Source organism: Megalops cyprinoides, chromosome 2 (genome assembly GCF_013368585.1).
Source record: "Megalops cyprinoides isolate fMegCyp1 chromosome 2, fMegCyp1.pri, whole genome shotgun sequence".
NCBI lineage: Eukaryota > Metazoa > Chordata > Actinopteri > Elopiformes > Megalopidae > Megalops > Megalops cyprinoides.
In genome coordinates, this window is record NC_050584.1 from 14,945,531 (window position 1) to 15,017,619 (window position 72,089).

General features: G+C 39.4%; 2 protein-coding genes and 1 long non-coding RNA gene across 6 annotated transcripts in view; 1 reads left to right on the plus strand and 2 right to left on the minus strand.

Annotated features, from left to right (window-relative positions):
* Positions 1-25,332: 25,332 nt before the first annotated feature.
* On the minus strand, positions 25,333-34,526 carry pkia (cAMP-dependent protein kinase inhibitor alpha). 3 transcript variants are annotated; one of them, XM_036522287.1, is made up of 3 exons: positions 34,189-34,526; positions 27,283-27,460; positions 25,333-26,723 (listed from the first exon to the last, which is right to left on the minus strand). In XM_036522287.1, the coding sequence occupies exons 1-3, from the start codon at positions 34,219-34,221 to the stop codon at positions 26,638-26,640; spliced, it is 297 nt and encodes a 98-aa protein (XP_036378180.1). In that variant the 5' UTR covers positions 34,222-34,526; the 3' UTR covers positions 25,333-26,637. The 3 variants fall into 3 exon arrangements, with proteins under 3 accessions (XP_036378180.1, XP_036378181.1, XP_036378182.1); XM_036522288.1 differs by having other exon boundaries at positions 34,442-34,517; XM_036522289.1 differs by lacking the exon at positions 34,189-34,526 and adding an exon at positions 30,915-31,127.
* Positions 34,527-37,635: 3,109 nt separating this feature from the next.
* zc2hc1a (zinc finger, C2HC-type containing 1A) lies at positions 37,636-48,548 on the plus strand. 2 transcript variants are annotated; one of them, XM_036522402.1, is made up of 10 exons: positions 37,636-37,708; positions 38,659-38,735; positions 39,146-39,262; positions 39,488-39,523; positions 45,101-45,242; positions 45,449-45,597; positions 45,723-45,825; positions 46,421-46,526; positions 47,486-47,593; positions 47,912-48,548. In XM_036522402.1, exons 1-10 carry the CDS (start codon positions 37,693-37,695, stop codon positions 48,048-48,050), a joined length of 993 nt encoding a protein of 330 aa, XP_036378295.1. In that variant the 5' UTR covers positions 37,636-37,692; the 3' UTR covers positions 48,051-48,548. The 2 variants fall into 2 exon arrangements, with proteins under 2 accessions (XP_036378295.1, XP_036378296.1); XM_036522403.1 differs by lacking the exon at positions 39,488-39,523.
* Positions 48,549-59,789: 11,241 nt separating this feature from the next.
* LOC118773845 overlaps positions 59,790-72,089 on the minus strand; it is a 15,880-nt gene continuing 3,580 nt past the window's right edge. The window contains exons 2-3 of the long non-coding RNA XR_005004759.1: positions 61,216-61,347; positions 59,790-59,842 (exon numbers count right to left, since the gene is read on the minus strand). This is a non-coding gene — a long non-coding RNA (uncharacterized LOC118773845). The remainder of the gene's footprint in view (positions 59,843-61,215; positions 61,348-72,089) is intronic.

Below are 72,089 nucleotides of genomic sequence, written 5' to 3' on the forward strand. Positions count from 1 at the left end.
TTGTGTGAGGAGGAAACAGGGGAGGGCTGGATGAAATGAGCTGGCAGTGAAGAACAGCGAAGATATTCTCAGGCACAGAAACAGGACCAAGACCGACGAGGAGCAGAGCATTTTGGGTAAAGAGAAATACGTTTCCTTTTCCATCCTTTCACCTTGAAGAGCTGCTGCTGTGAAGTTCGTTCCAGGTGCAGCGCTGGAAGTACAGCGGGTCTGACAGATCTTGCGATTTTGCGAGTCAAGATTTTGCTAATGGTCTCCACTACAAGCCAAATAGAAAAATAATTCAATTAATTTCCAGAGAAACAAATGCACACAAGCACCCGCGCTCACATTTGTGTACCAAACGTATACGGTAATGACATTGCTGTCTGTGTGATTGCGCCATTGTCATTCCCCCGCAGGAGCGCAGACAGCTGCACAGGGTGCTGATTGGGTGAGAGGAGTTGACATGTGACACTGTGGTCTCAGGCCTCAGCTGGGCACATCATTATTTCTTGGCACCACTCGTGATTAGGTCGTTGGCATGTCACCTGGGACCCTTCATGGGTGAATGTGCATCATGCGCCATAGAATGGCCTAATTTGACAAAGCCAGCACCCCACTCTGGCACTCAACATGTTATTTAACCCTCGGAATGATGTGTCCTAAACCCCCATGCCAGCGTTCTTTGATGAGCCACGTGTGACTGGTTGACAGTGTGCATTCATGCACACAGAGCAGGTGCTCTTGAACTAGCACCGGGAAGCACTATTTTTCCTTAATTTTGTTAGCAGTTTTTTATTTCTGGTCACACGCTACCTTGGCACAGATTTGGACAGCTTGACAGGAGTCATCAGTGGCTTATGAAGTACTCGGAAGCTTTTCCCTAAGCTCTGGTTTTCCGATGTCCTTGATCTTGATTTGCCTCTAAAGTAGGGCAGCAGTAAATCCTCTGTGCAATTTTTAAATAGCAGGCTAATCTTCAGCTGTTTGGATATCAACTTTTTTTGTTAATCCCACAATGCAATGGATTAATATTATAATGTATCACACCTGTCCAATTAGTTTGTTTCTAATAATGCTCAGGCACTCAGCTGCATCCCCTGTCTTGTTGTTCAGTATGCATTCGCATATTTTGAACTCCCCAAGAAGTCAGTTGAACTTCTTGATTGTATTTCAGTTGCCCTAATGCACATAATTACAGCCTCCTCTTACCGCCTTAGAATGTTCCAGAATTATTTACAGTGCCTCACATATAACAATGAAATTATTTAAAAAATAGCCATAATGATTGCCACAATTTTGTATTGTCACAACATTAAAACAATTTCTTACTCAGTGGTAGGACACTACATGCAAAGCATTATGTGTTTGGTTGTTTTAGACACAGAGTCAGAGGAAGTGCATTCAAACCTTTGGGGTCAACAACTAAAGGTTGTTGAACCACCCTCCAAACCCAACCCCCTCCCTCCTCTTCCCTGTTGAATAGGAGAGACAAAGAACCAGGGCAGAGACAAGGAGCCGTAGGGCCCCTGAAAACCGCTGAAATGGAAGAGACCAGGTATGTGGGATTTAAGTACCTAAAAAAACAGATGTTGCCAGGTTTCAGGTAGTTGGAAAGGGGTTGTCTGGAATCTCTTCTTATGAGTCTGTGTTTGCAAAAAAAAAATAAATGGATGATGCAGGCACTGTATATACAGATATTGTGACCAAACTGTCCATTTGTACAGTGTGCACATTTCAGCAGGTAACAAAAGAACTGTGTGTTCCTCCTCTGATTTTGAACATACTTCTCAAAATGTGAATTTGATCTCTTTGACAGAGAGCACCAAACAGGGCTGGTTTAATAGAAATAGCAGCATGTCTGGCATTAACTTGGGCCCACTCCACAAACCTAACGGTCCCAACCAATCAGGAAGGGTGTTGCAGTTTTTCGGCAGCGTGCCCATGTTGAACTGACTTCTTCTCTGACCTGGATTTTATAGCCGAGTTCCTGAAGCAGGGATCGGTTCTTCCGCTGGGTTCCACTGAACTGGGTCCCTCCGGGCCAAGCCATAAACTGCTTTTCCTTCAAACAGTCCATGTTCTCCAGCAATGTTCATTAAATAATGCATTCATCACCAAAGCTCAAGATTCACAGCTCAAGATTCATTTCTCCTTGTGTTATGCAAGGATCAACTCAGAAGAAGTGACAAGCAATGTTGTATGTTTAAACATTTTGCAGGGTTTATAAAATTTTGATAATATGATTTCTTTCTGACCCTGCCTTGTTCTCAATGAAATGAAATGCTCCGGTACAATTAATGTGCTCCGGCAATTTACTTTTTCATTAAAGGGTTCTCTTGTCTCACAATTACAGCTTTGCCATCCATTCTCTGCCCCCTCCCTTCCTCTGTCACAACGCTTTCATTATGCCTGCCAGCAAGAAACGCAATTGTGAGCCAATATCATTTTAATTGTTTCACTTATATCTTGTTTTAAATGATTAAGCAGATATCAGGAATGATAAGTTCTCTGGTGACCTGCGGGCCTGCTAGCAATGTTATGCAGTAATGTACAGCAGCAACAGAGTAATGGAACCCTATTCACGAGATAACGAAACCACACGCGCTTGTGTCAGCACAAAGACAGAAGAAAGCACTAGCTATTCCTTGTTCTTGATTAGAACAGCCACTCGGTCTCTGACTTCAGTGATCAGGACAGATTATTGCACAAAACGTAAGAGGCGTATATGTAATATACCCTGTAGCCACATGTTTCCAGCAGGGGCACTAAAATTATGGCGGTAACAAGCTATACACATTTTCTTGTTAATTAGATAAAATTGCTCCTCTGCCTTTTGAGGGGATTTATAAATTAGACTCAATTACACTGGCTAATTACAAGAGGCCATGAATTTGACTTGCTCCCTGAGTCTTTGCACAGCAGAGAATCATCAAAAGGGATTCTCCATAATTGTGTAGATGAAGTTAATAAGCAAACAGCCATTTTATGTTAATGGTTTACTGGCATTTACTGGCTCGGCATCAGGAATGAACTGGAGAAAGGCTCTCAAATGGCGGCCCATAATCACATTAATTAAAATATAACTGCCATTTAAGGGTTTGTAGTGTGGAGTTATGGCGTGTTGGGAGCTGGGAAAATCTATCTAGAGTGCATATTAACATCCCTGCAGCACGCTTCTTCCCACCAGTCAGCAACCATCTACGTTATAAATATAATTCATGATTGCTGGGTGTCCTTAAACATAGCTCTGGCTCGGTTATTGCAGAGGAAAAAGAGCCGTTTAAGATAATGGGTTTTTTTCTGTTTACAGTGAATTAGCGGGCCTGACATCTTCTCCCAGCCATTTTGCCCTGTGAATGTTTGTTTTTACGCTGTTTTAATTTGCTACTGCTGTTCTTTTTTATTGTTTTCTAAAAAAGGCCTCTGCGTATTGGTGTGGCTGGAACGAGTGGACATTTGACCAGTAGCATTTTTTCATGGAAACAGTGGGTATGGTGCCTCCAGAAGCACCACTTTCTTTCTTGAAAGAAAGCAGTGGTTGGATTGGTCACTTAACTGACAGTATGGAATTACCCAACACATTTTTAAATTTGAACATAATCAAGTTCCAGTTCCCCTGTCCTCACTTTTTCAATGTTGTCAAAGGGTGACCGTCATCCACCAAACCCCCCGCCCACCCGTTCTGTTTTGGCCGCTCAGAGGCATCTTGTTCACTTATTTTTAGGTCACGGTAAAGACACTGCTCCACCCAGGCGTTGTTGGCATTTCAGCACTTCTGCCTTAACTGTAGAGGGTGGCCCCACTCAAAATTTGAGAGGACTAGTATGAGAATAAAAAGGGGTAGTATAAAGGCGGGGGTATTTTTTTCCCTGAATGTCTGTGTGTATGTGTGTGTGCGTCCAGACCCGCTTGCATATGTATCATCACATTCTCTGGTTGTGGTTGAAAAAAGAAGTAATGGCAATTACTGTAACACAGCGCTTTTTCTTTGGTACTTGGCCTGTTTGTGGTTTGATCTCATTGCATCACTGCCAGCAGGTTCTGGGGAGGCTGAGGGTTTGGCCGACGTTCAGAAGTGTAGTAATTGTATGGCAAAGAATGGTTCTAATTTTATGCAATCAGACAGATATCCACAGTGTACAAATACCGCTCATGGGTTTTTATCATGTGGTTTTCTGTGCTGTTGCACGGACCTTTCCTCCTAATCAGTTAAGCAGTTGCGTGTCAGGTATGAGCACACTACATGCTCTACTGACAGAAACATTGAATGTGCGTGCTTGTCTTAACTCACTGTAATACGGACAATGCTGGGATTGACTGCTACTAATGTGTGTGTATAGGTCCCTCACCGGTGTATTTGGCAGGGCATCGGCCTTTGAAACCACATGATCATCACTTTTGCAACATAACAAAAAGTGACTGCGTTTTGAGTGGAATGCATTCTAAATGTTAATAATATCCATGGTAAAAGTACAGTAACCTCACGGTGGATCTTCAGCTAATTCAAATACAAGGGACAACAGGAAGAAGAAGGAGCAAAAGAAGAAGACCATTATGGTTTGAAGGCACCTAGAAGCGTATCAGTGGCATGTCATTATCCTCTTGGCTCAACTGATGAAGCGTTTTTGCTTATTAACAGTGACATTTTAAACACTTCTCTCCAGCGGCAGCTCTGTTCATATAGTGACCATCCCCGCAGTACGCCCTGTGCTGATAGCCTTAATGAGCACAACCTCGGCGTTGTCACAGGCACACTCGGCCTTTCCCTGCCGCGCAACAACATTTTCATATCTGCTTTCAATTTAATTCCTTGTTTTGCTGTTATTTTATTTTATGGCAGTGTTAATTGCCTCCAGAATCCCCATGGAAGTGCGCTCAGTGCACGATAATTTGAGGGAGAGCGCAGTCTCCACTTTCATATTAGCTTCACAGATGGGGCGGTTTTTTCCTGCGTTATTGCAGTGATCTCATCGATGTGATGCTATAAAGAATACGGCACGGCCCAAGGGCCAGCGCTGCACTCCCAACAGCACTCCTGTTTCTACAAGTTTTATCTGGAACCCTTACTGGAAGGGTGTAGTTTGCCGTGACACTGTAATCAATACTTCCAGTGCGCTTTAGGCCCGTCTGGAAGTCTGGGTCTAAGCTGGCTGAATTAAATGTCAACCTGGCATGGAATGTGTGCTGCCTCACAGAACGATGGGACATGGAACACATGAAAATTCCCTCTGCCTCCATCCTGCTATTTCAAGCTCCTCTGCATTGGCCAAGTATCACTCATCCAGCCGGCCTAAATGGCTGGTTATTTCTCTTATGCAATGCAATGCTTCTGGTGGTTGCATGCAAAATTCATGATTTTTTTTTTGTTTGTTTTTAACATTTTTTTTACAGAAATTAGCTTTTGGTGATGTTTAGCATTTATGATAAGTCCTTATCACATAAGGCACACAACTCATCGGAAAAACCACTCACCACAATGTGCCATTAGAAATCAATTAGGAATCAATGTCATGAAACACAAACAGAGGCGCATTCTAATGTGTACATGTGTTGCTGTTGGACCTGTCACCCATTGGACTCTACTGTCATGGCTACCCATGTAAGAGGATTTGTGTAGCTCATTATATTATGACAGGAAAACAGTTAATCAAAACATGTTTTAGCTGTACTTTTTCTGATCCATATTGAGAACCTTTTAGCCTCAACAATTTTGTAGAGGCTCGGAGTGGAATGGAAAATAATGCCTTCAGATTGCAAAGAAGATGCTTGTTTTGGAAGATGGCCCTCTTTGATATGACGGTGAATACGCACAACCACTCCAACGAACTGCACTCCTTGGCCTTTAGTGCTTTTAAGGACAAAGAGAGAGGCACAATTGAAGCAGATGGTGCATGAGGCCCGCAGCAGCGCAAAAGGGAGTGCATGGTCTGCATAAAAAATTTTTAAAAAAAGAAAAATTAAAATGAGTGTACTTGAGTAGAAAATCACATTTTGTCATCGACAGGAGGTTTTCTACATGTCATGATAAGTTAAAACTGCCGTTCCTTCATCTGTGAGCCTTGTTGGACTCAGATGCAATTATAAAAAAGAAACTTTGAAGACACTTTAAATGATGCTACTCCACCAAAGTAGCTCCGTTTGTTGGTGAGCATCCTTGGTCATCACAAATCAGGCCTGAAGAAAAAAAAAAGCTTTCAATCCTTGTGGCATCCGTGAAGTACAGTGCATTCATTGCACTTGATATGCATAACAAGAAAACGTCTCCAGAGATCCTAGATTTTACCCATTTCATCTGTTGCTGATTTTCCACCCCGAGCCCTCTTACCAAATGGGACCACATATGAAGAGATAGATGTGTTTTATACTTGCAAGAATGACCAGAAAGATCAAGGCATTCATCTCCAGTAGAAAGGCCAGAAACCACGCATAGTATAAATGAATAGGATAAACTAGCATCAGCATCGACAATACATTTTTAGATTGGGCATGTTTGCCCACTTTCTGTGCTTTTAATGCATGAGATTTAAAATTGTCCCTGAACCACTTGAGTCCCAGACGCACAAAAGAAAAATGGGCCTTTATACCAGGTTTCCTAAACTGGGATTGCTATAAAATGTTGACATGAGTTAATGTATAAGCAATAAAATGTGAAATAACTTCTCAGCTCCGGCCTTTTTTTTTTCAGGAATGGTGCATACAAAACAGTCAAAAAATAAAAGCAGAAAATAAATTAAGGTCTAGTTTGACCAACTTTGCTTGCAGAACAGGATGGGATACTCCAACCCCAATGTATTTTGTACAAAATGTACTGTTGTTGTGCACCTGCCGTCCGTGTGGAGAGTGGGTGAGATTAACAAGCACAGACTGCGCTGCGCATTCAGTGACCTGGTATTTCCAAACTGTGACTAAGGACCAAATGTTGATTTCTTTTTCCGCAGTCTGAAATGAGGGCTGAATAATGGAGAAAACATACACCACCTAGATGCTAATTTCTTGTCCACAGCATGAAAGACCACTTTCATGAGTATAACAAAGCGAGCACGCCGTCTGTCCACAAGCGAGCAAAGTTGCTCTCGCTTTACAACGAGCCCGTGCTGCAGCAGGGAGAACGCAACGCTTGTGGCCATGCCGTCGCTTGCAAACTGACAAACAGGAGAGGCAGCGGCAAACACAGCAGGAATAATGAGTGGAACGATGTCCGCGGGCCGGCGGACAATCTTGGGAGAGGACACGTTAGAGATGATGAGAAATGCTCTCGCGGACGCAAAGAGGCGGCCACGAAAGAGAGCCCTGCTTCAAGGGTCTCTAAGATGGCCGCCGCTAAGATCTCCCTCACAAAGTACAGCTGCAGCTCTGTTCCAACGGGCCTGCTGTGAGAGATGCACAGCTGCTGAGTCTCTCATCATGTAACCTGGAAATATTAGTGCGACACTGACACCGGTCTGGCTTGGTAATAACTCACTGTCCATCCCGCAAGGCTTATTATCCACTGTTAGCATTACAGTTATGGATTTTGGGTATGTAACAACGCAATTGTGAGACTCAATTTAACATTCCTTGTGAAGCACAATTCATGGCATACAGCCTCTTTCAATTTTCTCCTCACAGTAGCATAATGCTCTCCTTGCCTTTCCAGAGATTACTGTGTAAAGCTACCAGCAGCTGATTGCACCTGAAAGGAAGAACTGATGGAGATTCAGCCTTTGTGATGACTTGTGTGTGGATGCATTCTCCTTTCAAAAAATTGGAATTCCATTTACATAATTTTGATCACCACTACTGTACAAAAAACAATCATAGACACATTTCAAGTTGTGCATTGATTACAGATGTCATGCAGTGGAAATGTTTCCATGTTACTTCAAGGCAAGACTAACATTGTGTAATTTATTCTTACCATAACTGCACTAGACTCTTAGATTACATTTAAAAACCATCTCCATAAAACATTTTTAAGGAAAAACACATGACGAGCTGTAATTGTGGAGTGCTAACTAATATTTACAGACATTTTTAGGGCACATTAGCTGCCTAAGAAGCACAATGCAATGTAAATTCACATTTCCATAAATTATGATCTATAAAGCCACGCAAATGAGCTGCCATAATTAAGAGCAAAACCTATTCTTCAGAGTATGTAAGTGTCAGGGAAAATGAGGCACTGTCATCTGAGAATTATTCAAAGAGAATGCAACAACTGCACTCTCTCTCACTTGCACTCCATTCCATGTAAGGCTGCATTCTGAAAATTTTGGTCTGCATTCTTATCACAACCTCAGAGACAGTTTCACCTGGTGGAATTGCAGTTTGCAACAGATACCATTGATTATAATGTATTCATCCACACTGAAGAATATTCACAAAATTAAATTAATTCTGGAATGACACACTGTGATGCAACAGTCTTACCTGGTACCATGAAAATTATGCAGTCAGATTAAGTTTGGAAACTGACCTCTGGCTTGCCACTGAGCTATTGCAGAAAACTCTGTCTGGTATCAATGTGCTGCAACGTGCTGAAAATGGAGAGCATTGAGAAAGCACCAGTGTCTCGGCCATTTCCCAAAACTGAGAAAACCTTCATATCTACTCTCTTTATGTGATATATTCAATTTGCTCTCATCTCTGCCTGAGCCAGAGACAAATGAACCCTGTTCCTCTAATTTCTGAGTGAATCACACTCACATGGACTTTTGTGTTTACGAGATGCATCCACATTGCCCTCTCCCGCATCCCCTTAAGACAAGATGGTCTGTCCCTTCCTCCTGGTCTCAACCCTCTCCTCCCTGTCACAGGCTGCCATGGAGACTTGTCTGCAAGGTTGCAAATGTAGGCGCCTGCAGTTTATTTAAGTGCCTGATAAAACCGGGACCTTCTCTGCAAAGCTACGGCCTGCATGGCAGTTTTAAAAAGTGTTTTGCAGAAGTAAACCTTACAGATATGAGATATGAGGAGGAATCAATGTGTATGAAACCTCCATGTCTGTAATCAAAAACTGACTGAACCTCACATTTTCAAGGGCACCGAAGTTTTACTCTGCAAAATGTATCAAACTCAAGGAAAGTGTTAACTCGGATGCACAAAGCGTTGCATCAGCCTTGTCACGGCCAAGACCTAGTACAGTGTGTGCCGAGTACCCGAAAACACAACCCCTGATTTTAATTTTCGTACATCTTCTTCAGGACAGCATGGAATTAATTCTTTCCTGCTTAGCTAGATAAGTTAAAGGATAGCAGAGAGGTAATTATTGATAGTTTCTTCTGAAAATAGTCCTCCTATAGGACCTTTGACAGCATATGGGTAAGAAGAATTCAGCTAGCTCAAAGCTGCATTGGATGCCAGGCTAATTAGGTATGAATACCACTAAATGTAAACAGGGCAAAATGTCCATTACAACTTTGCTTGCAACATAATTAGCATCATGCATCTTCATCCAAGAAATACCCTGAGGTACAGCCGGATGTTGTTGGAAATAATACTACAGAGGCTGAATCTCCAGTTCTGTTCCAGGTACGATGATTGGCTTGTTAGTAAACATGCACTTTTGTACATCTGTGCCTGCCATACCAACCCACTCGCTGATGAATGCACCAATCCCTCCTACACTCACAAAAACTCCGCTCAAAGCTCACTGTGTTTTTTTTTTCAATGCATGAGGATCCTCTTTCCATAGAAGTGCTGATCCACCACATTCACGGCTTTTAAAAGGACTGTGGGCAGACGTATTTGTGTATTTACGCTAACTCAGCTTTCACAGGGGAAACAATTAGCAAACTGCAGCGTGTGAAGTGTGTATGTGTTTTTTTGTTTCGTTTCGACAAATGCAAAAGGTGAAAAGTGCCATTAGTACAAATGTTCATTGTAACAGGCCTACCTAAAAGTCTCCACTAGCAAAACTGTTCTCATTCATTAGCTGCATCTGTTTTTAAAATCCGAGGGAAGAACAGGACAAAATCATACTGAACGGATTGGTGCATGTAGGCGGGGCATATAGGCTAGTAAATCACACATTTTAACTAGGGGTGCTGTCCTCCAGGTCAGTAACAGCTGTTTGCATAGAGACAAGCATAAGCATGTGTGATCAGTAACATATACATATATATATATATATAATTTATATATAATTTTTTTTTACATTTTCAGTACTTTTACCTTGAAAAGACAAATGAAAAGGATGTTATTACTTGTTTTTATATATTTGTTTCATGATAGCAAATGAGAGTGAATTCCCTGCTGTGTACACAGATGGTTTACTTTGTGCTATGCTCTATCTGTGTCTGGTAAAGTCTCAGGGAGAAATGAATTATTGCATATCTGGCCTGCCAGAACATCACTATGAATTAGGACTTGACATGGCTCCAGCACGCTCCTTGTGGTTTGGTATGGCTGGAGGCCGTGCAAAAGTGAGCACTGTAATTGTGTCTCAAGAAAGACATTCAAAGTTTTGGAACATTTTATCTGTTTATCAGATTTTTCCAACCCCAGGCTTTCATCCTTTGAGAATTCTTCATAACTAAAAAGCAACTACGCATTACTTCTTTAGTCTGGTGGCAGTACAAGGTCATTATTTTCATTCCCCGGTCATCCTTTTTTTTCCATAGTTTAGCCTCACAAGCAATGTTAATCTAAACAACGTAACCTGGTTTAATGAACATTCAGAAAAGAGCTGTATTAAGTTTCCAAGCCCTTTGAATGATGTGGCCTGAAGGGATTGTTGAGCCCAGGATTTTCTTATAGATAGGAGGGTTGTAAGACTCTCACATCAAATGACATAGACATGTTGTTTGTACCAGCTATGAATACATATAGATGCCCTACAGTACATTTTTAGGATGCATTTTCAGTTCTATTTTGATGCAATAACATCCATAGATACAGTATATACTCATTCCTCCTGACATAGAAGTGATGTGCTCAAAAAAATGTAGTGTAATGTGACAATTATGATGGTCTTGGTCAGTGCTAACACATTTCCTCAGATTAGCCCATGATAATTTATGCTCCTTTTTGCACACTGAGACTGGTGATTTAAGGATAGGCTTCTAGTCTGTGTCTCTACTGACACAGACTCGGGAGAAATTGTTGTTAGTGGTTACCCAAAACTGCTAACTGTCCAAACAAACTAAATTACACTGAGCAATCAAACGTTCTGTGAGGCAGTGAGCTATATTTCATAATGCGCCTCTCCCCCTAATCAACACCATTGAGGCTGCACAGTAAGAGGCATAAATAATATCCAGCTCCTACCTGTACAGAATATACTCTCTGCCTACTCTCGTTCAATAGCACTCCCCCTGTGAATATCATCGGACTCATTTCAGAGAGCGAGGAAGGGAGAGATTTTCCGAAATATTCCAGCTCTCGCTGACGGCCAGCAGGAAGGCAACGAGAGGAGGTGTTGATGAAGTCAGAGAGGAAGACTGGGGGGAAAAAAAGTGAGAGTTGGGACAAAGAAGTGAGGAAAAAAAAAATATTGGTTTCTTCTGGGATTTTGACCGGCCCACAATATCAGTCATTCTCAAGCAGTAATGACAGTCACCAGTCACCAAGCAACATCAGCTGGAGCTGGAGAGACCACTGTCTAAGAAAAGTGACTGCGCTTGGAGCCACCATTTTCCAGCTCTGAGCAATGTTCTCCCAACTGAAAAGAATGAGGACCATGCCATCTTAATGTCTGACTTGCTACTCATTGTTTGCTGTAGACATTTTGTAATTTGTGAACACTTTGGTCTGAATAAAGAAGGTTTCTGTAGGCGTTATAAATGCTGCGCTGTTTAATTTTCTTTAAACAATGATTTGAAAAAAAAATAGAATCTTTGACCCTATGGGCAATACATAATAACATTCTGTGAATGTTTGGCCACCATTACACCAACTATGCAGCATTTACATGCTCTTACATGTGAACATCTGATGCAACTCTTTTCTACCAGCTTTGTCAGTGTGTATGAAGTATATGCATCTAGTGTTATTAACATTCTTCTTGTAAACTGTAACTGTACTACCAGAAGAAGCACATATGTGCATGCCTGTGCCATTTTCAACAATTCTCCTATGTACATTACAAATACTTTTGACTTAAACATGGATGTGTTCAACATTTAATACTGTACAGTACCTTACTCTGGCAACATTATGTCTACATTATGTAAATCAAGCTAGGCTCCAGGACTATGGCAGGATGTAGCAAGATATGCCAAAATTTAAACTAGCATATATTCTCAGCCATGACTGCTATCATTACAGAAAATGTTTTGGTCCTATTCCTCTCAGAACAACAATTGAGAAGTGAGGGCACTTCAAGCCAAAATGTGTCCGGTGGCAGGAGCTGTTGCACCATGTTTCTTCAGCCAAAAACAAAAATACAAATAAGGACAACACAACAGGGCTGCGCCCTGTGAAGATCATTTTTTCTGTGGTTTCTTAATCCATGTCTACAAATACACGCAAGTGTTAAAAGTTAGGTGGAAAGGAGAGAACGAAGGAGCGACAGACAGTGAGAAAGAGAGAGAAAAATAGAAAGAGTGAGAGCAGGGTAAAAGCAGAGCGGTTCAAATGTTCTTCTCCAGAAACCAAAATGCTCTGTTATTTTCTGAACACACTGGATCAAGTTACGCTTTAAAAAGCAACCAATTACATATAACAAAATATGTGTGGTTAAAAACAAATTCCAAAAGCGGACTGATTTCTGATCTGCAAAAGTACCTACCCAGCCACAAACTTAATTGTTTCAATATATTATGAAAGAAAGGTTTGCCTGTTGAGGCTCAGCAGTAAAATGTTGAATTTATAATATTTCTGCACATAATTATGTACTTTCTGAAAAACACATACTGATAACTTGTTGACCAAGCTGGAGAAAGGTTTGTATAAGACAATAATAATGATTTTCCTATTTGTAAATTAACAATGACTGACGCCAAGCACGGTTCAATGTGATTCCTTTCAAATGTCCATCATATCAGGCATACCTGTAATGCAAAAATGACAGGCTTACAGTACCATATGTTACATGGTTGAGCAGTGAGACAAAGACATACAGTGCATACAACTACAGTCTGCTAGCCATGTTTACAAAGTTCAGAGTTCCTTTACTTCAAGAAAGTATTATTATGTTCAACAAATGTATACGTATTCCTAATGAATGGATCAGACCACTGCAGGAAAAGTCAAACAAAAGGTAAGAGGGTGTAAAATCTTTGGTGGCAATCAGCACTAAGTTGCCAAATCAAAATACGGTCCAGTTGCCAAAGCACACGCACACACACACACACACACACACACACACACACACACACACACACACACACACACACACACACACACAAACGCACAAATGCACTTGCATGCACACACGCGCACATACACTCTGGTCTCCTTGGATACAGGAGTCATCCAAACAGACTGAGTTGGGGCTGATTCACCTTGTGTGGGGCAGGCGCCCAAGGTAGCTGGAAAGGGTCCAGGCTGAGAGAGGGCTTCAGAGCTCCCTGTGTGACCCTGGAAGCTGCCATACTGGGTACTGGGCAGGAAGACAACCAGAAAACTCTTCCCTTCACATCTGCCTTGATTACATGCATGGGTCGCTCCCAACTTCAACTTCATTCGAACCATATTTGACGTCTGGTATTGATACTCACATTCTATTAAGATGTTACTGGGAAAAATTGATCAAATTTGTTTTGCTGAAAGCAGAATTTTCCGAAGCAATGTTCAGGCTGGACATTGGCAACTAGCACTAAGTTCACTTTTTGACTATGGTCCCAAACCGCCTTGAATACAAAGTGAACTTACGTTAATGTTGTATTCATAGCTGAAGTAAGTTAGAAGTTTGTTATTCATTATGATACATTAAAAAATCTAGCTCATAATATAATTTTTAAATTCATAAATATACTTCTGTACACATATCACTCCTTACGTCTTACTATCACACATTGTAAGAATTGTAAAGTATTTCTTCAATACAGAATATTTCATTACTACTATATGTAATATAATATAATATATTTTGCAATATATAAGTGCAACAAATGCACACAATACTCCTGATTGGCTGTAATCACTGAACAAATATTTTTTCTAAAAAATAATTTTTCAAAGAAATAATGAAATGGAAAAAAAAATACAATGTACATTGTATACATTTCAAATCAAGGGTAATGTATGTAACCAGAATCCCACGTAAGCTGGAATTTGTTTGTTTGTTTATTGAGTTTGGTCCATTATTATTCAGAGGGAATTTTTAATTTAGTGTCAGGACTTTAATTGTATTACACTTTATAGAACTGAATCCGTGTAAACTACCATGAGTGTAATGCCAAACATAAAATGAAAAACCACATTCACATTTCATCAGTTTCTGTAGTCGTTATACCTCTGATATCAAAATGATTCAGAACTCATATGTACAATAACTGCACAATAAGCCACATCGACCAAATGACCAAACATCCTGTTTATAATGTAGCTGAAAGTGCTGAAACTTAACCTGCTGCATAATGAAATGGTCTTGATTGTTTCTGTTATACAACACCGCCTCCTGGTGGTAGAATGGCAGAATTGAATAGGGACATATGAGAGAGGCAGGTTGCTTGAGACTATACTCCGAAGAGCATTATTGAGGAATGATTTCTCCTGATGTCATTCCTTGTGATCATTTATGTATTCACATCACACATATTCACAAACAAATGCAGCTATTTCCCATGCATTAACCTCGTCCTTGTGTTTCCTGCTTGACAATCACGTTATTTGAGCAAAAGACTTTGATACGCAGAGATAGTTTTTGTTCTGCTGTTATGAACCATTCAGAAACTGTGTTTACCAATACAAGAAGAAAATGCATGTAATTTAATGTTGTTCCTTCACCAATTGGAATGTTAATTTAAATCTATTGATTTAATGTTAAAAATGTCTGCCAAAACTGTGTATACCATGTATACAGTGACTGAAAACACCAACTGCAAACTCTCTTGTCCTTTACATTTTTTTATTTTGAAGTTTACTGTGGCAGGTTTTCAAAGAGAGTTTAACCTTTAAAATATGAGCATATGCTTTCAATAGATTTTCTAAGACCCAGCAATGAAGAACATCACATAAACCATTGAGCTAATTAAGTAAACCCTTGCTACAAACTTTTACCATGAGAAACATTTCTATCACACACTGAACAAATTTTCCTCAGTCTAAAGGTTAATAGCATAAAAATGCCCTTCAGACTCATGAAGGAGGAAACTAATGCAAAGGCAATATAGCTCCTTCATGTTTCTGAAGCCATGTAATATTATATATTTATGTAGCTTATAATTCAGCCTGGGAAAATGTTGGCTTTATTGGTATCATAACCAGACCCATAATGCCTCTGTATATTTGCTTCACTGAAAGTTCTTTTGTGTCATCATCATAATCAATTTGCAGACATGTTTATTGGTCTTGCAATTCTTAGTCACAGTAGGAAATAATGATGTTGTCCTCGTGGTAATGACTCAACACCGTAAAATCCAGTAATCGCAACAAAGTTTTTGTGACCACTTCTACCTTACCCCAAGTTTGCTCTTCATTGTAAAGTATGAAATACACATTCATTGTATACAGGCTTTGTAAACCAATATCATTTGTGAAGTTTAAATAAACCATACATTATGATTTATAACACATATCAACATATTATTATTATTAGTAGTAGTAGTAGTAGTTGTTGTTGTAGTAGTAGTAGTAGTCACAGTAGTGTTGCAGTAATAATGGGATATAGGAAATATATGTGCATCAAAATGTTCCGGTGTTCAACAGCAACTGTATCTTTGAATGATCATGTGATCAAATCTTGGCTGAATCTAAACAAAATGATATCCAAGGAAAAGCAGTAACTTGTGAATTTGTTGTTATAATTTTCCGAATTACACTCCATTTGAATTCATATTATGTCCGTGTGTTAGAAAATAAGTGTAGAGCATTACAGTTCTGTGGACACATTAAAAAGCCAGCATGTGATTCAAAACCTCTCAAAGATGGGCAGGACAGATTAACATTATAGGCTTTGGAGTTGAGAGATATAGTATGCAACCATCCTGTTTTAAGAGTATTATATTGCAGATATGGGAAATGTGTTTTTATATTGTTTAAAAGTCACAAGGCAGCATTATGCAAAGTTTGACCTAATATGAGCAATATTTTGCTCTGTAATTGTATTTATTTCTAACAAGGACAGACCCTATGATAATTATATCTGGTTAGTGTCTCCATTGCTATATTTTTGATTTATGCATTTTTGCTGGAGCTGACAGATAAATAAGAAAAATTGCCACATTAAAGACTAATAAATATAAATAATATCATAATCTGCCTGGAAATAATATTGTAAACTGTGGGCTGGGAGGCTAACTCAATGCATGTATCTCAAGAATTGTATGTAGAAGTATAGTCTGGTGTTGTACTTGAAGGGCTCATACATTAGACACGGCTAGAGGGAAATAGATTTCAGTTATACCCTGCACCTGGACTCTGGATTGTGAAAATCTCATTGAAAAGATGCTGTGAGGAAATTAGAATGAAAATGTGAATCATGGAGAGACCAGGGGTATCATTTGCTACTGAACCAGGTGTGATACCATTTCTGCCAGAATATAGGAGGGAGAGAAAGAAATATCCTTTCAAAGAATGTTCTCCAGTAAAATACACCTAATTGCAGAAGCAAGCAAATTTACAGTAGGCAGCCGTAAGTCTATTTTCTATCATATTTTAGGAAACCTATAGAATTTTTATATTTGGGTATGAATGTATGACAATTATACTAAGACATCTTGATGATCTTTTAGTGGATTCTCCAACAGCTATTTATTGATCTTATGCTTGTGTTTGTCTTAGCCAATGAATCTCATAAAATGTTTCCAGTTTAATTTCTTTTACAATATTAGAATTCAGTGTAATACCTTCATTGTGTTTTTCCCACTCTGTTCAGTTAGCAAGCTCTGCAAATGTAAATTTAGATGGAGACAGTGTCGCTCATCTTGTTTTGATTCATTTCTTAATTATTGTGATTTCCATTAGTCTCCAAATCAGCCACATACTGTAACTAAGTCTGTTGTACAGTAAAATGGTATTACTGTCATCTTGAAACCAATTTATTATTGAATTTTGAATTTTTTTCAATGTCACAAAGAGTCATACTTATTTTTACCATCTGCAGATGAATTTACACAAGTGATTACTATTATTCAGTAGATAGTACAAGAGTAAACTGTTTGTTTCTGTGCCATCTCTCCATAAAACATAAAATGCAGCACACAGAAGAATATAGTAGTCATCCAGGGTCATTCAATCTGATGGCAGCGACACATTGTGTTTAATGTTATGTAATACATTTAGGCAAATGCTACTTTTTTTTCAATTCTCCAACATCATCACAAGTTTTGGCTGAAACTTGGGGAAAATATTGTGCACGACTCACTGACAGGCACTTTGTCACTGACAGGCACTTTGATACTAAGAGATTGTTACTGAGAGCACAAAGTGCCCGAGCCTTGTCTTCAGTCTGCTTTTGTTGGGGAATGCATGGGGAGGAATGGATTACAGCATACACAGTAGCTGGGCTGAACTGGACAAACATCTCAATGTTGACCACCATTGGACTCTGCCAGCACTGCAGTGGTCATGGGCTAGAGAGCAGTGTGTGGGTCAGAGATGCTCTGAGCAAGAAGGCTCTGGCCCACATCCCCTAGTATGCAACACACTTTTTGTTGGGTATGAGCCACTGGGACACCTAGGTGAAAAATTTAAGGCATCCAAAACTAGTTTCCTGTCCTTCCTGTGCCCTCTGTCTAGTCCTCTATATATTTTTTATGATTTGAACTCCGGAGAATCATTCTAAGATGTTGTCTGACCCTTATAAGATATTCCTTATAGTAAATAAATGAGATTCTCTCTCTCTCTCTCTCTGTCTCTCTCTCTCTCTCTCTGTCTCTCTCTCTGTCTCTCTCTCTCTCTCTCTCTCTCTTCCTCCCTCTCTCTTTCTCCATCTCCCCCTCTCTCTCCCCTCTGTCTCTATCTCTGTCCCTCTCTCTGCCTGTCTCTCTCTTTCTCCCCATAACAAACCCCTCCATCCATTGTCATTACAGGTGCCCCATTGCCATCTAATGTCATAGTCTAATTACAGGCATCCTTGATCTCAAAAATCATGATGTGACACCTGCAGCTGCTCGGTCCGCCACAGCGAGACCCCACCCCAGGCGATCGGGGATGCGCTGCGCTGATGAGTCTGACACGGTGCGCTCTCTGCAGAGTTCACCCGGTGCCAGCCTCCCACTCTCAGCGGCTAACTCCACATCACAATGGACTGCAGGGAGACTGGCAGACAGTCATTAGGAGGCTTGCTGTTAACAAGCGGAGACACAATGTCCAATTTCACTCCTTATTTGCCTGAAACACAGACCTGTCCCCAACATGAAAGAAAACGATGCGAGTCAGACAATTGTCTGTTGAGTTCTGTTAATTAACACTTTTTTAATCCCCTGAATTTGTATGTCTGGGGGCAAAATAAAAATACATGTAATCAGCCTTTTTAAACAAAAACAAAGGGAGCACCTGTTTAATTGTACTGATTTGATCAGAAAAAGTAATTGTGCCATTTCTGGCTATAACAGAGCATATGGGCTCACATACACACATACGCACACACGTGTGTGTGTGTGTGTGTATGTATATAATATAATTGTGGTTTGTTTCCATAGCAACTCACTGGGTTATTAAACTGAGAATTATAATTGCCTGTCCTGTTTAATTGTTTATTAACTAATTAACAATGTTTGTTAATAATGTTATCTCCCATGTTGTGATTACTACAGAAAGAAATTACCATATAAAACGGATTACAGAGGGATAGTGGAGGAGTTGTGGAGTTTAATACTGATCTATAAAAATCATTCGATGTGCAGGAAATAACATGGGCATTGGTTTGAATATTTTTTGAAATTATTTTCACTGACTTCTGAATATATCAGTATAAATAAATGAATATAACATGTTTTTATGTCATCTTCATAACACCATTATTAACATTGAAGAAAGTGATGTATTGTTTTGAATATAATGAATATGATGTATTTTCTTATAACATATTAAGCATTTAAAGTACCTATATCTCTCCATATTGTATGTGTATATGTGTGTGTGTGTGTGTGTGTGTGTGTGTGTGTGTGTAAGAGAGAGAGAGATATGCAACTAGACCACATTATATTATTTTAATACATGATGTTTTACTCTGACACTGTAGTTTACCTGAGAGCACACATAATAATTTAAAGCATGTTTTTGTATGAAACAGTTTTCATCATGTTGGAACTATGTGGGCTTTAACAGTTTGGAAGGAGGCCAGGTTTGTAACAGGTATGTATAGACCCATGGGTTCAGTTATAAGTAAATAAGCGAAAGAGCTTCACTGCACCAAACTTCCTCTTCAAAGACATAAAGCCGTCTGTTTCTATGCATGTGTCAAACAGCATGTCATGCCATTCTGTTGAACATTACATTGCTGTCATTCTGTTGTGCTGAACAAAAGGAATTGTATATAAACGCACAAGGACCTTGATGATGTTAGACTAATGCACATGACTTTGAAGACTTGGGATCTGATGCAATATTCTGATGGAGATGTGTCCAGTACAAAGGGAGAGGGAGCGAAGCGGAGGCACCCTGTATGAACAATAATAATGGGAACAAATGCATGTCTGAGGCTGTATTTCTCATGTGTTCATTATAAACCTAAGTGCATCGGCAAGTGTGCACACAATCTGTGTTTGCAATCTGCATCTTCCAGATGTATTTGTTATTTTCCCATTTGCTTGACAATCACGTAGTGGCACCCTTGAAATGTCTATTGCCGTCGGGGTTTGCCAGTTCTTCAGGTGGTACAATAATGCCCTGCACAATGCAGACCCACTTGTCTCAAGCATTTCAAAACAACCATAAAAGTCCAAGCCATGTTAGCATCTTTTCAGCTGTCAACATGGCATCGTTTTGTTCGCACTCCTGGGCTGTTTCTTCTGGACATCGCTGCCATTTGCATTATCCACTTGTTCTTACACCTGCCTGACCGCTCGTGCTGAACAAGCTTTCCAGGCTGCAGCCTGGCTCCGAGGCTTAGCACACACTGAATTCAGGTCAAATTCGCCTTCTCACATCTTTTTGCTCCTTAATGCGAGTTGTTCCCCACTCACTACCGTGTCGGACACGCTTTAAGTTACTGCTGCTGAGGGGACAAGCGTTGAACACCCCTGTTAACATGGCTTAGTTTTTTAACCCGTGTTAACTGTGAGTGTGTACAACACAGATGTGCCCAATTCAGCTGAATGTGCATAACACTGACCTACGCCAGGATGTTATGACACTGGTGTATCTACCTTCATGCCCTTAAAATAAATGAACAAAGGGAGAAGAAAGAGTCACTGCCATACCGAATGTAGTCAAATCCTATTAGAACTTTATTGCGGGCAAAGGTGTCCAAACATGTTTTACCTGGACTGATGAAAGAACAACAACAAAAAATAGTAATTTCTTGTTGCAGTGAGATTGTTCATCTCCTCTGATCTCTGTTTTGTTGGGTTAGTATAGTGCTGCTCAAAATAGGAGATGAATCTGATATTGTAAACGTAAGTGGTTGTGTTTACATTCTGATTTGGATTACTGATTACAATGACGCTGCTCACAACTCCATGAACTCAGCAGTCACTGACACTGGCAAAAAACAATATGCAGAAACACAGAAAAATGCTTAGGTGACTGTATGACTAAAATATGTTGTGGTTAGATTGAACAACTGAAAGTGCAGTTCCTGTCAGGAATGAGTACTTAATGTCTACGCTGCCACCAGTGACTGCTTGAGACTACCAACTGCATTGCACTAGTGAGGCTGGCAAAACTAGCCTCTGCATCAATAATAAAGTAGTTCTGTTGCAATTCGGAGCCTTACAAGCAGCAGTGAATCCTAAACAAGCATTGTAGAGTTTTTAAATTATTATGTATTCTTGCATGATTCTGATAAATGATCATAGCCATGTCGTACTCCAAAAAGACACAAAAGCACCTCACTTGGTTTTTTTCCCCACCATCATTCTGATGTGATTTTCCTCACGTCGCACCGTGCCATTATTCTGAGCTGGAGCAACAGGGTTTGTTGTGTTGTGTAAAGGAAGGTAGTCCAACAGAGCTGTGATATGAAGCAATGAATACATCACAGCAGACAAAGAGCGTGCAAATGATCACAAAAGAGAGAACAAAGGACTCCTGATGCCTCTAAATCATTATTATTACAATTGTTGTTGATGTTGCCCTTGATGGTGATCATCTTCTTCGTTACATAATTTAGCGGACGCCTCTGTGTAGAGCCGGCTGCAATGAATACAGCGTTGTAGTATCAAATTCAATATGTGAGGATGCTCAGGGAAATTTGCAATTGTATTAGAGTTAGGATAGGAGGAATTATATGGGATATTAGAAAGATGCAATCGTGAGTAAATTGACGGCGTGAAATGAGATGTGAAAGGTAGAAAAATGCTGAGAATTTGCTTAAAGAGGTATGTCGCATGAGATGATGAAATCTAATTAGGGACGGCACCATATCTTGGTGGCCCGTTAATTCCACCACTGGGGACTAAGAGGGATCAATTTTCAGAAATGGAAAATAACAGAGAGATGAAAGAGAGAGAGAGAGAAAGAGAGAGATAGAGAGAGAAAGACGGCCTGCCAGTAGATGATGATCTCAACAGATAAGAGGGAGTGCAGGAAACAAATAATGGAGCGAATCAAAAAAAAAAAAAAGAAGAAGGAGCAAAATGGTTCATGCAGCAATAAGCAGCAGCGAGGGAATCTGAAGCAGACCTGACTTGCAGCTGGGACCACATGAAGGACATTGAGCAATGGAGTAGTGGGATGGAAGTGAAGTTGAGAGAAAACAAACCAAGCAGCAGAATCCATTGTAAAGGAGGCAGAGTGGAAGGATGCCTGGCAAAGTGACAGTTACAGGAAACCAGGCAAAAAATGACTAGTGCCTGGGCAAGTGGCAGCACAGAGGATAATATGCAGTGTGTGTGTATATATATATATATATATATATATATATATATATATATATATATATATATATATACAACAAAATAATTATTGCCTAGGCAATGAAGTCTTGTTCTTTCATGACTGGTGTTATTACACCCTTTTTACACCCTTTTCTTTGTTAAAAAAGCAGGGAAATGCTGTCTTCAGTACTCACTTTCAGAAATCTTCTGTACTGTGGTTGATTTTGATAATTATTATCTTAACAGACTTGCATAGTTTACATTATACACACTGTATAGGCAACATTACAGTACATTATCCTCTCTTAGGCTACAATTAAATGCTGATCCATGGAGTTCCCAGACATAACCTGTGACCTTGACACACATTTTTCCACAGCCACTAAGCTACACCCATCTCAGAGAGAAAAGAATGAAAGAGAAAGAAAGAGCAAGAGAGGGAGGGGGAAAGAAAGAGCAAAAAAAGAGAGAAACAGAGAGCTAGAGAGAGAGAGAGAGAGAGAGATTGAGATTCCCGATTCCTGGTGATGGAATGCAGAGATTAGAACTGATGACATGACAGTGTCCCATCAGAGGGGAATCCATCACTGCCTCCCTGGGTATACCCTGTGGAGAACTCCCAGGCCACAGATTCAATTTCAGTCTCTACTGCTCCTTCACTTCACCCAGTTCACACATGGAAATGGAAGAACAAGCACACATGCATTGTATGGTATGTGTCTGTTTTGCATCATGTGCCTATGAGCTTGTGTTGCAACATTTTCATGCAGAGTTTCATTTTACACTGACTTTACACTGCATTTTACAGTTTTGGTATTGAGAGACTTACTGGCTTTTGGTGCTCCTCACTGCTGATAAACATGCATATCTCACTATTTTTTTTTTAACTTTAGCAGTTCACATCATTATATTACAATTATTGACATAAAAATGGGAGGCATTTTGAAACACCAGCGAAAAATTGTAAAACAGAAAACTGTGCCAAACATGACCACTAGAGGGTACACTCCAGTTGCATGAATGTGTACTTGTGTACCATATCTTTATAACTTTTAAAACAATGGTTTGTTTTTCTGTTGTTATAGCCCTGTGTTATAATATGGAATCTAGGAGTATTACTTTGTATTATATTCAGTTGTACATGTAGAATTTAAATCTTACTGGCACTATATCTTAAATACTGTGTCTGATGCACCCCCCCCCCCCCCCCCCCCCCAACACACAAAAAAATGTTGAGCAACACTCGTTACATTAACAACTACCTAAATAAGAGATTGAAATAACTGTCAAACATGCATTATTGCATTAATGATCAGATTTCTGTCATTCTTACTCTCACAGTTCTTGCTCCCATGTCTGGCTCACTATCTTGCCCTGACATACAAAAATGTTAATCAGTAAAAAAAACAGAAACCCTACCAACAAATCTATATTTGATTAACTTAACTATTACTGGTACTATGTCTCACCAGCTCTGTGTAAAGGGAAGTACTGACTGGCACCACTGGTTACATTGTGTTGTTTTTAGGGATCTGGAAATCTATTCCCCTGCTCATGAATGTATATGTTTTCCAGAATGTAAACATCTTGTACATGTGATAATGATACCATAAATAAGCCTTTATTGTCCTTTTGTATGGAAAATTCTTTTTGTTGTCCTTCCTGGTCCCTGGAGCCTGAGGGGATAAAGCTAACATTTCCCAATATTAGTTGCCAAAGTTCAATTCTATTTGTATTGAACTTTGGCAGCTTATACTGCATCTTCATCCAGAAGGCATCTGCCCAAATCAGTGTGCCAACCGTTGTGTGTCAAAAGCAGTGTTATGAGCTTTGTCCGTCTGCCCCTTTCACACAGCCTCTGGAGCTCCCTGCACTGGGCCCCTTCCAGTCTGTATTCCAGAATACAGATTTTGCTGGGTACACTCAGTCGTGCCAGGCCAAAAAGAGAAAGTGGGAAAGAGATATATCTGACAGATGTAAAAAAAAAAATAATAATAAAAATTAGGTAGTTTCCTCAGCCAGTTGGTACTTTTTGTGCACTCTGACTGAAACAAGGACAATTGTTTATGACAGCATCAAGGTGCTTAAATATGGTCACCCTTTTCACCTGATGTGCTAATATACCTGTGGTGTTTTCCAATGATTCTACTTTCTTTTTTTTTCTTATAAATATATTTTATTCATGTTGGAAAGCATTGTTCACAGTAATTATACACTGTCTTCACTTGCATTTCAAAGAGGCTCTCACCATTGGACAGGTTATGAGGTCATGACTCTGTGATTATGTGAGCCTCTCAGGCCGTAGCTGTTAATAGTGAATAATATCACTGTCCACCAGGGGGTGTCTTAGAACCTGTCTTGGAGAGTTGAAAAAGAGTCACTGGCCTTGACCAACAGCCTTCTTAAGGTGAAAATCTATCACCCAAAAGGTAATAGTGGAGTCAGTGCATTTGCATAATGATAGAGACCTATGCTGTGAGAGAGCCTGGTTGAAAAGCATGCTCCACATACATGGAATGCTAGTTCTTCATTCACTTAGATCTTTAAAGTAGGGGATCTCTATGACTGGTACAGTAGGTCCCCACTGTTGTTTATGCTGTGTTCTCAACCCTTCTATGACCTAAAATGTTTGCCATCAAAATGACAGTATAGAATTATTATTCATAAACTGCATCATCTTCTGTGCTCTTTGCACCATTAGTCTTAGTGTGTATCCAGTGACAACTATCAAGCCTTACCAAGCCTGTTTAAGATGTCCTGAGTCTGATTCTTCACTTTGATCAGTATTTGTCAATAGTATTCTCTTAAGCGTTCTGCTGTATGTTTTTAACCTGACCCTCACTTTCCAACCTGAAACATATAATAGATAGGAATACAACAATACAACTTATTTCAATGAACAGAAATGGAATGAAAAACTCAAACACAGTGTACAGATAATTGTTTTCTAAACAGACGTCTTATACAGTGTTAATTGTTTCTTGGGCCTATGAAATGGAGTAACTAGCACAGACTGTAATACTCAGTGTTGCCACAAGGGTGAGGCATTGAACCATGGGAGAGCAAAAGAACTTCCTGTGTGCTATGTCTGAAAAAATTTAACCGTATCATAAAAGTTAACCATTTACAGAGTTGGCACACTGATAAAGCCATATTAAAAAAAAAACATTAAGGGATATACAGTTCAATGATAATATTTCCTTTATTTATTTCATTAAAACACAAAGTGGCAGCACCAGTACAGCACACACTCCACACTTGGTACATGATTGATGTGTGGTTTATTATTTTAAAACTATACAAAAATGTAAATTAATAAATTGGGAAGCTGCATATAACTCTGACTGGATTTGTACATGTATACATGCATGCATGCATGTGTATGCGCACACAGACACACACACACACACACACACACACACACACAATACACACAAAAGAAAGGTTATGTACTCATGTGCTCCATTCTCATACAAAGATGGTACATTTCAAGATGCCAATATTAATGGTTCCTTTTTGGCTACTTATATATATTATAACAGTTTCAATGTAAGCATCAGGCATGTTCTGGAATTCCCATCTATAAAGCTAACAAAGACTCTTGTGGACAGTATGATATGAGCACAGAATGTAATGAGAAGACCAATTTTTAACTTCTTTTATACAATTAGATGTGGTATGTATTCTGCCTAAAATAAGGTGGAATTGTCTGACAGCAATACAAATTACCATACACAGCGACACAAAAAGAACACAAAATTCTGAAGGATTTTTGTTACAAACAAAAATTTCTATGTTACAAATGCTGAAAGTCTGAAAAAAACTGGCAGTTTAGAGAGTAACACAGTACACAAACATCATCTTAAAGCGGTTTCTGTTAAACTTTACAGCCAGTGTCAACAAGATGGTTTCCTGAAAGCAATTTCCTAAAAATGTATTTCAGTCTGAAACACTTGGCAGTTGGTTGATCTACCCACTCTCAGCACTGACGCTGCACAAATAATATATATCAAAGAACAACTGGAAATGGAACACAACCTCTTCTACGTCCACAGACATAGCTTTAGAAGCTGAACTTAAGGACAGTGTTAGGGTATTCTCTGCGGACCGTCGTATTTCTGTCTCTAAAAAGCAGTCTCTGTTGGCTTTTCCTTCCCGCAACAGCACTCCTTAAAATCCTGCTCTCTCAGCAGAAACTCCATTAGAGCCTAAAACTCTGGAGACCTGCTGGTCAACAGCAGCGATTAGAACTCAACCTCCACATTGATGTTTCCCGTATCAACAATTATATGATGATACAAAACACCACTTCCACTGCACATCTGATCCTGCAAAACAAGGTCATGTCCCTCAGCCATTCCTAAAGATGCAGGTGCAGCCCAGTGCAGCAGGCGTGGAGGCCTACACAGGCAATGCAAGCGCCTTCTTGTGCCAATAAGAAGAAAGGGGTATAGCCCCACAGGAGCTTATTTTACTGGCTGGTTTTCTGTCCTCCATACTACGAAACTGGGGCCTCGTGTGTCCAGCAGTTCTTAGAAGGTGGTGAGCAGTGGCCACCTTGGCCACAAGGGGTCAGCCTTATCCATTAACTTCCTTCCTCTTTTCCCTCCTGGGGCTTGGGAGGAGGGTCTGTGGAAGGGCCTTGGCTTTTTTCAGCATCATCACCTTCACCTGGGAGGAAACAGGAACATGGCCATAGGGGGGTTTAATTCGGCACCTGACAGCAGAGGGGTTTTTTTTTGTCTCTGTGGTTTCACTGACAGGACATGGATCTCTGGTCGGACCAAAGGAAGGGTGCCCACTTTTGAGAAAACTGCAGAAATGGAAGTTAGACAGCTAGAGGGTGTCTGCTCTAGAGATGATTGGGGAGCCGCATTTGAATGCCACTGGCACTAGCCTCCCTGACAGTAGGACACATCAGCTGTGTAATCCAGTTTCCTTGCATGATCAGTTCCTTGAAATATCAGCCTTCCTATGGCAACACACCATAGATTTTTCTCGATCGATCAGTTACCGATATTAGGACACCTAGTTGCTCCCCAGATAAAACAAACATTCCAGAAAAGGTGAAACCACAGTGAAATGTTCTAATGGATATAAAGTTCATGGCATAAGGTGTAAAAAAGCATGAATGATGTGTTTACCATTGTAACATGATCAGAGTGAAGTCATTCCATTCTTTGTACCACAGCCACAATAGACTACTTCCTTGTGCGTGTTTCAAACTCACTTGACTTGTTGATATCGAGTTCAGACAGCTTCTGGGTTAAGTCGGAGTGCTCCGTATCGCCTGGCGTTCCACGGATATCGTGCAGTGCATTCCTTCGCCCAGTTCTTCCTGATGCAATGAAGTCTTCATACGATGATTCAACATCAGTCATCGCTGATTCATTTAAACATAGCAGTGCCTGAAAGAATATAAAGATTGTGGTTAGAGGAATGGGTAGGTATATGGCCTTACCACTCTAATACATGGATCCTGTTGTATACAAAACACAAGTCCTTTTACATCACCTAGGAATTTGCATCAGATTCAAGGAGAGAGGCAAGTTTTGATCATTGAGAGAAAAGCACTGGCAACATCAACTGTCGTTACTCTGAGTCACCAGCAGATGGAGACATCCCCTGCTTTAGACAGAAAGGTCACTGCCAGGGCAACCAGCTCCCTGGAAATAAAGCTACAGGCCGGGTCTGAGTCACTCAATCATTCTAGCACAAGCAGGCCTGCTCACTATATCAGTTCTATGCCCTAGCCTTCACAGATGCCAGAAGGGTATTTACCATGGGCATGCAAACAGGGCTCCAAATGGTCCACTTTCCATCTCACTCAAAGAGCATTAAACAGGTTTTTTTATCCTTCACAACTGAGAAGAAGGTCACCTTTATTTCTGACTCACTGAGACAATGACACTGAGACAAGTTTCCTTAGGAGACATACGATCAAGGACAGCTTCATCTAACAGGGTGGGGGCTGGGGGGGGGGGGGGGGGGGGGGCATATGTCAACCATCTGGGAGGTTTAGAACAGTATCCCTCCTAGATTGTGTTAAAATCCCCTCAAGAGTACAGAATAATCCGTGCAGAAATAAACCAATAAATGCAGAACTATTGGAAAAGCTTTTAAACTGGACTCCATTTTCCAGTATTAATTGTCATTAAAAAACAAAACAATATCATCCTCTGCAAAATGGAACCTGCATATCCAGTTTCTGCTACATATAAGCCTATAAAACATCTTATCCTCTTTTCATCAGGTGAGTCAGCAAAGAGCATTAGCATGTAATAAATCCACAAATGTTTCAGGCAGCAACAGGACTATAATATGCCTGTGAGAGAGACACATAACATAAGCAAGAGGTGAAAACAGACACACAATGTAATGGATTACAAATACCATAATTTTGTTTATAAAATACAAACTACATATTGACAAAAACACATATTTTGCAGAATTTTATGGTAGGTGTGGTGAGGACTTATACTGAAGTTCAATCAAAGGTTTGGACACAACTTTTATTCTCTATTTTTTACATGTAATATATAATTACATTATAAATATAAAAGTATATATATATAGTTAGGGTTTTCGTAATAAATAAGGTTTTGCTCTTTTGTAAACAGTGAACAGTGAACTGAACCAAATACATGGTTCACTCTTGATGAAGGTCCCCAAGATTAGGTTAGCCAAACATAAACTTGCTGAGTTAACTACCTTATGATTTGCTCATAACATGCAATAAACCCTAAATATTAGGCAGGATTAATCTATTTCTTCAAAACAGTTTTTACTCAGGATCTGCTTTCTGTGAACCCCATATATTAAACTGTCAATACACTGCAGATTCTACAATTGTCCCTCAGCACAGGATGACAGTAGGGGGCCATTATATTACATTACATTACATTACAGCCACCCTCTGGCCCCAGTTATGGTGGCTGTTTTGTCTCACTTAAAGATTTTGTCATTTAAAAGATTCTAGCATGCACTGTTAAAGGGCACCAGAATCACCTCCAATTTCATGTGTGCAGAAATAAAACATTAAAGTAGGCTAGGGAATAGTCCCACCAAATCACCCTGAAGATAAGGAGACACAGATGCCATGGAGACCAGAACCAAAGCCAGCTTTGGTGAGTTTTTGTAAAATAGCATTCTTCTCCATATTTCTGGAACCCCAGGTCTACTGGACACTCAAACATAAAATCCAGTGTGTAAAACTCCATGTGAGGTTAATGTCATCTTCCAATATTTAATGAGCTTCACAAGTTCAACATCACATTTATGAGCTTTGTGTAATGTAAACAGACATCACAGGTGTACTGTAGCATGAAGCTGGTTACATATCACAATGCCAGTTCCAGTTCCACAAAATACACTGGGGAAAAAGACACTTATTACAAAAGAGCCATTGACCTGGAAACTCCAACCCATCTTTCAGGTCAAAGGTACAGGTTCATCATCTGACATTATGCATTAAATATTGTAATTGACATCACAGCTAGAAAAGCTATGGCACTAGTAGACTTCATTCTTAAAAATAAACTGCAAATGAATCAAGTTAATATTACATTGCTCAAACCCCTCTGCATGATAGTTTTAAAATACTGATTAACTAATAATGCCATACTAATATTATCACTGTGAATCAAAGTTGGTGGAACAATGCTGCAAAACACACACACACACACACTAAATTAACACTAATCGACTAGCTGGTCATAACTGAAAATATCTACACATCTACCCAAATCAAAACACTGAACAACTGACTATGCTCACCTTTGATTTTTTTATGTCAAGACATCTCCAGTCTTGTAAGTTGTCTGAACAACCACAAGCTACCAAGATGCTGTTGCTAATGATATTGCTTGGTTAACATAGTATTATTCTGCTGACTTCATAACTGGCTGTGTTTAATCAGTCCTAGTCTTGCGATGTGAAGTAAGAGAGTGAGAAGTTCAACAGAACCAGATGCAGTTTGCATTTAACTTCAAGTGATTCAACTTTGCATTCAACTTCCAACTCTACGAAAAGTGTTTCATATGTACATTTAAGCACTTAGCCTTTTGTTTTAGTATTGTATGTGTCTTGTGTCTCTTTTAATTACAAAGAGCACACTCAAAATAGTGTCTTGTCATGTTCAATGGTGGAAATGGGTTTCTTACTACCTCTTACCTGCTAATTTTCACTACCTTTGCAGTTTTGTATATGCTGTTTAATTATTTGACTCTCTAACTTGCACGAAATGTTCAAGCAAATGTGAGAAATAATGTTTTGTGTGGCAGTGACACTGGATAATTTTAAATCATACCACACTCAAACATAGTATATGGAAAAGTTAATATTAGGCCTGTTACAATGTGCACCATTTAATTAAATTATAATTAAATTCCACAAATATGGAAATTGCCAGTGATGTTGCTTTAAACATGACAAGTTGAGCCTCAGCATGAAAACCCCTTAACATTTGAGTAGTTACTGTAATAGTATGTCATTCATATTGGAAAAAGTATAAAAAGAATGGCTATAGGCTTATTAGCTGTAGTCCAATCTCAAAAGAGTTGTATAACATTTGATGAGTTTAAAACATGTATTTAATATAGTAAAGCGTTCATCCAGCTTGGAGACTTATTTCATCCATTACAGAAACAAAAAAATTAACATTGACAGTGAAAAATATCAGAACGAGCATCGCGTCACACAGCCTGCAAAATCTCAAAGGGGCTGGGTCAACAAGCATGATACACAGCCAGGCAAGCCACACCAGACAAAGCGCACACGCCAAACAGCCCTGCAGTAATCATTCCGCTACGCGAAGCAACAGGAAGCGAAAACGCAAAAGAAATGACGGTATCTTCAACTTACGGGTAATCAGCGTTTAATCAGATATCTGCCGGAGGATTTTGGATAAGCTGAAATATTTACACCATGTGTCAGAGCAGCCATTTCCCAGGGTGCAAAGCTGCAGTGCTATTTTTGGTTGATGCCATCACTATGCCTCAGTCACTCTCAGCTGTCGCTCTCAACATGCTGCCCTTCAACTGGAAAACAGTCAAACAACAGAGTTCATCTGCGCAAAAAGTGGGATGCATTCAGGAAAGCCCATGTCCACATGCTCATCATTTCTGCAATGTGGCTACTATCATATTTCGGAAATAAGCGGGGGGGGGGGCACAGGGCAAACTGCTTTCCACATGCAGCATGCTAACAGACATGAGGTCTGGTAATGGTTAAACATGTGTCCCCTGTTTTACACTGTAAACATTAGAACTTAAGAAAGTATTTAATAAAAGCCTATCCTTTGACGCTTCCTTCTATACTGAAATGAATCTTACTGACTGCGTGTTTCAGGGATGAACTCCTTCCCTTTCTCTCAGAGCCAAGAGATTAAGGAAGCAGCGTGGGGACAGGGACATGTTTTCCTCTTTTCTGCTATGAGATCCTAATGTTTATCAGAGTATTTACTGCTAGTGAGCACTAGATATGTACTTCTCCTGCAGACAATACAAATACTCCCTGAAACATTTACCTCTACCACCTGTGGGTGGACCAGAGGTCACCTTGTTTTAGCCTGTTTCACTGGCTGTAAAGCCAGTAACTATGGACAAACCTATGGACACTTAGAAAAATGTATACCCTACAACAACAGCAATTTTGCTGAGTCATATTAAAATGGTTTTCTTTTGTCTATATGTAACATTTTTCTTGCTCAGGATAATAACAAATATAAGACTTTAAAATTATGGATAAAGATCATTACATATGTCTGTCCTCCTACCTTTGTGATATTTCTATACATGTAAATTGCATTTCCTGTAAATTAAAGGAAACTGTACTGAGTATTTGTCTGTTTTGTACACATTAAATTCTTCCTTGTGAATTAAGATATAAGTGCCCTTAATGATACAGACTACCTAAAGGAGTTCTGTCCCAGTAAACAGTATTTATGAGGTATCACAGCCACAAAACAAGTATAGAGGTATAGAAGTACCGGGCACTTACTACATATTTTAACGGGCCAGAAAAAATAAGCCTGTATGAATGTAATTGTATGTAGGTCCTTTACAGTACTGCAAACTTTGTACCAGTATCAAGCTGCGAGGGCTTTCACTTCACCCTCCCGATTGGAAATGTGAACTGACACCAGCACATTCAGTGTAAATCCCATACACTCTATTCTATAATTAATCTAAGTCTTAAATAATTAAACTAGAGCATGGCTCACATGTTCACAATGTTCTTCACTCTCCTACTATAACTACATTACTCATGTCACTTGACTGCCAAAGACCACACATTAGTTCTACATTCCTAATCCTATTCTTATATCCTAGTGATGTCCTCTGTTTCATCGGTTAATACCTGATAACACTGCAAATTGAGTGTATTTGTTGCAACCATGACTTATCCACCACGATAGACAAAAGTACTTTAGACTTCATAGTTTAATCTTTAGTTGCAACTAGGGGACTAAGGACCGATTTTCCCCACATGAATATTTGAGGTATTTTTTAATGAGGTATCATAACTCCTTACCTCAGTAGAACAAGCTAGCACACAAGGAAAACATTTCTGACAATGCATTCATCTAACTGTATCTACAACATTGATCCAATCTGTCCTGATGCTGACACAATTTTGTGAATAATAAGTTCTTATCTGAAAATAATTATATTTACAATAATATTGGAAAAACCTGGGCTATCATTAGATAATAATCCTTTTCAGGTATTCCATTCCATTAAGGGGTGGATCTTATCTGAGAAGTTTCACATAGCAAAACAGAAAAGCTACATACAGTCACACATATGTAGAATGACAAAGGCTTCACAGCTGAAGTAACAGCACAGTATGATGCAAATTCCCACAATCCTCTGCACTGAGGTCCATGTCCAAAAGTTCAATATGGAGAATACAGAGGGTGCGTGGGAGAGTCTGGTCTGGTGGAGTGCCCACAGGCAGTAATGACAGCCAGCCACTCTGAGTTGTCAATATACCCATGATACACGTGCCACAGCAGGTCACAGTTACATAAAGCAGGCCAGACATACATTATGATGACAGTCACAGCATCAGTCAATTTGCCCAAAATAACCTTCAATTGACTGTATCTTCCTCAGTCATGTAACATGCGAAACATTCTTAGCCATGAATCATTTAGAATCGGCAGTGGAATTAAACTCTTCGGAACTCGGCTGAATAAATTCTCGGCTTTAATAAAAAATGTCAACTGTTTCTTTATGTCATTTTGGAAAGTAGGCTATCTCTTATAATACCATATGAGGCACGGGGGTGCAGACTTACAAACAGACATTGCGTTACCCAAAGAAGAACCTCTTTTACTGCCTGTTTAACAGTGCAGGTATATTTATTCAAATCACGAACAGCACCCAGACGCTCCACCACTGCTTCCTACACAACCCCTGTAAACTACATGCGCACGTACAATCATATGCCTGCCTGTGGTATTTCTTTTATTACTGCGCAAACAGTTTACTTTGCATCATTCTTTCAGATATGCCGTATCACATATCCTTTGTCACAGCTAGTATCCTGCTAGTATCCTGCCCCTCTGTCTTTGTTTAGCGAGCGAAAATATGGCTAGTACGGCACTTGTTAGTTAGCCTATACTTAGTTGTAAATGAAACAATTAGTTAGCTGCGTTAATTTTTTTTAGAAGTTCTACAAAAATCTTAACAGAGATCAATGTGTTACATTTTTGTTTTCTTTTTTGGAATTCCGGACACATCCCATCTGCAAATCCATGTACAAAACATAAGAAAAAAAACATTGGTAATTGTTCACGCCATCCACGTCTGCAGGCCGTACAAATATTGCCGGCTAGCAAGCTACATGTATTGTGAATTATTTAGTAACAGTTGCTACCACCGATTTAGCCTGTACATAAGATGTACTATTTTGACTGTTGGTTTAACGTCATGATATATTAGCTAGCTGTTCATGTTTGAATTACATACGATTGCTGTTTTCCAACCATGAGCAAAAATTCTTTTGTCAACGAATTATTAAACCAGAAATACGAAATCACAGGCATGCAACATGGTTGTAGCTGCCCTACACGTTCCGGAATAAATGTACATTGATGGTTAACGGCACGCATATTTCTAACGAATCCTACCTGTTTAAGCTGTAAATTCTCCCATACACACATGCACAACCCGCGGCATAAAACAGATTTTTTGTATGTCGCGTTCGTGCGACAGGATTCTGTTCTTCACCATCATGCAACATGACGTCTCATCCAAACAAATACTTCTACCTACTTCGGAGTCCTTCATTTTGGCTAGCTGAGTAGCTAGCTACATGCCACTGTGCTTTTTGTCAGTAGCTTAATTATTACTTCATAAAAAGCCAAGTAATAATATACACACTCTCTCTCTCGAAACTCGGTCCCTTTTCTTGGCTAGAACTGTGGTATCATTCACTCCAAGCTACCTAACTAAATGATGTCATGAGGGATTCCAGTTGTTCTCTTTTTTTCCCACGGTGGGGCTGGGAGGCGGGGTGGATTATTTGACACACACGTAGCTAATAGAACGCAACACATAATGTTATTTGCATTTCTTACCAATGTTAAAACTGAATCTCATGTTAGGATTATTTAAGGAAAAGCCGTTTAGTCTGCGCGCTTAAAAGCAGGCCCACTATAGCTCCATATAGCTATACTTCAAAAAGTATGCCTTGTACAACCCAGCTCTTTTGCGCGGTTCTGTTCATGTTCTGCTTCATTCTTTTCCCCTTCTCCTTCTTTATTACAATATATTTAATTATAGCAGCATAAGTTCCGTTTTTAAATTTGATTGTGCTGCAATGGGTGTACAGTATATTATGCAGTCAACTCTGAAGTTAGAATTTTAGAACTCTGACATATCACTGGAATAATAATTAACCAATACAGTGCATGTTATATAAATTAATAATGCATTAATTTGTACAAATATTATGAATTGTATTCCACCCTGTTTTCATTCATCTGCTGTACCAGAGTTAATTTCTCCCTCTGATTGTTGTTGTTATCATTATTTATTATTATGAAGGATATTTTTAATTACTACACATTGACTGATTTGCCTGTTACCACAAAGTATAAAACTAATATTTTAAAGTGGCTCTTTTATCACTTGCTCTTTGACTCTTTTTTAGGTGATCAAAACAGTGCCACCACTGAAGTAAAATATTTGCACATAAGCTACCAGAGTTAGCCTAGTACTAACTTGATCGTAATCAAAGTAACTATCTTGGACACATAATTTATTTTTCCAAAAATCCAGTTGAAATGCTGACACCATTGGCCTAAAACAACACCAGTAGTTCCTGAAACAGTGTAAAACACATATTTACAGTGATGTAACATGGGGGGGGGGGGGGGGGGGGGGGGGGTCTACTTTTTTGCTACATAGTTGATCTTTCTCTTTAAGGTAAAAAGATAACACATGGCACATTGCTGGCATCTGCTGCTCAAAGAGTGTATTGACAGCTATGACATATTGCAGCTAAGAGTAGTGATGTGGAATATAAAGAGTCCAGAAGTCTATGCACAATTTCAGTTAGTCATATTGGCAAACAAGTTTAAGCAAATGTATGCATACTTTTCTTTGCATATTTCATGACAGACAAATTATCTGATGTATAGAGTGGGACAAGTAGTGCTACAATTGCATAGCAAGGGAGATCCTCCTCAAAATCTCCAATGGCAGACAATGGTACAGCAACTGTATCAGTATTTGCAAACAAAGGTTCCACATTACTGCCTGTTCTTTATGGATAATAAGCAGCATTTAAGAGAGAGAAAAGAATTTTAAAGCAGTTTTTGTTAAATTCCAAAGTATACAGATAAGCTGGGAAATTACTGAGTCTGTTGAAAAGCAATATCTCCGGTGGGATATTGTGACCTCATCATAAGATCTATGAAGGCTGTGTCTGTGATGCTTTAGGAGTTGAAGGAGGCAACAACATTCAATTGGCTAAAATGACCCAATGTCACAATAGGCTAAAGAGCAGCCTGCATTCACCTCATGAACAGCATGCTACGAATGCTTCCTCTGTGCTGCACTGCTGCATATCAAATAAACTAATAGAATATACACATATTTGATGTGGTTCTGAGCACAGCAAAATGTGATTTAGATATATGTCTACATTACTACAGTCCAGTATAATGGTACATGAAAAAAAATAAAAGAGAATGTCTTATGGACACCTCAGGTTAGCATCATCACTCTGGCCAACAGGTTGCCATGGCAACCTGACATTCTACACTGGGCTCAGTGCTGTTCTTCAGTGCAGCTAGCATTTTAGAATGGGTTGTAGACATGCATAGTCAGACTCACATGCTTCAATAGTGATGTTATATCTTGGGATGTTAAAGAAGCCACAGCAAGGAGGAGTTTCGACAACCACAGTTCCTCTTGTACTCTTGTCTAGGAAAACACATTACATTACATTTCTTATGTGTGCTAAAGGCAAACTCTTAGTATTTGCCTTTCTTACAGCATAAACTGGGAGCCAAGTGTCTAAGAGGCTTTTCAATGTTTACTTGACTGCCAAATGAACACATGGGGGAGGTATTTATATTATTACATATTTGGAAAATAAGAGCAAACTGTGTGGTCAAAGATGTGTGATTGCCAGTCCAGGGATATACACCCAACCATTTAGCCACCTATCTTGATAACTATCAACAGCCCAGTCCCCAAAATATTATGATTAGCAAAGAACATGAGCTCACTAACCATTTAAATAGTATCATGCAGCAGACACCTACAGTGATAGATAAATCATTGTCATCACATAACCTTAGACTGTATTACAAAAAGGGCAGCTAAACTGAAACAAGAAATGAGGATTAAGCCTAAACAGATAAAATCCACTTGCACTGACTGTTTTTGTCGTTGTTGTTACAAAGAAGAAGACAAAGTTGTCTTATCACGATAAGTGTCATTAGCAGGGCTCGCTCTGGTGCTCTTGAATGAACAGATGTGTACCCTACAGCCTACTGCCCACGCGCATGCCAACTCTGTTGTCATCAAATCTTGGGCACACACTGAAGCTATTGTCCGCCTTGGCATCCTAGACAGGCTGCAGACATGGTAAAATGCAATGTGGAGTCTTTCCCTGAGATAGTGGCCTGGTTGTGGACGGGTAGCAGCTGGGGTACAGATTTTTTATTTACTTATGAAAGGCCTCTTTTAAAGAAGGCATACTTCCTCAGTAAAAGGCAGTTTTTTTTTCGTTCTCCCAGTTACGCTATTATTAATATGGAGATAAAGCAATGTGGTACATTGCTATTTATACGCCAGTACTTTGCAGTCAAATTGTTGGTTTCATGATCGAGAAGCTAGCTAAACAATTCCCCAGACTAAAAACAGAAAGAAGCACCGTTAATCAAAACGGCCATTGTAAAACTTTCTGTTCCTATTTTTTTTTTTTTGGTCGAGAAGCACACGTGTGTTGAAAAGAAAGCCGCCCACCACGCCCCGTCTGCTGTTAAAAAAACACGCAACACAAAATTTGGTCTCCATAGCATGAGGAGCGAATAGCCAATCGAAATTGTGGATGTTGAGTTGTGGAGCGGTAGAGGCGCAGTTGCTACAGCAGCATCAGTCGTAGACAAGACAGAAAGATGGAGGACCTTGAAGGTATGGAATTGTGGCTATTTATTTGGTCATCGTTGTGAGCCAGCGTTTTTATGTTAATTTATAATTAAAATGTTCATTTTTATCCGACATGGACCCAACAACAAACCCATGATCAGGATTTAGCTGGTTACCTAGCCACCCTGCAGAAAGGAGAGTGACGCCCTGTTTTCATTGCTAGCCCGGCTAACGTTAATAGCCCCACCTATTGTCATGTGTTGTGAAATCGTAAACAAAAATATGGCTTTGGTGGTAAGGAGGAAAACTGAGTATCATTTGGAGGATAAAACAACCTCCTATCGTGCTCGTGCGTATTTTTTTTTTTTCATTTTTAGTCAACCTAAGCCAGCTAGTTGGCTAACGTAGCTAGCTCGCTAAAATGCCATTGATAACTGATATCAATAAGTGTCGTTTAATGTAATTCACGACCATTAACCATATTGTATTGCCTAGGAAACGCTACGTAGACTGGAACTACCTAGGCAGCAAAAACATTAACGTAGCAGTTAGCTAAGTAGTTTAGAGGCTATATGATCTTTTAAGAATTGTAAGAAGATTTGGCCAAAACGTTGGCATGTTGCCAGTGAGTGTTTTGAGCCTGCCTTTTATCGATTTTTTCCATGGAGGTAACAGTTATTGTTACACGGAATTTCATAAAATAGGATCATACAGGATGTATTGTTATCAATGGAATGGAACACTCCACCACCTCCCTTTCTTCCGTATGTTTCAGAGGTCAAATACAGATTCTAGCTTATTATTTTTAATTTGACCTTAATTGTTTTACTTCCACTGTTTGGAAGACGCCCACATTAGGCCAGAGTGAAGACTGTAAACCCACCACCTACCACCTAAACTTTGCTTCTAAGAAAAACGTGTTTGACATTAAGTGGGCAAGATTTCATGCAATGTCAAATGAAGTTGACATTCACATTTGCTACCATTTCTTGCAGCTATGGAATCCCCTCCTCCCAGTGAGAATCTAATACCTTGCAAAATATGTGGGAGAAGTTTTTTCTCCAGTGTACTTGTAAGTATAATCATAAATGGTTTGGCATAAGATAACAGTGTTTGTAGTGCAACGCTACTCACTACTTTATGTATTGCAAAGTAAAGAAATACATTAGTAATATACAATCATGATGCAGGATAATCAATTCTTATGATCTTTACAGGATATTGTAATCGAGAATAAACTCTCAGTGGTGTTTTTTTATATATTTTTTTTTCCAAAGTAGCCAAGGCAATTATCTAATAGAAATGTAACACCTATCAGTCATTTCAGCATGACAGCCTGGCACGGAAAAAGGAACTGCTTTGTTTGGACACATTCAGTTATTTAATTCCTTAGCAACGAGATAGCTTATTTGCTCTCAGTGACATGTCAGTGCTGTGCTTTCCTGGTGCAGTTGTTTGACGAATCTCAACTTGTTCTTGTAGAAGAAGCATGTACCAATTTGCCAAAAGACTGCTGCTAAAAAAAGGAAGGTGTTTGACTCCAGCAGGCAAAGGGCAGAAGGAACGGACATTCCCACTGTGAAGCCTTTAAAACCAAAGGTAAAAAAAAAACAAGTATGCTCAATGTGGAGTATTCTCTTGAAAATAATCATGCTGATGATGAGAAGCATTGTGATTTTGCGTTTGTCTTAAGTTGAGCATTGCGATTTTGCATTTGCCTTATGTTAGTGAGCCACAGTGTTTTCATGCAATGTGTGACTCCTTTCCAACTTTTTCCCCCAAGTGACATTTTGTACACTCAAATCGCCTCTAATTATATTTCAGTTACACAGTACAGCCAGAACTTCTAAGTCTGATACAGTAAGTTGAATCATCTTTTATTTATTGATGTCCTGTAATGGTGGAAACACTGATTTAAAACACATGTGTTGTGTGAGTAACTGTAAATATAGCCTCTGTGCTTTGTGTACTTGTTGCTTTGCTTGTGTTAGAATCTTTAACCATAGCATTCTGTCCCTATAACGCTGTTACTGTCATTAATAATCAGGAGCTTAATACTGATTAAGTATTAGAGACCATTTTACAATGGTTTATAAGAGAGAAATATGTCACAGGCTCATAATTTAAGTGCTGTTCTACCAAATAGAAGCCTGAGTTTTGAAGGCATCTAATGTTACACTTTGAGAAAATAAATCCAGGGAACATATTTGGCTGAATGTACTAAGCATTTATAAAAGCTATGAATGGTATTTTTGTTTTCCTATTCACTGGCAGTTTTTTCTCAAATGCTGTTTTGCCAAGGGGTCATAATTGCCCCACTTCACATATGATCATCCCATTTTTTCTGAATATTAATAATATGTAATGGATATTCAATAAATGTGACAGTTTCCTACTAACCTACAGTATTTCAGTTTAGTGTTAGCAAGATTTGATTCCCAGATAAGGTATAACTCCATGTAGGAACATCAGTTATTTCATACAGTGACTTAGAATTGGTATTTCACAGTATGGAAGAAGGGCCAGACATTGAAAGCACAACACGACGACTATTCAGGACACTGTCAAAAGGGATTAATGTTATCTTTGTTCCTGCACTGAAATATAACTAAACCTGGGCAGGCATCAGAGGAGGATGATCCTGTAGTTCAAGGACAGGACAGGCCCTGTGAACAGAGCAATTACCAAACCAAAAATGAGATATCTATCTGCATCATATCTGAGTCATATCTAAGTGCTGGATGTTGGTTTCAGTGGCTAGCAAGCTAAAGAAGAGAGAGGAAAATCTGTTGGATAGCTGTACATTTCTCATGAATCGAGTAACTCCTCGTTGTGCACTATTATGGTGGCAACATTATGCATGGAGATGTCCCAGCTGACATGCTCTGATGGTGTTAAAGCCAGGTAAAACTACATAGCAAGTAATAAAACAAATAATAAAAATGAAAATATATTCAGTTTAAAACTGTCTTCAACCCATGCACAGTTGCTTTGACTGTCAATTATGAATATATAAAATATGTCTTATCTACACATCAGAATGATTGTTCAAAAAATCAGGAATGCTGCCAGTGGATGGTTAAATAAACATACAATTGTAAGAGTTATTTTGTTTTTCCCATCCAGCTGAACTGTTACTCTGGGGTTCATTTTTTTCTTTCTAATCTTAAAATTGTCCCAGTTCCAGTTCTGCTTATTAATAGGGATGAATTTGTTTGTTCAATGAATTTACATACAAAGTGCATTTAAGAAAAATGTAAACTTTATTATGTAATAAAGTACAAATCTGATGCAGTTGAAGAAAATATTCTAAATTTCAGATATTTCAAAAATGTTACCTGATAGCTCCTTTAGTGCATTGTTTGAAAGATCAGCTAAATGAAATGAACTCCCTGTGTATTAATGGTTTCATTTAACGGCAGGCTTTCAAGCAACAGACCTGCAGTCTGAATTAGATGACAAGCATCTCAGTGTAGTCAGCAGGACCTGCTGCTGCAGTGAACCTGGTTTTAAGCCTTTGTTCAAGGCTTCTGGCACTAGAGGTTTCCTCATGCCACCAGGAAACCGAGCAAACTCTCACTACTTAGGGAAAACACTTCAGTGGTGAACACTCCTGGCATCAGCCGCTGACAGAAAGCCAGGTCACCACTGTGCAGCAGGTGACAAAAGCGGTCAGGTCCACTAATTCAATCTCAGAGATGTCCAGCACCTCTGGGCCTCCTCCTTCAAATACTGCTGCTGACTGTACAGCTCTCTCTAAAGCTGTCCCCTGGTTAGCTGCTGTCACAGCTACAACTAGGCCTTCCATAATACTTTGCCATTATACCTCCAAACTTCAGCGACTCCAGACTGATGAATTTTGTGTCACTCTTACACTTATCTGTTACCAAGGTCAGGGGTAGCACTACAGCCATGTTGGACAATGCTATCATTTATGCGTCTTTCTTCCCTTAAAAAAAAAAAAGATTTGGTTTTCTCATCGGGTTGTATTGGCGCAGCAAAACATTTGAATGTACAAAACTAATGTGGCTGTTAGCCCATTTAAAAGTTTTAAAATGGGACATTGAAAAGTGCTAGCATAAACAGCTGTGTGCAGTTTGTCTGTTTATGGGAACAAAATGGCATCCTATTCAGCAGTTACTCATACCCATACCCTGCTTAATACTTGGACTCTTCTATGGAACTACTGGCACCCATCTCTAAGAAACAGGAAACAGCGGAGTGACATCATCATAGCAGAACAGTGAATAACACAGACTAAGTAAAACAGTAATACTTAAGCCTCTGAAGAAATAGGGAACCTTTGTAGCGATCCTGCAGGCAGTGTTCAGATTAATATGTACGGAAAGCGAACATGTTGATGAATACAAACTAACCAGCCTACCAGGTTATTTTAGCCTTAAAGTGGAGTATCTGATGTTATCTAGTAGGTGCCTTGCTACATAACATTGGTCAGCAGGAAAAACTTATTTCAATTTATTATTTGCACCTTAAATAGAAGCAAAGAACCAGTGCATTTTGTAAGATGATGAACATTAAGTGTTTGGTTGAATATTCTCATCGACTGCACAACTAAGGGGAAATCTGGGAAAGCCTGGAGGGTGACACTCTGCAGAACCTTGATCAAAATTTTATAATTATTATTCTTCAGGAAGCATGAAACACAAACATGGGTATAAATGAAGAGAGGAACATTTAATGGAATTCCATATTGTGGCAGCAGGATTCCATGTTTGAACACAAAAATCTTATGTTTTAAATATAAATAAATAAAAAAAAAACATTTTTCATAGACTTTAGAAATTGTGAATTTGGGTTTGTTCTGAATAGTGGCATGGCATGAGGGTTGCAGATAGTCGGCCTCATCATGTACTGACCACCGGTGCTGCTAACTATGCCCTTAGCTATGCTAATGTAGATGACATATTGGGCTCTCTTGCTCTGTTGCACTGTGACGTTTTCCAGGAAAACTTCCAGTTTTTATTAGACATGTATGTGAAGAGATTATGATTCTTTAAGATGCTTATTCTTTTTTTTTTTTTTTTTTTTTTTACAGTTCAAGTGACCAGTTAATGTGTAGAAGGGAGAGCTTTATACCTAGAAGCTACAATGTGTTATAATATGTTGAATTTGCTTGATAATTGTTTTATCTGTTGTATGTAAATTGCTGTATAATAAACAACAATGGCAATAACAGTAGAAACATAACCAACTCACAAATCGGAATTGGTGAATAAATGTATTCCCTTTATTCAGATTAATGTCTCACTGTGTAGATTATGAGTGAATTATGCTAAAATTAACTGTTAGTATGGTCTGTCTCATAATATAGACTAATCATCCCACCTCTCTTCATGTCCCAAACAGATGTAGTGAACTGTTTGTACAACTGCCCTTTTTGTTTTGAAAAGGTAATATTTGAAGCTCTTGTATTCAGCAATACTTTTTGGCCTTAGAATTATCGCTTTTCGTGTAGCCATACAAATGTAGGCAACCTAGATTATTCAAAAGTAGAGACCTATGTTTTGCTGCTTTTTGATAGTGCTTTTACTTGCCCATGTGCTTGGTTACAGAAACACAATTTTTGTGTATTATGGAGTTTTTGTCCCCCTCAAAAATGTTACTTTGAGACAAGATTGAAATTTACATCTGCATTCAGTAATAATAGTGTGTGTGTATGTGTGAGTTTACACAACATTGCGATCAGTTAAGAATAACAGCACTGATCAGGCTTGCATGCTACTAGGGGATATGCTCCTGATCAGAACATACCCCTGGCTTAGCCCACTAAAGGTCAAATGCTGAGCATGTGATTGTAGTGTCACAGCAAGGAGAAACAAGAAAGAAGCCTTGCAGGGGTTCCATTCTCGGCTGTCAGCATCTAGAAGATAACCAGCCACTGGTTTGAGGTTAGACGTGATGCAATGCTGGGTTTATAAAGGAAGGACACAAATGGCTATATACTAATACGCATGAACCATTGAGTTACTTGTGTCAGTTGTTATCAGTCTCAAAGTAAAGTTCCAGTACCGTGTCTGTGTTTATGTAACAGCCCTGCAGTGTAACCACTCCTTAGCTCCTTTCACCTCTTTTTATGAAGTCACACAATAGCACCCAGGACTAGATTTACTGAAGGGTTGAGTGTGCATTGTGCAGTTAACTGAAATGTGCGTAAGATTTACTTGTTAGTTACCACACATGCATGTTTTCAGGGATGGCATCACTGTGCCCATTTCCTGTTGATACATACATGTGTGATACAGACGTAGGGTCTATGTATAGCTGTATTTTAGATAGAAGAAGTGAACACTGGAGACACGTTGCATGTCTCCTTTAGGGGATCAGTCTGTTCAACCTGACATTACCCAAAATATAAAATATTGACTTGATTTCAGTGTAAGTGAAGTTTGGTTTACGCGTCAACTTTTTGTAGATGATAGACGGTTATTTGATGGTAATGGCAAATATTTTACTTGCATTTGTGGTAGCTGGAGCTTCTTCAGATTTGCTTCATATAACCCCTTAGAATAAGTGCAACTCAACGAATTAAGTCCTGATACCCTGGAGTCAAAGAAGTTATGCCATAAATTGTGACCAAGAATGGAATGTCTTTACCTTCACCTGTTCTGTTGGGTGTTAAATTATTAGTTTTGCAATATTTCTGCTGTTAAATCTGTGCACATGCTTTAACACATTCTAAAACAGCTATTTCCTCAGGTGGCACTTGACTAGACTTGACTATCGACCTGCATTACATTTTTCCCTTCTGTGTACCCCTGAGTATCATGCCATCTTTTTTAACTCCAGTCAACATTAAATTTAATTTTGTAAATTAAAATTTAGTGTATGATTTCATTTCAGGCTTCACATATATTTTGTATTTCCGACATGATGTGATATGTGCTTTTAACCACCCTTTAAACATACGAATTTCAGCACGTGTCCTCACGACAGGGGCCAGATAGAATGCTGTCCACTGCATTCAGGAGTATGAAGGTAGTAGGTGTACTACTAACTACAACAATAGTGCATTTCTTTAGAGTGAGTGTGTAATTACCTGCTGAACACAACTTGTTTTGTGAATTGGGCATTGACTTCATGCTGACTGCTCATGCACTTATGCACTTAGCAGTTTTAGCACTGCAGATAGTATCTTAGTGAATCTGGCCTTTACTGCTTCAATTTGTTTATCTAAAGGAGAAAATTCCTAATATGGTGCAACTATAAAAATTAAGTCGCCGGTCGCCAGCTGAAATAACAAAATGGATTTCTGTAGAACTTTGCTGTGATAGGTGAGCATTTCCTTTCAGAAGAGAAACTGTGGGGAAAGTAAACCCCCTTTTTCCGTTCACATGGTTTTGACTCATGGCGCTGCATTTTGTCCCGATATAAATGCTCACCATCTCAATTTGCGATGACTTGTGTTCATTCCGACAGCCTGAACCGCCCAAGAAACAGTCAAACTGGCGTAGAAAGCATGAGGAGTTCATTGCTACGATCCGTGCTGCAAAGGGGCTAACCCAAGTAATGAAAGAGGGGGGTCCTCTGCCTCCTCCCCCACCCCCTTCTTATGACCCAGGTAATGAAAGCAGAACAATTACCAACTGCACATTTTCACTCTTATTTGCTTAGAAGACACCTTGACATTGTTTACATTTTTATCTGTTTATACAGTGGAATATTTACTCTGCTGAAGATGCTAATAGAGAGAATAATGTAATACTATGTCAGATTGTTGTCAGTTTTAAAACCCTGATGGGTGTGCTGTTTGGTTTGATGGTCCAGACTACATCCAGTGCCCTTATTGCCAGAGGCGCTTCAGTGAAAATGCTGCAGACAGGCACATCAAGTTCTGTAAGGAGCAAGCGGCACGCATCTCCAACAAGGGCAAATTTCCTGGAGACGCGAAAGGGAAGCCTCCAGTAAGGTCTCAGGTAGGCCGTGCTCTCAAGCTCGCCGACATCTTTGAGCAGACATGTCATCCTCTTGCTGTGTGGTCCCCTGCGTCCCCTGCGCAGGGTTCGGAAGTGTATAGCCATTTGTGTTAATCTGTTAACAGTACAAGCCTCCACCAGTGAAGAAGGCAGCCTCCTCAGCAGTGTCGACGGTGTCTTCCACCTCCCGCTTGCCCCAGCGCTCCTCTCCTGGACAGACTAGCGGAGGTATGAACAGCAAGAGTGAGACAGATACTGCAGGTCCAAGGGACTGCCACAGCAGCCAGAGTAAATTCTTTGTATCGCTAATATGCGCCTTCTTAGTCAATTGGAAACTTTAGCGTGTTCACGTCAAGAATGTCAAGGAGAGTCAGTGAAAGGTGGGAGTGCAGAAAGCACTCAAAGTTCCAGTACTGTTATCAAGAGCTATTGAGGCATGTAGTTAAATTTATGGCTGATTGCTTGTAGTGCTGTCTGCTATAAAAGAGTCTGACAAAGGAATGAAAAAAAAATTGATTAACACTCTAAAAAGAATTGGCTGGGATAGAAGTAGTATATGATAGAAGCATCTCTGGAGGATGGAGATTTTATGGGCATGTGTGCAGAAATGGATACTGAGGTTTGTGCTCTAAATGTTAGTCTGTTCTTGTGCCTGCCCCCCTCCTGAACTCTGAACACTGCATGCATTTCGGTGCAAAAAATGACACCCAGCTGAGGAATCCTCTGTGTCAGGTCAGTCAGCTAAAATGAAAACCACTGTGTGAAAACTGCTGGAAAAAGAAATTTTGTGTTCTGTCTTCCTCTCTCCCCCCTATCTGAGCAGGCATTCCCACTAGCAGGACCCCTTCAGCCGGGTCAGTGAAGAGCACTTCGTCAGGGTACTCACCATCTCGCACCAATTCTGCTGGCCTAACCAGCCCTCCATCTGGGTAAGGCTCACAATGAGGGTGACATAGTTGTTGAATCCGACGCTAGCCTTAAAGCTGAGGTAAAATTGCCTCCAGAAGCCTAAGCGGGTGGACTTCGCCAGTTTGTTTTCGCTTCTAACTACCTTTTCCATGTACGAACACCGGTAATGATGTTGATACAGCGCTTCCTGTGTTTCAACAGTAGCTGTAATGCTGATGTAACTGCAGCTGATGTTTTTCTTCCCTTCCACCGAAGGCTTGTTAATTCAGGCATGTTTTTATTAGGCAGCACCATGTGGAAATTTCAGAAGATTTAAAATTCTGGCTTTATGCCTTTATGAATAGAAAAAAAAAATAGGTGCAGGGTAAAGTCTATGTTTCAACATTTGAAGTAGGAACTAGTCGTACAGATCGGCAGTGCCCATGGGTAAAGGTAAAGGAGAAGGACTGCCTTTATGCCTTTATGCATTGTGGTTCCCACACAATATTCCTTACTCCCCCATGATATACTATTCAAACTGATGATGTCACATCAGTCCAGAGAGTTAGCACCCTGCTGATCACATCACCACGGGTCAGGTGGTTTATAATAACACATGGTTATTTGAAAGATAAATTTAGCATATTCAGTCAGTTGTAAGTCATATTTATCATATTTATCATATTTTTCCTGCTACCTACTCTTTAGGGCTTCTACTGTCAGTACTAACTCAGTTTTCTATCAATGAGTGCATTAAAACAATCAGTGATTGCACTCAGGGCCAGATTTAGTAAAGTGATTGGTGCGAAGCAAAATAAATAAATAAATATGGGCTCAGTGCAGTCACCATGAAGTTAATTACCAGTTAAGTGCTTTGAATGAACTCTTTAGTGTGAACTGAACTGGAGGAACTGAGTTAGCTCACAGACATGCATCTGAAATCACAAATTAAGTGTAAATATAACTGTTCTACTTTATTTGCCTTGTGTTGTGTGGGCAGATTAAATATGAAATCTGGGACCACAAGCTCTCCAGGATCCTTGAAGAACACATCTGGTGTTGGATTGAACAAAAGGAAAGTCTACAATGCAGATAACTACAATTCTAGGTATTGGAACTAAATCTACTTGCGCTTTTTTTCCCAACTAGTGTCATTTCCATTAAGCTTTTCCTATTGAATCAACACTGATTGATAGCTGGCTCACCACCTAACGCAAGGGGAGTTATGTGAGAAGCATCAGGACGTAGTGTAAATTCAGAAATTTCTATAATGCGCAGTTTTCTCTAGTGGTTGGTTCTGGTAGTGCACATGTTTTGAGCATCGTTCTTTGTCTTCTTGCTCAGATGAGTGGAGGGTCATGATCTAGAAGTAATTATGCTTTTCATGGCATCAATATATCTGATTGCAACTCTCTCTCACTTTAAGGAACCATGCCAAAAGTGAGTGTGAGGTGGATTACCCCTCAGGTCAACAGACCAAGTTTTGTCATGAATGTGGGACCAAGTACCCTGTGGACTGGGCCAAGTTCTGCTGTGAGTGTGGAGTGAGACGGATGTGCATTTAAATGGAAAAGAAAAAGGTGATTCAAAATACAACTGATATGCTGATTTTTTTTTCCCTAGTGTTACAACATCATAAAGCACCCATCTAAATTGTTTGTCCTTCCCAGCAGGATGCCATGTTTTAATATTTCAAAATTGTGTTTCAGAAGTGCAATATGATTGACTACTAATTGAATATGGGGTATATGTTATGATTTTTAGAGCTTTTTCCTTAACGTGTACAGAGCTTCACTAAGATTGACGATTTTCTACAGGACCAGAGTACGCAATTGCTTGATTGTTACCTGAAGTGGATTCCTTGAATGAACTATGGCAATGTGTAGAAATGAGGGGAAAAAAGGCATTGTTGCACTTAACACTAACATACAAGCAGTTTTAAATTAGTAGGAGAATTACTTCTTCTGAGTTGATATGATAATGTTTAATTTAAAAGACTTAAGAGTAAGAGCCTCTGATCAACTACTTTGAGTTTTTTTTTTTTTTTTAATAAATGACACATAGACAACACTTGTGAATAACAAAATCGATAGGACCTTTATTTTTGGTTTAACGGCTCCTTTTTAACTTATTTTTTGTAAAATGTTGTAGAACCCAAAATCATGTACTTTTTGTTTCCAATATCTCATTTTAACTTGAATTGGCATTTGCAATGGATGTTGTTTATATATGCACTGTGTACATTGATGCTTTATTTTGCCTTTTTGTCTTTTTGTTTGTTCCATGTGAGTGTGTAAAATTATAGCCTGAGAATCATTTTCTGAATTCAGAAACGGCTGTAGCAAACATTAACGGAGTAAGTAAGATCCCATATCAAAAAAAAATGCAAACTCAAATACTCTAAAATATCACATACAGTATGTAGAGCAACTAATACAGTATTCTCAGAATACAGTATTCTTTAAATCAGGTGCTTTGGTGCTTTCATTATTAAGGAGCATGCAATGTGTACAATTTGTTCCAGAAAAACTGACATGGTTAACAACAGATATTGTTGATATGTCTGCTGGATTAAAAAGTTGAAGTGTACCAAATGCCATTGCAACTTTGAATTTATAATAAATGAGCAATTATCATGAAAGTTCAATGAATATTTCCTTTCTCCCAAATAATTTGAATCCAGTTATTTTGTACTTGTCTCCAGAAAACATCTCTATGACAACTGCTATGAAAGCTGCTTTTGTATAATTTCTATGATTTTGTACATCATTTAAAGGCCTGGGAAAACTCCTTCATATTGCAAAATCTGTAAAATATGCGCACACACACACACACACACTCCACGCTGACATGATAGCATCACACAGTTTCTGCAGATTTGTCGGCTGCATGTCCCGTTCCACCACATCGCAAAGGTGCTCTATTGGATTGAGATCTGCTGACTGTGGAGGCCATTGGAGTACACTGAACTCATTGTCATCTTCCTGGAACCAGTTTGAGATGACGTGTGCTTTGTGGCATGGCGCGTTATCCTGCTGGAAGTAGCCATTAGAAAATGGGTAGACCGTGGTCACAAAGGGATGCACATGGTCAACAACAATACTCAGGTAGGCTGTGGCATTTAAACAATGCTCAATTGGCATTAAGGTGTCTAATGTGTGCCAGGAAAATGTTCCCCACATCATTACACCACCACCTCCAGCCTGAACTGTTGATAGAAGGCAGGATGTATCCATGGATTCATGTTTACACAATATTCTGACCCTACCATCTGCATGTCGCAGCAGAAATTGAGATTTGTCAGACGAGGCAATGTTTTTCCAATCGTCTACCAGTGAGCCTGTGCCCACTGTAGCCTCAGTTTCCTGTCCTGAGTGGTACCCCGAGGGGTCTTCTGCTGCTGTAGCCCATCGACCTCAATGTTCGACGTGTTGTATGTTCAGAAATGCTTTTCTGCATAGCACTTGTAGTATGTAATGTGTGGTTATTTGGGTTACTGTCACCTTCCTGTCAGCTTGGACCAGTCTGGCCATTCTCCTCTGACCTCTGTCATTAATAAGGCATTTTCGCCCATAGAACTGCTGCTCGCTGAATGTTTTTTGTTTTTTGCACCATTCTCTATACACTCTAGAGACTGTTGTGTGTGAACATCCCAGGAAACCAGCAGTTTTTGAGATACTCAAACCACCCCATCTGGCACCAACAATCATCCCACTGTCAAAGTCACTTAAATCAGATTCCCTACCCATTCTGATGTTTGGTCTGAACAGCAACTGAACTTCTTGACTATGTCTTTGTGATTTTATGCATTTAGTTGCTGCCAGATGATTGGCTGATTAGATATTTGCATCAACGAGCAAGTGTACAGATGTATCTAATAAAGTTGTCACTGAGTGTGTGTATATATATACACATATAATCTTGTTTTTATTACCTTGAGGCCTGAAATGAAAACCCATTTAATCCATTTAGATATGGAAGCCCACAGTATCAAAGTAAGAAAAACATTTCTGAATATTAATTTAAAATAGACAAAACACCCTGGTTGCATAAGTTTACACACCCTTTATTATGGGAGTTCACCATTCAAATCATGCCCAAAGCTAACTGAGTTCACCTGTGGCCAACTGAAGTGATTCTGATTAGTTCAGTATAAAATCAGCTGCTCCTGTAGGCTTTCTCATCAGTTTTGTGTATTAGTGTTTGCCAGTGTAAGGAAACAACTGCAACAAAGAGCTACCAAAACATCTCTGGGACCAAATTGTTGAAAGGAAGAGAACAGAGGGTTATAAAAAGATATGAAAGGCCTTAAATATATCACAAAACCATAATCAAGAAATTGATTAAATATGGCACCACTAGGACCTTGTCTAGATTAGGCTGTCCCTTCAAGATGCGTGACCGTGCAAGGAGGAAACTCATCAAGGAGGCCACGATGAGGCCAACAGCAACATTAAAAGAACTGCAGGACTTCATGGCAAGGACTAGCCACCATATGTACAATTTCACAATTTCATGTGTTCTCCACAATTCTGAGCTCTGAATTATGCAAAGGGACCCTCTGGATCTCCTGTTGCCTTGCAGAAAAGGTTTTGTGGTCTGATGAGATTGTGGTAGATCTCTTTGGACTAATTCCAAATGATATGTTTGGTGCAAAGCCAACGCAGCTCATTAGCCTAAGAATACAATCCCTACTGTTAGGCGTGGTAGTGGGAGCATCATGCTATGGGGCTGTTTCTCTTCAACAGGGACAGGAGCACTAGTGAGGATAGTGGAAAATGAACAGTGCAAAATACCAAGTTCTTTTTTTTTTCAGAAAAACCTGCTACCCTCTGCAAAAAAAAGCTTAAGTTAGGGAAAGGTTTCAGCAATACAATGACCCAAAGCACACAGCCAAATCCACAGTGGAATTGCAAAAAAAGGAAGCTCAACGTCCTGGAATGGACCAGTAAGAGCTCTGACCTCAACTCCAATGAAAATCTGTGGAGTGACTTGAAGAGACCTGTTCATAAGCAGTTCCTTCTCAGTTTAAGTGAACTCAACCCCTACTGCAAGAAAGAATGGGAGAAAATGGCAAAATCTAGATGTGAGAAGTGATAGATGCTTATCCAAACAGACTCACTGCAGTTATGAAAGCAAATGGTGCTTACACCAAGTATTAATTTAAGGGTGTACAGAGTTATGCAACCAAGACATTGAGTGCTTCATTTTTAATACTTTTTTTTTTAACTGAAGCATTTGATTTTCACTAAGATATTGTTGGTTTCAATGTGTAAATAAATAAAGCTGACTTCATTGATGCCTGTTAAATGCCACATAGTAGATACCCTAAAGAGGGGCCATCTCTGTAAAGAACAGAAGAGAGTTTCCATTTGCTCTTTTAAACAAAACAGCTTAAAACACATTTTCGCAGGGAGGTTCAGATGTAACAGGCATGTTAAGCAAAGCTAGGCCAGGCATGCCAGGCAGCTGGCAGCTTCCCTGCCTCTTTGTTCTCTTTTGGAAAATTATCCCATTTCTCTGAAACGCTTGCGGGAGATTTTGGATTCTATACCAAATGAACATGTTATTCAAATAAGGATTTATTCACATCAAGCTTCTGTGCTGCAAGCACAAGAACCAAATTGTGTAAGTTTGTATGTGCTCTATTTGGTAACCAACCAAAGACTTACATTTTGCAAGTCTGTAAATATGTTTGTGTATTTTGTCCTTTAATTGTGTGGCATTTAGTCACACAAGTCATGCCTTTGTATGATTTTTCCAGTCATTCTCATCAGCCTGATAGAATATAATTCTTTTTGTCACAATAAAATTTATATTTTGATCTCATGCTTCTCAATATAATACTTCTAGTTCTTGTCATAGTCAGTACCTGCTTCCTCTGAGTATCAGTGACTATTTTTTAAAACATTGGAATTTCTTATTTTTATTCCACCTCAGTTGAATCACTTCACATACCATATCCAATTAAAGAAATAATCACCTGTTACCTCAGCTGTTAATTAGTGGCTGAAGGCATTGTACCTCTGAAGGATTATGGCTCTTTGGGACACTGCCTGAAGACACACACACAATTTTAGGGTGTTCATTTAATCATGTGTTTTTCTTATTTGAATATCTCCCTTCTTTTTTCTGTTAACATATTCCATGTTGGTTTTCACTGAATTTGAGGGTGTAGCTGAACCTTTTTTTCCTGCAGCTCCACCCATGACCCACACGATTTAAAAGTAAACCCCATTCAATCCCATTGAGACCTACAGTATCCCCAGTAAGACTACTGGTCACTAGTCTTACATTATTCGTGTTGATGTAAATGGGGTACAAGATGTAAATTTTGCTGTTTGCTGTCATTTTCTACCATTGGTCAATTATTGCATCTTTGTATGTAACATACTGTCTGAATGCATTGTTTAACCATTCATTTCTACTGTCATCTCTGTTGATGCTCCTACAGCCTCATTTCCCATTCCCAGTGTGAATATGAGCTATTGTTTGTGTGCATTCTAAATAATTGCTTTGATTTAGAATCTACCTCAGATGCAGATGCTATTTTCTCAAAATGAAATGAGAACAAAAAAAAAAAAGATGTCACATCCATACACAGAGATGAACTTACACTCAAAATAAACCACAAAAGATATCACAATAATCAAAACTCAAAGTTGGTTAGCACAGGATTGGAATTTTGGTCTCTCAAAAAACAGCACACTGTTAACAAATTACACTTTATGCACTCTGCCACCCACGTTCTAATATCTTCTGAGATCTGGGTGGATTAGGATCTCTGACGGAGGGCAGGTTCATGTCTGGCAGCACAAAGATGCCTGTACAATCAGACTCCTACAACTAATCCAGAATGCAGCTGCATGACTTGTCTAGAATCTCCCTAAATGTAGTCAAGTTACTCCCCTCCTCACCTCGCTTCACTGGCTGCCCGTTATCACTCGCATTAAGTAAAAAACCTTGGTGCTGGCATACAGGACAGTAAAGTTGGACAGCCCCCGCATACCTATATTTGGTCTTCAAACCCTATATTCCTGCCAAGTTCGCTACGCTCTTCAACAATGCGGCAACTGACTGTCCTGTCCTGACAGGGTTGCTCCTCTCAAACATGATCCCTGTCTGTACCGGTCCCTCAGTGGTGGAATAAACCACTCCACTCCCACAGTCAGGACAGCAGAATCAGTGGCCATCTTCTAAAGCAGACTGAAAACTCACCCGTTCAGACTGCGTCTTGGTTCCACGTCAATCCCTGCCCCCTAACACCTGCTACTTGCTGTTTATTTTAAATGTAGTAGTGCAATGTGTTTTGGATGCTGTGATCTAGTGCCTGATGTATGGCAGTATACTTGGCTTCCCTTCTCTAGCGAGGTTGCACAAGTTAACTTAGGGCAGGGCTTTAGTAGTGTTATCACTGGTCTGAGAGTGTTGTTACACTGTTGCTCATTCAATTTGAATGGATACACTTCTGTTCTCTTGTCCTGGAAGTCGTGGTGGCTAAGAGTGTCTGCTAAATGAATATAATGTACTGCAAAGAGGTATTGTGCTCCTCCCAGAGCATCTTCATTGTGGACAAAGGCACGAGGACCCCTTACAGCTCCACCACCTTTTCTCTGTTGTGGTGCTGCTCTAGGCTCCACCCACTGGCTACCACCTCAGAAATTCCCTTCTTCACAGATGGCAATCTCCATACTCCCTTTACTTAGGACCTCTTCCCCTCTGCAGAGTAGGTGAGGCCAGTAACCAACACATACCTGACCACCCCTGTAGTTCAGGCAACCTAGAGGGAGTGTCCAAATTCTTGTTAGACAAACCCTGGGCTGTACGTAATCTGAAAGTTGGCAAACTGTGCCACCCACATGTTTTCGGTGCTGTCTTCCCATGTAGAAATGTACCAAGAGATTGTTCTCAGTATAAACCGTGAAGTTTGTTCCCTAGATAACAATGCCATACCACTGCCGTCTTGTCTGAATCTGTTGCCACCCCTGCCCTCCTCACCGTATGGCTCAGATGATACAGTTTTTATGCAGGACCTGGCACCTCTGGAACTGTAGTCTGAGACTGCACTGTCCTGTCACAGCCTCCTGAAAACATACTGAAGAGGATGCAGGTGAGTGTCAAGTTCCAGGTGCTCAAAAATTCTCTTAGAGATGTTAGTTTGGTCCTACTCTTATGTCTAAGAGTAAGAAAGTGATTTATCAAGATTCTTCAGACTTAAAAGTACTCTTGTCTTGGCAGATATTTAGGAGTCCTCGCAAGCTGGCCTAACCTGTTAGGAGTTGCTAACAAGTGGCTACAGATATGGCATGGATGCATTTTTGGGAGAAGAAATATGTTTTGTATACATGTGACAATGCAGAGCTCTTTAAAAGATACCAGTTGGAAGAGAAGGGTATCTCTTCAGAAGTATTGTCACTTCATCTGTGGGAAGAACGTCACCACTTGTTACTTCAGTAAAGGTAAAAAAAAAACAAACAAACAAAAAAAAACAAAACATTGTTCTTTTGGGCATGAGGGAAGGTTTTTACTTGAAAACAATTTCTTCCCGCTAGGATGTCACCTATTCAGTAATAAGGGGTACCTCAAAAAGCCTTGGCCGATAGCTACATTCCCGTGTCCAAATGCAGGTGCACAGCTCAAGTACATCAACTAGCTACACATCAAACATTTATGTTGGATTTCATTGTTGATAGCAATCAGGAGTGGACAGTAACGAAGTACATTTACTTGAGTACTGTACTTAAGTACATTTTTCGAGTATCTGTACTTTACTTGAGTATTATTTTTTTTGGAAACTTATGACTTTTACTCCACTACATTTGAAAGGCAAATGCTGTATTTTTGACTCCACTACATTTCTATGTAGGTTCCCGTTACTCGTTACTTTGAAGCATAGCTTTGAAGTGAGTGGATGAATTTTCTTTTCTTTTCTAAAATACGATAGGCCATAGCCTACACTGTATTCGTCACAGGAGAAAAACCAATCACAGTAAATGCTACGCTGCCGGTCAAATTCAAAGTGCTTTCTGCATTTTTAGAACAGTTCAATTTGAACTTGGCGGTGGTAATGATGGATACAGCAGATAAAGATGACGATTCCTCACCAGAGCACCCATGGCCATAGAATTGACTGACTAAAATTCAGTGTTAATTTCGTCGACGAAAAATTTGACAAAAATATGCCCTGATTATATTCAAGGGTGTATTCTCCCACTTATTTTTTGGTACTACTGGTGGGCTACATCATTAATGCTAGCTAGCTGTGGAAGAAATAGCTTGATCACTGTCTAGTTGCCAAACTTTTCTAGCTGAGCTGTCAAGCCGAAACACTTCGCCCTACAATGTTTAGCAAAATTCGGCAGGTTTACTACTTAGCTAGCTAGCTATGCACCAAACAAATCAGACGTGCCACAGAACCACTGTGCATGTGAGCTAGCATGCTATTTGCATCATCCGGTCGTAGTTTTCAGATGGTTTACAGCTTGTTAATTTATATTACAGTTTACTTTTCTATTTACAGGTCGTTAATTTCTGTTATTTTTGTTTCTATTGGGTTAAACTGTATTACACTACATTTCCCGTATCCCACCATAGCTATATGTACAATCCCGTTATTTTATACGGGCAAACCGTATAGGTTGACATCTCTGCGTTAGCTAGCCAGTTTTTTATTCTACAGGTTCTACAAGCAAGTCAGTGCATTCAGTAGGTTGTTTCAAAGTCATTAGGTTCTGTAAATGCATTGTGGCAACAATACAGCAATGCGTATTGAAATTTAAAAGAAAATGTACTTTTGAATACTTGAATATTTTTAAAAGCAACTACTCTAGTACTTTAACTCAAGTAAAAATTTGACTGAACAGCTTTCATTTGTACTGGAGTAATATTTGACCAGGAGTATCTATACTTTGACTCAAGTAATGGAGTTGTGTACTTTGTCCACCTCTGATAGCAATATATGGCAGTGTATGAAACCCATATCAATCATGTCATATATAGCTAGGGTACATAAGAGGAGATTTTATGTTCTTCAGAAATAAATCCAACCACAATTCCAAAAAATCCAGCTGCATAATAAGAGTTTGCAGTTCTGCACAGTATCTGCAACCTGTGGACTCATGTTGGAATATGTGTGATTTCCAGCCCATTTCCTTGGGGGAAATCGGGAATTTTGACCATAATAAAGATATAAAACGATATATAACCTTGACAAACATTTTGTTATTCATTATTAACAAAAAAAAACCCCACATAATTTCTGTTGCCTTCAAACTGACTAACAATGAAAACTGTCCATGTGAATTTACTGTCACTTATACACATTCATGAAATGTTAGATCATTCTCACAAACTGCACTGACAATGCTACTTCTTTCAATAAATGTATGACTTACAATAAATGTGACTGAAGCATTTCAAAATACCCTTACAGTTCACATCTTAATCCCATTATATTTAGCAGGTAAAACATAAGACTGCTGCTAAGTATCTTTCTATGTTCTATGTATCTCTTTATGTTGGGCCTGTACAACTTCTTTTGCACTTGTAGGAAGGAATGTTGCTGCAGGTTGGAATTTTTTCCACTTGAGCCAAACCCTGTCTTAAGTGTATGGCAGTCATAATGCATTTCTGTGTGAAATGGTCAGCGAGAGTCTGACCACACACAGGAAAACCTTAGTGGTCTGCAAACTGTAGGACCCACTGGATGCACAACTGCTGAATTGTGAATCAAGTGAAAAGAATCATACAGAACCCCACTAGGACCTCCTCTGCTGATGGTATGTATACTGTACGTGGCACAGTGGTATGTTGTGTCCTAGATTTTTCAGCAAAAATGATTCACTTTTACTGTCCTCATGATTATTCTATATATACAGTGCATACAGGGGTTTACCGGGGTTTTAAAACCTGACCAATACTACAGTAGCAAACAGTGTTTTGTAATTATTGCACTCTCAGCTAGAGCTGAATGTTGACTAAGCATTCAAATTAATAAAAGGTTGTATAATAATAAACCACATAATTCAACCACTTTTCTATGAGATGCATTCACTACACAGAATTATTCACTACAAGTAAGCATGTTTATACTTTATTATAAAAATATATTTGCATTGAAACAAAAGTTATAATGCATATTTTTACACACATGAATGGTCTCATACAAAGACAGGAAAAAATAACCAATAACAATTACTTTCAGACACACCAAGCCATGCTTGTTAAGTCTTGAATTTTGAAGAACAAAGTTGGCGCAAGTTGGTGAAACCTTCCTTGTAAAGGTTTAAAGTTTGTTTGAGAAAAGAATCTGCCTTCATGACATGGAAAAGAAGTCAAGCGTGATTCCTCAACTCTCAAGTCATTATGCCTTTTCTCACACACACACACACACACACACACACACACAGACATACACACAGTCTATTCCCTACGTCCTCAACATGTTCTAACTAAATGTGCCTGGATCTAATTACAAACTGGGTCCACAAGGACATGTTCACTACTATCCAAAGACAACACAGCATATAAAACCACCTAATAAAGAATTTTGCCTGAAGCTTCTGAAGTTACAAAATATCTAATGGTCACGGTGTGTAGAACTGTAGCGATATGCTACAACAAGTCACTGTCATTACTGTCAAGCTACAAAAAATGCTGTAGAAAGATAATATTTGCACTTATTCCATGTATGTTTCCTTTTAATAACAGTAGCCGGGATATCATATAGTAAAGTACCAGTTTTACATTCTTGAACACATCATCTCAGGTGAGTGTCTTGTTAATGGTATCCTCCAACACTGACTTAGGTGTCCATTGGGGAAGAAGTGCTGATGCACATGCATCATTCCATGTACATGAGAGTGCTCCGGTCCCCAGGTCTGATTATGGAATCTATTCCAAGCTGCCAAAAGTCCTCCTCAGATGAGCAGTATGTGTTCATGATCTATTCTCAATCATGTCTGATTTCCCCTAACTGTACTTTTCAGTTAACCTACCATAGCATGACCGTAGGTCACTGACAATGCTGTGCATTATGCAAAGTCTTTTCCTGGTCAAAGTCCGGTGCTGAGCATGTGTACAATTAAGTTGTGATCCATTATGATCCTCAAAGAGAGAAACAAAAGAATGCATAATTGATACATGTTAATGGCTTTTTCCCCTAGGAATCAAGAGCCTCACTTGCACATTTATGATATGATGCTCTGAAGAATATGTGATTGTTAATAGTTCTTACTTGATTTTTGGGACAGTCACACCCGAGGGAGGCTTCAATATTTCCCGTAAGCTCCTTCAACTCACACTTAATTTTGCTAATGCCACCTCTCTTTGGCTTGTTAAAATGAATAGAGCAAGCTAGTTTATGAATGGAAATTATCTCCTAAAATAGAACAAAAACAAAAATGTCAATATATCTTAGCTTTTATAAACACAACATAATATATTAAAAGTGCATGTTAAAAAGGTGAGACACAGTAGTTAGGGTATTGATGTTTTAGTGGTCCACACTTATATTAAGATAAATCACGGAGAAATCCATTATGGGCTCAAAACGATTCTTGCGGCACAAGACAAATAGAAGGAATCAAGTGCTCTATACTAACCAACAGAGGGCAGCAGAGAGAATTCCTGTGAGTAAACTTTAAAGGTGTACTTGTTTCAGCTGTCTTTTTATGATTAAAATATTTCAATCCACAGTAAAATGAAAAGAATATGGCTAGCTACTTGTTAGCTTTTATTTTAAGATGACTGGTCTATCTCTTATAAATTAGCCACCTTTGCTGTGAAAATGTTCCTCTTGCTCACTAAATTTAATTTTGAGAAATACTGTATAGCTGTTGACATGCCTTAAAACAGCTGACTGAAGCAATACATTGTCATGCAATACTGTAAAAGTACAGTGTATCAATAAATTGTGTACATAATCATGTGTAAGTGGCAGAGGGGATATTAAGCTGATTACACCTCACTGAAAACTGCAGGATGAATTATTAAATCATTAAATCATTTCACAACCATCGATAAATATTACACGTGATACGAATGTACTGGCACAAGTGTGTGGGCAAGATGACAAAATGATGCTTGTCCAATTTTCGTTATTTACCCTAATGTGCAGCACCTTTGTTTAAGCTATTTCTGAAAAAGAATTTGAGAAAGAATTCAACTGCAATGAAGTGTGACAATGGCACACTTGTGTAACTCAATGAATCACTGTCTGCCTTGAATTGCACTGTTGACCTTTAAAAATGAAACTGTAAAAAAATAAATAAATAAATAAACTTACTTTGTTTTCTTCACATGTGTGGTTTTTTTCCTGACAGGATGCATTCCCTAACAAGGCTGTAATGTTTTTTTCCTGTGCACAGAAACAGGGTTAAAAATTTACAACACAATCACAGTATGCAAGCAATATATATGGTTAAAACTCATCACGGTCCATTCCATCTACAAACTTCCTAAGCTGAAAAATGCTTCAATCTACTGCAAAGCTTTCATTTGTAGCTCTGGCTAAAAGGAAGAAGATTACTAAATGCAGTCGTGCTTATGCTTGTCATTCATCATTGAAAGGCTATATAAGCAGGCTCAGAAAGACTGAGCTAGATTAATGCTGAAATCTCATGTTTACAACAGTGCTCACCACTTGGCCAGTGTTACTCTTCATACTCTAGTTTGCTAGACTGAAAAGAAACTTTTAGCACTGTACAGTGCCTAGAATGCCCTTGAAAGTCAATGCTATCTTGTAGCAACTGATAATAACACTGTGGTGAAGCACACTGTGCGAATACTGAAGATCACAGACTTATGCAAAATTGCCATGCAACACTTTAATAGTAGTGTATTAAAGCAGTGAAACATGTACCAAATGTAATTTAGATAATCATTTTCCATTCAGCTGCAAAATGCATAAATAAGATCAGCTAAAATACTGTGCTGAATTCCATCATATGGTGGTGGCATTGGATAATATTGGAGTTAAAACCACACTCACCTTAAAATCAAATATATATTCTGAGTGGTATAGGTGATATTAAGGGGATTACATTGTAACACAAAAGCTGAACAACCTTTTTGGGAGAGCTAGTGAAAATGTTCTGAAAGAAAAAGAGCTAGGTGCCAAACCTGCTAAAAACCTGAGGGTACATTTTCACTTCATTTTTTTTCCATTTTTCCAATTTCTCCCCAATTTAGAATGGCCAATTCCCCGAATTCTGGAATGTCCAATTCGAAGTTCGGCCCCATTGCACACGCCCACTTTCAATCCAGGAGAGCGTGCCCTCCTCTGAGTCACGTGATGTCAGCTGCTGCTTCTTTTCGCACTGCAGTCCACAAGCTAAGCTAGCACAGGGATGAGTCGGAGGAAGACATTTCATATGCAGCTTTGGCACGTGGACCACAGGCGCCCGATCGACCACCTGTGAGCTCCTGGTCACCAGTTTCACTTTATTAGCTGTAGTAATGCCATGATAAATCCTCACTCAGTCCACTGGAGCATTGCTGATGCAGCCTACTGCTGTAGCTTTAGTTCACAGAGTGCTGCTGCGCAGTTTGAAACATAAAAAAACAAATATGGTGTAACACTGAAAATCATAGTGAAATAGATGGGACACATGGGAATCGGGAAATGCAATTGTAGAAAGCATGGCGTTGAGTGGTCCTGCAGAGACATGTATTTATTTCATTATTTATTCATTTGTGTGTGAAAGTGGGATGGGGTTCTGTCATACTTACAATGTTTTGAAGGAAGGGATAAACAATGTTAATGTAATCCGCAGTTACTGAAGCCATTGGTTTGGTGCTTTCACAGGAAGAAACGAGAGGCAACAGGAGCAGAGCCACGAGGTAAGAACCAAAAAGAGGCTGCTGGAAAGATGAAAACAAGGGGTAAACAATAGCATCATGAATACAGAACTGATTTTAATCCATTCTAACTAAAAACTAACTATAAATATAAAGTTGCTATATCACTTTTTTAGAATGGGAATTGTTGATTGTACATTAAGGTCATCACCATGACATCTTCTTCACTTGTGGTGAAGCGAACGCAATCCTGAAATACATTCCAATGTGCCATGGTCCAGCATAGCTAATTTTTCACACTACAAGTCACACAGTGTACTACATGGGCATGGGTTCAAGGACAGGAAGCATTTCACTGACGTCAGTAAAGCAATATGCAGGTCCCTGATGAATTACAGGCTGCCGAGAGAGCACTGTGATGAGGGAACCCGGGCCAACCTACCCACCCCTATTCCTGGTGGAACAAAGCCCTGCCAAGATCCTTGCTGCGGGTTCCCAGTCATTGTTTACAAGTGACAGAGCCGGTTTCTAACCCGCGCCGTAGGGATCTGCCTGCATTGAGCGAATTCAGGACCCGCACAACTTTTACTTGATGGTGAATGAATGTGCCTTTGAACCAACAGTATTTCAGCTACGGGCAATGACATTTTAGTTTGACATTTAGTGACATTTCTTCCATTCTTCCTTCCACCAAATATCTAACAGTAAATATACAAAAGAAAAAAAAAATGACGGCCTGTTTGGTCGACTTCATTTTGAATAGGTTTATTTGGTGCGTAGGGGTTTTTGCACAAAAATGCAGCTTACAGCTGAGGTTGAGAGGGAAGGATTTACTTAAATAATAATAAACAAAGAAAATTTTGTGTTTAGACCAGATTGTTTCAATTGGAAGTTATATGGGATAATCTAATTTTGTGGGCTGTGACGAGATGCCAAGATTTCCAAGGAAAACTCATTACGTCCTCACCAATTGGATAAATATTAAAATTAAGTACTCAACTAGTATCACTATCATATTTCAGTGAATCAATATTAAAATTAAGTACTCAACTGGTACCACTGTCATCTTTATAATACTGCCAGAGGTGGACACCCCGGCTTCAGAAAGTAAAAGTCCTGCCACGTATTTGTTCCACCCATGCACTACACCAGCTGAATTGGTACATGGTAGGACTTTTACTTTCTGAAGCCGGGGTTTTCCACCGCTGAATACTGCTGAGTTCACAACACAGACATTTCTCATGTAAGCCATTTGAAATGTTTTTCTTTCGAACAAGTAATACCAGAGGAGGTAACCCTCCCTTTTCTTCCTGGTTTGCAAGACTAATTAATGGATTGTGGGTGGCAAGGAGTACAAACACCAAATTCCACAGTGCAAGTGAATGTCACATGCCCTTTTCTCCGACTTCAACCCTGACTGCAGAAATTTTCTGTGTATTCACTCAGGCACTACAACTCACATTCAACTTTGACGTGACGATAGGACCGTACCATTTACTGGCAACTAGCATATGACTTTTGAAATGATACATTTTAGTGCAGCTAAACTTTGACTACATCATCAATATTGATAAAGTTGGGGGCCTTTCTCTAAATCTCTCAACAGGAATGTCTTTGACAATTACTAAATCAAACTCATATCACCAAAGGGACCAGCAGCAAATCATTTAGATGGTAATGAGAAACAAAACAACGCTGCTCCCTCTCGCCACTCCTTTCTGCAACAGTCATCAATAGGCCAGTCAATCTAACCCAAAAAAGGGCCTAATACCCTCCTGCATCATATATTAAAAGTATACCTTCATGAATTTAGTGGAACATACCTTTTTCAAGGTCAAAAGCAAAGCTTCAACGTTTTAGAGTGACAAGGTCTGGGTATAATGGTAGTAATATTGGAGGGTCTATGAACATCTATCCAACATATTTGGTGTCTTTTCTTACGTTTTTGGGGTCAATCTTTCCAATAAAACACTTTTTCAGAGGATATTCTAATGTCTTATACCTGTATTTGGGGTACTACTACCCCAGCACCCAATTTTGTTGCTAAATTTTCCACTTACAGTTTGTGCCACACTGCTCCTATGGGTGTATCCGCATCTAAACTGGGTATAAATTGTTCCTTACATACATACGTGTAATATCTATGACGTCATCATTCGTTATAAGTTTGACATGTATGACACTATCAAAATTCTAAGTTTGTTAAAGTCGCAAAATCCATTTGCCGGGTATGAACACCTTCAGCACTTAATCACTGGTGTGACAGCCCATAATGCGGTGAATGTGGACCATTTAAAAGAGGTTGGTAGAAGGGTCTTAAAGGACATGGTAGGGAAAAAGGTGACAGAATATACGTTCAAGAGGAAAGCACATGCAGTCACCATGGACTCCAAATCCACAGTCAAACTGAACAATGAAGAAGTTGTCCATATCGATCCGCAGCTCTTGTTTCAAAGATTAGTGATTGCTGGGACACAGGCAGACAAGTTAGCTGAAGCCTTCAAGTATGAACTCTGCGGGTATCCACCTGCCATCTTCGAAACGAAAATGGTGCTTCTCCCAGCGAGCAAATCGCAAATTGCAAAAGCTACATGGAACACTGTGCCTCACGATGAAAGACATCCTGTACGTCTTAGATGGAGGGGCCCTCCTCCACCAACTACCCTGAGAGATAGGAAAGACATACGGGGCAATAGTAGAAACTTACATTGGTTACGTTTGAAAACATTATGGGCAATCAGTGGTGATTGTGTTTCGTGGGTATACCAACCAGCTACAGCATCTACGAAGGAAGGTGCCCATAAAACGAGAAAACAAAGACTGGCCGGAAGTTTCATTCACATCAACCATGTCACTGAGGTTGAAAAAGCAGGAATTTCTGTCAAACGATGACAACAATGTTTCATAAACCTGTTGGGGGAGGGACTAAAACTTGCAGGGTTTGACATTCACAATGCTCAGGGAGACGTAGTTGTGCTCATAGTTCAAACAGCAGTGACAGCAGCATTGAAACGAAGAACTGTCCTTGTTGGAGATGACACTGACTCCTCATTCTTCATGTACACTAGGAGCAAGGAGAGCTGTACTTTTTTGAACATTAGGCATGCAAGAGATGTGTTGGGTGGGGATGGTAGCAACACCATCTTATTCAAGCATGCCATGCTTGGCTGTGATACAACATCCAGAGTGTTTGGAGTTGGGAAAGGGGTATCTCTCCGTCTGGTTCGAGAAAGTGACTCATTCAGAGTACAGGCCAGCATTTTTCAGAAACAATCTGCTACTAAGGATGAAATTGGTGCTGCAGGGGAAAGGGCAATGATACTAATCAACAAAGGTGGAGAAACGGATTCTCTCAATGACGTCAGGCTGAAACGTTTCTATGCTAAGGTGACTGATAGCAAAATGGCTGTCCACCCTCGCACCTTGCCTCCAACATCTTCGCCTGCCATGTTTCACAGCTTCAGGGTGTACCATGAGGTTCAGGAATGGATGGGAAACTCGCTACCACCGGAGGAATGGGGCTGGAGGATCCAAGACTCATGCCTCATTCCCATCCAATCCGACCAGGACCCTTCTCCTCAATCCTTGTTGAAGCTTGTGCACTGCAATTGCAAGTCAGGTTGTGGCACTATGCGCTGCAAATGCCGTCGTCAAGGACTTGATTGCTCCTTAGTCTGTTCAGACTGCAGAGGTGTGTGCGCCAATATGTCGGGACAATATTTGGATGAGGACATGGAGTGAAGATTACATGTAGGCCTACAGTCAAGGCATGTTTCAAGCTTGGTCTCATTTAAGGTTTTCAATCTGTGGGCTGATATGCATCATGGTTTTCATGGAAAAACATATTACTAAGACAAATTTGTATGTGCAGAAAATCCCATGTCCGTGGAAATGAACAGACTAAGATAACTATTAAAAATGGTATTTTAATGAAAAATTGAAAATACTATTGCATGTTTTCATGTTTGAAAACTTTCAAATAAACCTAATTTTACAAATGCCAATAGTTGTAAAGCTGTTGAGATAATTGAAAAACTTTTGTCCAGCAGCATTTGTAGGTTCTCAAATGTCAGGGTGGCATAACCATAAACATGGTACTTTTATTATGAACTGAAGAGGTAATAACAGTAAACTGGATATTGCATCATCAAGAGGACCCCAAGTGACCTTTATGGCTGAGTGAAAAGATTTGTAGATCTCTCTCAAATATTGATAAAAATAGCTACTTTCAACTCGTAGGTAGGCTGGTACACTTTCCATGTCAGGTGGTACAACCAATGTAAAACTAGGAAAATGTTATTTTATCATAAAACTCTTTATTCTGTTTAAAAATTATCTGTATGAATTTGATAGCAATGGCAAAAGGTAATACAGGCGTCCAAGTAGAAGCCTGTTTAATTTGAAATTAGTTGCAAAAGTCAGATAGCGCAACCAGTCAGGTGGTGCAACTGCAAGGAATGTCACTATATGAAATAAATAATGATATTTAAAGCTCTAAGATTATCTATTACATTTCTAAAATGTTTATTAGTTTTAAGTTAAAGACCTTATACACTTTCAAAACTTCTTCATGATTATATAATAATTATAGATGCCATTATCAAGTAAAGAAAAATCAGCACGACAGAGGGAGCGCATTAAAAATGATCTGGCTGCAAGAGACACATTTAACACATCTACATCTTGATAAAATTCACTATATGCCAAAAGTATGTGGACACCCCTCCTAATTATTGAACTCAGCTGTTTCAGCCACACCAATTATTAACAGGTGCATAAAATCAAGCACATAGCCATGCAATCTCCATAGACAAACCTTGGAAGTAGAATGGGTTGTACTGGAGAGCTCAGTGACTTAAAACGTGGCACTGTCATAGGATGCTATTTTTGCCACAAGTCAGTTCACAAAATTTCTGTCCTGCTAGATCTGCCCCGGTCAACTGTAAGTGTTATTATTGTCAAGTGGAAGCGTCTAGGAGCAACAACAGCTCAGCCACAAAGCGGTAGACCACGCAAACTTACAAAGCAGAGCCCCCGAGTGCTGAAGCGCGTAGCACATAAAAAACGCCTATTCTCTGTTGAAACACTCACAACAGAGTTCCAAACTGTCTCTGGCTGCAACATCAGCACAAGAACTGTGCATTGGGAGCTTCATGAAATGGGTTTCTATGGCCGAGCAGCTGCCCACAAGCCCAACATCACTATGTGCAATGCCAAGCAATGGCTGGAGTGGTGCAAAGCACGCTACCACTGGACTCTGGAGCAGTGGAAATGCATTCTCCGGAGTGATTAATCACGCTTCACTATCTAGCAGTCTGATGGATGAATTTGGATTTGGCAGATGCCAGGAGAGTGCTACCTACCAGAATGCACAGTGCCTACCATAAAGTTTGGTGGAGGAGGGATAATGGTCTGGGGCTGTTTTTCAGGGTTTGGGCTAGGCCCCTTAGTTCCACTGATGGGTAACGTTAATGCTACAGCATACAAAGACATTTTAGACAATTGTATGCTTCCAGCTTTGTGGCAACAGTTTGGGGAGGGCCCTTTCCTGTTTCAGCTAGAGTTGGGACCAATCCAATCCAATATCAGTATCGGGTGCTAATACTGACGTAATTCACTCATCGGAGATCGGACTGATGTTACTGATCCACATACCGATCCAGATTCCATTGTCTGGTGTTTTTATGAATTATAAATATGTAGCCTAATAATGCAGTTTTAAGCCCACCGCCAAAATGTTGTAGCACAAATTAATAAATTAGTAATTAAACAGTTTTACAAAGATATCCAGTAGTCCGCATATTTTTTCTCCCAGAATTCTATGAGTTAGACGTACAGGTGGAGCGCTGGACCATTAGTCTGCAACTGCGTGAGCTAGTAACATCAACAGCTGGCCATCAACTTAACATGTCCTTAGTTTGGAGATATTTTAGTCCCGAAACACAGAAAAGCAAGACAGAAACTTGTAATGCGTGTAAAGCCAACATTCCGAGAGGTCGAAGTTTTGCTGCATCGTATAATAGGCTACTAGGGCTGTACCAGAATTTTGTCAGTCCATTCGGTTTTGGCTGTTCAATATGAAGATTCAACTGTTCGCAACTTTTTTTCATGTAGAGTATCTGGCAATCAGAAAATCCATTAGCATGAGTTTCATTGATGATTTTGACCACATTAACATAGTCAAATGCAACAGAGTCATGGAAACATATTTTTGAGCATTTACCCCTTTCACACATTTGGTCACACCATGTGATTAGCCGTTTAGTGAGTATGATAAAACCAGTGCAATTAGTAAACTAGATTGGAAAAATTCTAGCTAATTTAGCTTTGAGGAAACAGCGATTTAACATATAGCAAAAAATATAGCAAATGCTAACTGAAAACTATGAGAAGCTTAATAATGCTAATGAAAACATAACGAACCATGTATCCTAACACACACGCTAGTGCTACATAGCATAAAAAATAAGTTACATACGAAAGGTTTAAACTACAGTTAAAAATAAACTGCTTTGGAATGCATTTAAATTTCATGCATTTTTGTATATTTTGGCTCTTTTAATAAGAAGTGTTGTGTGGTTTACTACAGCCTCATGTAACCTTACACATAATACAAACAACAACAATAATATTCAAGAAAAAAGAGCTCTGGTATCGGATCTGTATCGGTATCGGCAGATATCCAAATTCAGGTATCGGAATCGGATCAGAACTGAAAGAAAGTGGATTGGTGCATCTCTAGCTCCAGCAACATCCATAAAGACATGGTTTGACCATGGTGTGGAGGAACTCCGGTGGCCTGCACAGAGCCCTGACCTCAACCCCACTGAACACATTCGGGATGAATTAGAGCGCTGATTGCAAGCCAGGCCTTCTCGTCCAACATCAGTACCTGATCTCACAAAGCCCTTTTGGTTGAATGGGCACATATTCCCACACACTCCAAAATCTTGTGGAAAGCCTTCCCAGAAGAGTGGAGGCTGTTATAGCTGCAAAGGGGTGGTGGTGGGGGAGGGGGGGACTCCATATTAATGCCCATGGTTTTGGAATGGGATGTCCAATAAGCTCATATAGGTGTGATGGTCAGGTGTCCACAAACCTTTGGCTATATAGTGTATAATGCAAGTCTGGATAGCAGTTTATTTTGCAGTTATTACTTTTATACAGTAGTCAGACCTTTCAGATTTTTAAATGGGAATATGCCAGTTTATTAAGATGATGTTTCTTTTTAAGTGTATCAGACTAAAACATGACTTTGTTGTAGCTCAGTCACGATCCATTACAGTGTATCTAATCAATCTATTGCACTGTAGCCTATTCCAGTGGCTACGTGCCAAATGTGATTTCATGTCATGTATCCTGTTTTTGGTCAATTTACTACTTTTACTTCAATAGAGACTGTTGACTAAAACACTTTTGTGTATCTGAAATAAACATGCAATTATTCTGCATACTTCCTGTCATTACTAATGTTGTCAGGTGGCACAACTAATAATCGTCAGGTGGTGCGACCAGGTACAATATTCATTTAAACCAATACATAACAAGTTAGTGAACAAATGGTAGATAACTATGATGTGAATAGCTATTGTACTGAATGCATTCATTTGTATATTTGTATAATTATTTTTCTGTCTTTAAATGTAAAATCGGATGCTAAAGATACTAAATACCTGGCCACTAGAATGCAGTAATCTTAAATTATTGTAAATACAAAACACAAGCACAAAATAATAATGTGTTAAACACTGTAGACACTCTAAGGGATACTTGCCAAAGATTTCACTTAGAATAAATAGTAGGAAAATATATATATATATTTACAAAAATTTGGTTGCGCCACTTGACATTTTTGGGTGGTGAAGTTAAAAATACAGTCAAAAAATGAATTTAAACCCTTTTTTATTTGATGTTATTTTATGAAATATTTTTATGAAATGTTATTTAACAAATGAGACTTGTTTAAACACATTGTTCCAGACTCAAAAATATGCATTACATCCATTTTGAAAGGCTTTTTTGAAGCTTTATTTGTCATTGACCCCTTTATAAACCTTCATATATGCATTTTTTCCATGAGACCCATGAAAGAGTATCATTTAAGCTGGTCTTTTGTGTGACACTGGATATAGCCTGGGGTAACCATTAAGCTCTTAAGAGACTGAGCAGGATGGATGACCTGATCCCTAAAATGAACAATGCTGTGCCAAATTGGCAACTTCTTGGCTTCAAATAAAATGGAAAAATGGCATCCTAAAAATGTTAGTGACATTGTTGTGTGCAGGTGTCAGACATCTGCAAAAGATGGCAACACAACAAATTTAAATGGGCACTTGCAAGTTCATCACCTGATGGAGTTTGCAGCAATGGGATTGCAAACAAGCAGCCTCCTTGTCAGCACAAAGGACGATCAGTATCCAGTTTAAACCAGTGATTACTGGAACATACAGAAAAATCAGGAAAATACAAACAGGACAGTATGAGATAGAGAAAATAAACTGCTGCAGTGTCACAATGCATTGCAAAATAAATGCATTTCATACAGAGGACAAGGGTTTGTTCAAGGAGATGGTCAAAACTCTTTATCAACAATGCAAGCTCCCTGGTCAGAAAAGCTTACACTAATACTGCCATTCCATAACTATATAATTAAGTGAGAAGCCAAATTGACGCTGTGGTCCAGTGAGCAGAATTTTTTGCTTTGACAACGGATATGTGGTCAAGTGTAAACTAGTGTACACTATATGTGTTATTAATAGTGCACTAGTGCACTCTCTTCTTTCCTGAAATTCACACAGCTGAAAATCTTGCAGAGGCTCTGCAAGAGGCACTGCAAAACTGGTAACTGCATTAACACGAACTGACAACACTGCAAATGTTGCTGCTGCCATTCAGCAATTACAGTGGCCGTGGTTGCAGTGTTTTGAAAACAACTTTAGCTGTGACAAATAACCTATAGCCTATTAACTCATTGATATGCATAACCTTTTTGTCATCCGGCTATTGTTTTCAGTCAAGATTGCAAAGCACAATTTCAAATGAGTAAAACACGGCAATAATAAATATTTTATATTTTGCAAAGATTGTGTGACATGTTGAGGCTCCCAAAAGAAGATGGCTGACAGATCGCAGCAATTTCCAGCCTTTGAGAGGGTTCAAGCTGATGACTAAAGACACCCTCAGCCCTCTTAGACAAGGCAGGACAAGCCACTCTCAAAGCTCTCAGGCCACTGGCTGACTTCACTGACGTTCTGCCAGGGAAGAGTTACGTAACCGTCCCATCACCGTTACAGTTAAAAGATTATGATAAAAGAATGTCTTGCAGGAATTGGAAGAGGACAGCCAGTTGACAAGGGAGATTAAAATTGGTATCGCTGCACAGCTGGAGTCCAAATATGAGTCCACACAACAGCACATGTTCTTTGATCCTCCTCCATCTATGGGATCTCAAAGACACAGACTGAATTATAGTATGGAGTCACTCTTACTCTGTGGGGTAAGGTCACTCTATGGAGACAAAGTCAGGCTGCCAATCAAGAGCCTGCAAGAGTTAGAGTGGATAAGAAGGAGCTAGACAGGCAGCAGGAACTACCTCTGAAGAAGAGGAAATCTCTGGGCAGCTGGTGGAGAAAGTGGAGAAGTACAGTTTCCCTTAGCACTGAGCAGCAAGCTGCTGTTAAAGTGACTTCCTGCCTACAGGAAGCAGTCATTGATGGAGATGGTGATCGCCTCACATGATAGCGAAGCAATCATTCTCACTTCCCATTGATGGCTAAAGTCAGGTGCAAGCACTTACTCATCTGCGCTGTAAGCACACCATCTGAACGCTTATTTAGCTGAGCATGATTACAGAACTAAACATATTAATTATAGGTTCCCCCGTCCAGTTATTCAATTATATATAATTGCGAAAATGGTACTGTTGAAAAACCAATTGATTTTTCATCTTTATCATATAACCATAAGGTATGGGTTTGTATATAATGTATGTTCAGAAACAGTGTGTCAGTGTTGTTGATGTGAATGTAACATTGGCAATGGGGTACCGCATAGCTGTTGTAATCATCCATCATCACTTCATTACAGTGAGTTATATTTTCTCAAACATCACCACAGGGGCCCAACAAGTAATGAACATGATTGTATAGTGCAGGTTTATTACGTTCCTCTGTTTACTTTTGTATTTTCCCTGCCGCTGCGTTCTGTTTTGGCGCTGCTGTGTGTGTGGAATTTAGAACGCCAATCTCGTTGTCAGGAGACGTATTAGAAGATGCAGAACAGCTGGATGCACCGACGACCGTAGTGAAGAAACAAGTTGGATTACAATCATGGCCTGACAACGTGTTAGAAGATCCACCATCTGAGGACGCCGTGGACCGTTGCCGAGCAGCAAAAGTTATAAGATGCCAGCCTATAAAATCGATAATCTACATCGGCGCGTTGGACATTCTCAGGACATTCTCAGGATATTCTCAGCATACTCCCGAGAGACTGCTGATTTTCATATCACTGAAAACTACGCGACTCTGTTAAATTTTAATAAGATCACTTACTTTTGGAAAAAGACATTTACTGACTCTGTTAAGCAAAAGTTTGCATGCAGGCTGTAACCGGCAGTTCAGTAGTTAGTAACTTTGTGCAGCGAAACATCAAGAGACACCTGTCGTTGGACTTCGAAGAGCGGACCAATTTTAGCGTGAACTCAGAAAACTGCTACATTGGCTGTCCAGTAAGGCTTTGCGACCCGCGTTTTACAGATTCTTATGTTTAAAATAAACTTACATTGTTAGATTAGGAAAACCCTC

Excerpts from the sequence above, each read along its gene's own strand:
- pkia (XM_036522287.1), bottom strand. The coding sequence starts at position 34,221 with ATGTGTGTATGGGAGAATTTACAGCTTAAACAG. Across the intron at positions 27,461-34,188 it reads AGAATTTACAGCTTAAACAG|GCACTGCTATGTTTAAATGA; the intron begins GTAGGATTCGTT and ends ATATTCTTTCAG. Across the intron at positions 26,724-27,282 it reads ACTCGATATCAACAAGTCAA|GTGAAGGTGATGATGCTGAA; the intron begins GTGAGTTTGAAA and ends GTTTCCTCCCAG.
- zc2hc1a (XM_036522402.1), top strand. Across the intron at positions 39,263-39,487 it reads TGAAGCCTTTAAAACCAAAG|TTACACAGTACAGCCAGAAC; the intron begins GTAAAAAAAAAA and ends ATTATATTTCAG. Across the intron at positions 39,524-45,100 it reads GAACTTCTAAGTCTGATACA|CCTGAACCGCCCAAGAAACA; the intron begins GTAAGTTGAATC and ends TCATTCCGACAG.